This window comes from Solanum lycopersicum, chromosome 1 (assembly GCF_036512215.1).
Source record: "Solanum lycopersicum chromosome 1, SLM_r2.1".
NCBI lineage: Eukaryota > Viridiplantae > Streptophyta > Magnoliopsida > Solanales > Solanaceae > Solanum > Solanum lycopersicum.
Window position 1 is genome coordinate 10,073,557 of NC_090800.1, and position 72,089 is coordinate 10,145,645.

Consider the following 72,089-nt stretch of genomic DNA (forward strand, 5'->3'; position numbering starts at 1 on the left):
ACATGATGTATATTCTATTCTCATTTAGTATGTCTTATGTTGACTTATGTTTATATGATGTTTATGTTGTAGATTATGCTATGACCATGATGATTATGCGTATGAACATGTTATTTTCTCTAATGCTTATGTCTTATGTCAACTAACCATTTTGAGATGCTCTTATAAGGTTGTGCTAGCTTTTATACTTGGTATATTTTGTACTAAACCATATTGCCTACATTCTAACCAAATGTAGGATTATTGAGATTGAGTTGCTTCGGAGTCTAGGTTGTTAATGAGGTTGTTCTAGTATGTTTGAGTTATTAATATGAAATAGGCTGAAGTAAGAATTATTTTTTCTCTTAAGAGTTAGAATAAATGGTTTTTAAAGACAATATGGTTAACAATTATAAAAACACTTTAATAGAAGGCAAAGAAATTATGAGGAGCATCTGAAAAAAAGGACATAGAAGGAATCTTAGTGCATGCGCATGCAAAGTTCAGTAGCCATAAAAGTAGCATTTTCTGAGTAAGTAAAGCAAATATAGACTAATTTAGAGATGATGAGATAGATATATAGCTTGTCAGCTTCAAGTTTAAGGGGGAGGTGATATGATAAGAACCAATATTACAGTTGGGCGATCACAGAGAATTTTCAAATAAAAAAGCATCGCAACGCCATTCGAATAATGAGATATAGGTGTTGATATTACAGGAGAAAATAAGTCACCAATATAATTTGTACTAGTATTACAGTTCACGATTATCCGGCGCAAAAAAACCTCTTGCCATATGGCTTAGAGTGTCCTCATACATGTTGAATCCAGTAAGAAGAATCACATCTAACCCATGAACAACAAATGTTGACCCAAAAAAAAAGATTCGGGTTCGAAACTCAAATCCCATCAACAGTGACGAAATCGTCGTTACCCCTACTCGAATCCACCAAATATGTAGTGTGGAAGAAGGGTATCGAGGTATGGAGAAGTAAGGTTGCAGAGTTCAATGATTGGGACTCTGAGAGAAGGGATGATGTGAGATCGTAGTGACACCATGTAAGCATCAGCATGAGAATCCATATCGAGAATATAAAGGAAATAATCTCTCGATGCGAAGATAGTGAAGGATCCTGCCGACACAGATGAATTGTCAAGGGTCACTCGATAGTGTTAAAAAAATTGACATGTGCCTTAGGCCCCAAAATTTAAGGGGACTCATGAATTTTAATAATAATAGGTTATAATTTATAACTCCCTACGTTTCAAAAAGATGTCCCTATTTCCTTTTTAGTTTGTTTAAAAAAAGTGACTCTTTTCCTTTTTTGAAAAAACCTTAACTTTAACTTTTTACGTGGCATGTGTAAGACAACAAGATTAATGGGCATTTCGGTACATTTGACATAACTTTAATTTAGAACCACAAAATTAAAAAGTCTTCTTTATTTTCTTAAACTTCATTCCAACTCAAACTAGGACATCCTTTTTTAAACGGATGAAGTATTTTTTAACAAATATTACTACTACTTGTAGAAAAAATTAACTGAAAATATTAAAAGATATTTGACATATTTGGAGTACTATATCGCATTAAAAATAATTTAAAATAAGAATGATTATAGTATCAGTTGAAAACTAGAAAAAATCAATTATGTAAAATTTATTAACAATCCCAATTTAAGACCAGTTTAATTTTTTCTTTAGGCGACTAATATGTTTGAGCTGTCCCGGTCGGTGGTGTCAACGATGTTGCTAAAAAGAGGATAGCTGTTGTACCTTAAGACACTCAAAAGGTTGTCCAGTTCATATGAGGAAATGGAATATCTTGTGCCGGCGGTGTTTGTCACCGGTTTTCTGGAGTGGACCACAGCAGAGACGATATCAACGGTGGTGGTCGTTTTTGTGGTGGAATCAACAGCGGCAGTGGCGATCAGTAATGGAGATGATGAGGAAGAGAGTAAGGCGGTTAGCCATCGAAAAATGGATTTTTAGTTTTTGGCGGTTTTTTAAAATTGGTATGAGAAATTATAAAGTGCGGGAGGGTGTATTTGTAAACAATTTCTTGGGTGGATTGTGGCCGTCTGTTAGATTTAACAGAGTGTACTTGATGGTAGTACTATATATGGTTTCCAAAATTAAGTCGAGCATCTATTGAAAATAATATTTTTATTTTTTTCGTGGGAATAATATTTTTGTATGCTTCTCTTTCAAGTACCTATCAATAAAATTATAAGGGATAATGCACAAGTACCCCCTCAATCTATGCCCGAATTTTAGAGACACATTTATACTATACTAAGGTCCTATTACCCCCTAAACTTATTTTATAAATAATTTCTTACCCGTTGTAGGGCCAGGGTGTGTTGACATTTTTTTTTCAAACTAGTGTCACGTAGGCCGAAATGGATAGAAAATTATTTATAAAATTAGTTCGGGGTGGGGGGGTGGAGGGGGGGGGTAATAAGACCTTAGTATAATATAAATGTGTCTTTGAGATTCAAGGCATAGGTTGAGAGGTACTTAAACATTTTCCCAAATTATAATGAACATGTTGTTATTTTGTACATAAATATGTTTTTTAACTTGATTCAACTGATGTTTTATGTCTTTCAACTTTGGTTATGGACAAATAAACACTTAAACTTGAATAAAATTTAACAAGTAGAGACATGTATTCTATTTGGCATAATACATGTAGGATACAAATTGTATGATGTCCCATAAAACAAATATATATATATATATATATATATATATATTGTTCAAATTTTTACAAATTTAAATGTTTACTCGTGCACACCCAAAATTGGAGAATGTACCTTCTTTTAAATTGGTCTCTAATAAAAAAGTATTATTTTGTGTAAGTACTTTTTAATATAATAGTGGTAAGTTACATATCCATCAAAATAATTATATTCGCTAGTCAATTATATTAAATTATTGTTCATATTTCAAAACTCTAATGCAACATACCATCCATTTAGAGATCATATTACCAGAAATTGTGTATAAAAATGGAGTGTAAACCATCAAAAATACATTTAAAATATTCTAAATTTTTGAATATAATATTTGACTTGTTAGATATATGAGTTTTCTAATTGAACTATTATCAAATATCAATTTTTTTATTTTGCCAACCTAATAATGACGCAAGTACAAAAAGTGAACAAGTTGAGATGTCATTCGATAAAACATATGGTGATAGGTAAGATAGAAAACCCATACATACTAAACTAAAAATATAATAAAAGTACTTTAAATGTGATTTTGACAATTGACTCTAAAAAGGAAAAAAGATACATTTCAACGCTTGATAAACCATTTTCTTAAAGGTCTCTTTGAAAATGTGTTGTGCGGAATTTGAGATAATACGAGAAAATATAAACGCAAAAAACAAGACAACAGATTTACGTGGTTCACCAATAAATTGGCTACGTCCACGGGAAGAGAGGGAGCAGTTTTATTATGGAGAGGCAAAAACAGAATTACAGAATAGGGTTTTCCATAGCGTCTATATATAGTGCTAAGCTACACCCTAACAGGCTTGGGCCCAACATACAGAATCAATAGAAAATTAAGGGCCCAATACAGCGAGACCCCCGTCCTTTCTGTTTGTAGCGGGTCCGATTCAAGGCATTCAACAAATCTCCACCTTGACTTGAATTCTCCAAACAGATTCTTCAGACGCACTATGATAGTGCCAAGCCTCCCCCTCTTCCTCAGAGTTGCCCCGCAGGGCAATTAACAGCTTCTGATGTTGAGCAAGTCCAAACAGTGTTGAAACTTGCTCTGTGGAACCGGCTTTGTGAACATATCAGCAGGATTATCAGCAGTTCCTACTTTCTTCACCTTGATTCTCTTCTCACTTCTTAGAAAATGATACCTTACGTCAATATGTTTGGTTCTCTCATGATGGACTTGATCCTTGGCTAGACAAATTGCGCTCAAACTGTCACAATATACCGTAGCCTGATCATGATGCAGACCAAGATCACTAACCAGCCCTTTCAACCAAATCCCTTCTTTTGCAGCCTCTGTCAAGGCCATGTACTCCGCTTCCGTAGTAGACAAAGTCACTGTAGGTTGCAAAGTTGCCTTCCAACTGACGACAGATCCTCCAAGGGTAAACACATAGCCAGTCATCGATCTTCTTGTGTCAACATCTCCAGCATAGTCTTAATCAGAATAGCCAGTAACCAAGCACTGAGTATCACCTCCATAAATGAGACCAACGTCAGATGTACCTCTAAGGTACCGGAAAATTCTCTTCACAGCCTGCCAATGTTCTCTCCCTGGTTGTCCCATGAATCTGCTCACTACACTAACTGCATGTGCTAAATCTGGCCTTGTACAGACCATAGCATACATCAAACTTCCTACGGCACTGGCATAAGGGACTCGTGACATATACTCCTTCTCTTCTTCTGACTGTGGAGCGAACATGGCAGTGAGATGGATATTGGCAGCACTGGGGGTATCAATGGGCTTAGATGAAGACATGCCAAACCTCGCTAAGACCTTCTGAATGTAGCTTCTCTGTGACAAGAAAAGTTTCCTTCTCTCTCTGTCTCTAATGATCTCCATCCCTAAAATCTTCCGAGCGGCTCCCAGATCCTTCATCTCAAACTCAGCACTAAGTAAACCCTTCAGCTTCTGAATGTCATACTTCTTCTTTGCAGCTATCAACATATCATCTACATAAAGCACCAGATAGATGAATGAATCATCATTGAGCCTATTGTAGTAGACACAACAGTCATATGAGCTCCGAGTATAGCCCAACTTCACCATATAGCTGTCAAACCTTTTATACCACTGCCTTGGAGACTACTTAAGTCCATATAAGGACTTCTTCAACTTGCAGACGTGATTTTCCTTTCCTGGAACTTGGAAACCATCCGGCTGAGTCATGTATATCTCTTCCTCCAACTCTCCATGTAGAAATGCTGTCTTCACATCAAGTTGTTCAAGCTCCAGATTCTGATGTGCAACTATCGCTAGTAACACTCGGATGGAAGTATGTCTGACCACTGGTGAGAAGATCTCATTGTAGTCCACTCCCACTCTTTGGTTGAAACCTCTGGCAACAACCCTGGCTTTATACTTGACTCCTTCTGCTGGTGATATCCCTTCCTTCTTCTTGAAAACCCATTTGCAAGTAATAATCTTTCTCCCCGAAGGCTGTATGACCAGATCCCATGTCTGATTCTTGTGTAGGGACTCCATCTCATCTCCCATAGCGGCAAACCATTTTTCAGAATCAGAACTTAAAATGGCTTTTTTGTAAGTAGACGGCTCAGATGTATCTACCTCTTCAGCAACCTGCAGTGCATAACCCACCATGTCCTCAAAACCATACCTCGTAGGTGGCCGAACTCCAACCCTCCTTGGCCGATCTTGAGCTATACTCTGATGGATATCTGATGGCATAGATTCTGGAATATCAGTTTCTGTCTGTGGCTCTTGATCCTCCTCTTCAGGTTCCTTTAAATCTCTCTCGTTCTGAATGACTTGAAACTCCACCTGTTTGTCAAGACTCCCAGTTTCTGACGTAGTTGTAGGCTTCACAATGGTTCTAAGCAGAGAACTTTCATCAAAGACAACGTTCCTGCTCATAATAACCCTCTTTTCTGCTGGAGACCAGATTCTGAAACCTTTCACTCCATCTCCGTAGCCCACAAATACTCCCTTTTTAGCTCTTGGTTCTAACTTACCTTCACTGACGTGATAGTAAGCCGTACAACCAAAAGCTTTCAGATTTGAATAATCAGCAGCTTTTCCTGACCACATCTCCATAGGTGTCTTGCATTGTATGCCTGTATGTGGTCCGCGGTTAATCAAGTAGCAAGCTGTACTAACCGCTTCTGCCCAGAATCTTCTATCTAGCCCAGCATTAGAGAGCATGCACCTTGCTCTCTCCAGAAGTGTTTGATTCATCCGCTCAGCTACACCGTTCTGCTGTGGTGTATTTCTGATTGTACGATGTCGAGCAATCCCTTCATCCTTACAGAATTGATCAAATACAGACCAACAGAATTCCAGCCCATTATCCGTTCGCAACCTCTTGATCTTCTTTCCTGTTTGATTTTCCATCAAAATTTTCCACTCCTTGAACTTCTGGAAGGCTTCACTTTTATGCTTTATCATGTACATCCAAGTCATCCTTGAGTAGTCATCAATAATGGACACAAAAAATCTGCAGCCTCCCAAAGACTCAACACGGCATGGACCCCAGCAATCAGAATGGATATAATCAAGTGTGCCTTTTGTTCTATGAATGGCCTTTGGAAACTTGTTGCGATGTAGTTTTCCAAAAACACAATGTTCACAAAACTCTAGGCTCTTAACCTTATGACCAGCAAGTAAATCCTCCTTTGACAGAATTTGCATCCCTCTTTCACCCATATGACCAAGTCTCATGTGCCATAACTTAGTCATATCCTTCTGGTGAAATTCTGACGATGCAACATGGGCTGAACCTGTAACCGTGGAACCTTGTAGAAAATACAAAGTACCACGCATGACACCTTTCAGAATCAAATTTGAACCCTTCCAGACCCGCAAGACTCCATCTTTTCCTGACCAGCTGAATCCCTTGCTGTCCAAAAGACTGAGAGATATCAGATTTTTCGTCATCAATGGAACGTGCCTGACCTCGTTCAATGTGCAGAAGCTACCGTCATGTGTCCTTATCTTGATCGAGCCTGTCCCAACCACCTTGCAGACAGAACTGTTGGCCATCGAGATGCTGCCTCCGTCTACCTGCTCATAAGTCGTGAACCACTCTCTCCTAGGACAGATGTGATAGGATGCCCCAGAATTGAGAACCCACACATCTGAATGATGAGTGTGCTCATCCGCGACTAGGGCAATATCTTCTTCAGAATTGGTGTCTTCTTCACAACAGCAGCAGACACTGATTGTTTTTCCGATTGCTTCTTCTTCTTCGGACAATCAAATTTCCAATGTCCCTTCTCCTTGCAGTAATTACAAACATCATCCGGCTTTGCACCCTTCGACATCGGCTTATTTTTCTTTCCGCCGTTTTTCCTTCCCTTTCCGCTACTGGTGAACAGACCGGAAGGTTGTATGTCCGTACTTGTGCCGTTAGCCTTATGCCGTAATTCCCTGCTATGAAGGGCCGATCTGACTTCTTCCAGTGACACAGTATCTTTCCCAACAATGAACGATTGAATAAAATTCTCAAACGACATTGGGAGAGATACTAACAGAATCAGGGCAGCATCTTCATCCTCGATCTTCACATCGATATTACGCAATTCTAATAACAAAGTATTCAATTGCTCTAAGTGTTCCCTGAGTTGTGTACCTTCAGCCATTCGTAAACCGAATAGACGTTGTTTCAGAAGCAGCTTGTTGGTTAGAGATTTTGTCATGTACAAACTCTCTAGCTTCAACCACAGACCAGCAGCAGTCTCTTCATCCGAGACCTCCGTGATGACGTCATCCGCGAGACACAGCATGATCGTCGAGTGCGCCTTTTCCTCCAGAATCGCCATCTCAGGAGTAACGACGGCGTTCTTGTCTTTCGACAACGGCGCCCAGAAGCCTTGCTGTTTCAACAAAGCCCGCATCTTGATCTGCCATAAACTGAAACTGTTCCTCCCTGTGAATTTGTCGATTTTCACGTTCAAAGCAGACATCTCGAATTCTCCAAGAACACCGATTAACCGAGAGGCTCTGATACCAATTTGTTGTGTGGAATTTGAGATAATACGAGAAAATATAAACGCGAAAAACAAGACAACAGATTTACGTGGTTCACCAATAAATTGGCTACGTCCACGGGAAGAGAGGGAGCAGTTTTATTATGGAGAGGCAAAAACAGAATTACAGAATAGGGTTTTCCATAGCGTCTATATATAGTGCTAAGCTACGCCCTAACAGGCTTGGGCCCAACATACAGAATCAACAGAAAATTAAGGGCCCAATACAGCGAGACCCCCGTCCTTTCTGTTTGTAGCGGGTCCGATTCAAGGCATTCAACAAAATGATTGCTAGTGAACATACAAAGAAATACATTGGAAATAGAGGAAGATACTAACAAATAGTATGTTTTTTTTTACCTTAATGACAATATAATATACTTCCCTTTTGGATTTTATTGTTGTATTCTTGGATAATGATCATGTCTTAAGCTTTTGTGATGCCATCGTGCTTGCATCAATAACATGTAATATTGCAACTAGTTTTTGTTAATATAAATTCTTAACTCATGTGTTTGGCGATATTGAGAGTTCTTGATTTTTCCTATGATGCACACAAAAGAGACAAAATAACCTAGTTGTAGTTGTTTTACATATAATTGTTGGGATTTAAAAATTGAAAGATGATAGTAAAATAAGGTGCAGTGTGAATTATATTGATAAATGGTGAGAAATAATTTTGTTTCATTTGTTACGGGTAAGTCAATAGTTAAAGAATTTAGGATTGGGTTAAATGCCTAAGTTTAGGTTGGTTTTTCTATTAGCTAAGACAATAAAGGATTCGTAAAGCTTTTCAGAAAAAATACGGATAAATAGAACTTTCGATATCGAACTTGGAGAGAAAGGGTTACTTTGTCCTTTTGTTTTTTGTAAAAACTGAAAGACTATTCTTTCTCTCATTCTGATAATCATCTTAAAACTTGTCTATATACAAAGACCTTTTAAGTAAGTGTGTTTTTGAGATACCACATAAAATGATTTATAATTAGATGACAAAATAATAAAGGGATACATGTTATAAACAGATTTGACTCCTATGTTGGATCACAACATTGAATATTAATCTAAGGGAATCAGAAAAGTCACAATTTGGATATTATTATAAGGAGCAAATCATATACCCCAGAATTATTCATACTCGATCACATGTCTTATAAATTTTCAACATTATTACAAACTTCAACTTATCTTTTATTTTTTTCATTTGATATCATCAATCACAATAATTAAAATTATATATCAACAGAAATAGCAATAGCAAGCAGGGCCAGTCCAATCCCAGTGGCAAGCTCCATGAATAGCATGTTCCCAATTGATGCATTGATTATTACATCCTCCAGTATCAAAGCAAGGCCCAGACCATGTCACACTCATCTTTTCACAACCAATTGATTCTGCTTTTTGAATTTCTACAAAGAAAAGAAAGTAAAATCTCACGAGTTTACATATAATATTACAATATGCTTCAGTTTACATGACACTCTTTTAATTATATATAATAATAACATATTCACTGAAATTTCACATAGTAAAATTTAGAGATAATAGAGTGTATTCCCACTGTAAACATATATACGATAACAAGTACCAATAAAGTGGAAGAATGTATTATAAGCTAATACTATGATAGACACGGTTCTCTAGACTGCCACCAAGCCAAAGAACTACATGAATAAGTTAATAGTCAAACGAGGTTCAATTACGTCGTAACCTTGCGACCTCAACATCCTCAGATCATATCTTGTCTAATCACCTGTCTCAAAAATTGTTAAGGCCTAAATGCGTCTCTCCCCATCTCCACTATATCTGACCTTTCACACCTCCTGTCTACTTAGATCTCTCTTTGATTATACTCATAATGACATCCTCTTATATAATGTCGCGACATATTTAATACCACAATGCATTTTTAAAACGGTTTTCTTTTTTTCTTAAAATTTTACAATGTTAGAAGTAATAATATTAGGTAGAGTAATTCATAGTTTGTGAATTATACTCACCATTTGATGCAATGACGAAGAAAAGGATGAGAGCTAGAAAGGCAGCATAGTGAAATTGAGACTTAGCCATATTATATCTTTGAACAATTATATGTCTAAATGAATATTCAAATTTAACTATTTATAGAGAAAGGGGGAGAGTTTCATTGTGAGCATAAGTAATTGGCCAGGTAATAATGGTGGCTAGTGAAACATACAAGGAAACACATTGAATTCTACACAATTGGAAATAGAGGAAGATAATAAAAAGTAGCATGTCTTTTACCTTAATGACAACATAATTCCTTCTTCGATTTTGTTGTCTTGTTGGACAATCATGTGTTTAATTTTTGTGATGCAATGGTGCTTACATCAATTGCATGTAATAGATGGAATAATTAAATGTATGGTATTTACTTGAAAAATTAAGAATTCCTAAAATATATGAAAGAACTGTCAAATGATAAATATGTCTGATAAAATTAGATATCTACTTTTAATATTTTGAGAAGTAAGGTAGATAGATTTTAGTATTTATTTATTTATTTATTATTGAGAAAATGGTCAATATCCTTTCAATCTGTATTTGGATTTTCAACTACACACTTATATTTTATGGGGATCTTATTACCCCCTAAATTATTTTTAAATGGATTAAATACCCCTTAAAACGTGATAATCAGCCATCTATCTGCCTTGTGGTGAGGCACACACGCTTGACACGTGTGTTTCGCCGATTGAACTTTTGAAAAAAGCCCTTTCTCCTTCTTCTTCATCCTTTCTTCTTCATCCTTTCTTCTTCAATCTTTTGCAGCTGTTTTTATTTTATTATTTTGGGATAATGCACAAGTACCCTCCTAGATTATAACCGAAATTCCAGAGACACACTTTAACTAAACTAAGGTCCTATTACCCCATCTGAAATTAATTTTTTTGTAATTTTGTACACCTTTTGCTTCACGTGGCACACTTCGTGACTCCACGCGATTGAAGCGTGTGAGAGAAATTTGAATGTCACGTAAGCCAAAAGGGTGCACAATATTACAAAAATAATAATTTCAAGGGGGTACGAGGACCTTAGTTAGCTATGGTGTGTCTATGAGATAACGGTCATAGTCTATGGGGGTACTTGTGCATTTTTCCTATTATTTTTTTTTTGTGAAAGTTTAATTTGGAAAAAATATTAGGGGATACATTGTGGATCTTCATTTATTTTTTTTTTATCTTCCTCACAAAGTGAATTTTCTAGGCCTCCATCCTTTTCACTATTGTCATATGCGAAATCGTCGTTATATCAAAATTCAACACTTCAGCATATATTTATCATCTTCATTTATGATATCTTCAAGTTGTTCATGATTTTCATCCCCATTAGTTTCATCATCTCAACTATCCTCATGGTTTTTTCCTCCTCTAATTCTCTCTATTTATTTAGGTAGATTGATTTTGCAAGAGTATTACATAAGTTCGTAAATTTGTTTGGAATCAACAATAAAAAATTCGGTAAAAATGGAGATGGCAGCAACGACTATGGCTTTGGTAACACCTATTTAAAGGTGGTGAATGATGGAGAGATTTTTTTTATATTGCTATGGAGAAGAAAGTGAATAATTTAGAACCATAAAAAATTAAAAATGCATATATTTATTGAAAAAATATGTTAAAAGTAATGTTTTAGTAATAGTTTTTAATGTTAACTCTCTCAAAGAGAGTGAAATACACTCACATTGCCAACTAAGCATTTAGGGAGGCAATTATTACAGTTATAAACAATTCAGGTGAATGATCTCGTAAAGTTAAAGTGTGTAGTTGAAAAAAACGAATATAAATTAGGAGGGATTTTGATTTTTTTCTCTTTATTATTTGTATGAGCATCTTTGAAAAAATACAAAAATTCTCTTTCGGATACATTCCGATCCAAAGATGGTGAAACACCAAAATAAAGGCGTTAAAAATGATTTTTTTTAAAAAAATTAAAAAATACTTCTCTAAAAAAATTTAAAAAAAAATTGACCTAAATCACCACCATCACGTAGATCGACTGAAATAGAGTTCGCCATTTAAATAACGGTGAACCAAGAAGTTTCACAATCTTGTACTACTACAATGAATTCACCGCACCTGAAATACAAGAGAAACAAAGAAAAAATAACAAATAGTACAAGGACAAAAAGTCCAACTTAAGACATCAATTCAAAATTTGACAGAAATAAGAGCTCTAAGAAACTCAAAAAGCAAAAGATTACTGTACGCAAAAGTTGAACCAAACTAAAAACAAGTGTAGTGACTGAATGGATGTATCTGGCGGATCCCAATGAAAAAAAATCAAAACTCTAATCAATACATCATCTCAAAATTAGAACTTCAACTCAATACCAAAACGCTAGCTAGATTTTCGACCCTCCGATTCAAAGATCTCCACTTTTTACAAACCCTAAAAAGCAGCTCCCACTATGAATTCCCATGATTAAAATAATAAAATACAAGAACAACAAATAGCTAATGATCAGCAATAAATTTTGAAAATCTGAAGAGGAAAAAAAGAGAGAAAATTGTGAACTTACATATCGAAGGTGAACGATATGACCCAATAGAATCCATCGCCACCATCCACAGAAGGGTTAAAACACAACAAAACTCAGAATACTTCATACACAATCATCACAATCAACTACACAACAAGCTGAAACTGCCACTTCACTAAATTCCAAGAAGATGGAAGCGTTTGATTGTGAATTTTTTTTTTCCTTTTAGCTCTTGTGATTTGTGATTCTTTGTTCCTTGTTTGGTGGTGATGGTGAAAAACAAAGTTGCTTTGGGTAAAGAAATGAGTTATTTTATTAAGTGGATCTGAGTTAAAATTGAATAATTTAAGTAAAATCGGGTAATTTTAATTAATTTGGTAATTTGAAGTTTTCCATCGAATGAGGGGTATATTTGTTAAGTTTATTGACGACATTGATAAAAATAACTTGTTTTTAATGGCAGGGGTAAATTCAACAAATAAAATAAAGTTGAGGGATTTTTTGACCATTCTTTTTGATCATTTCGATTAATCCTAAATTAATTATGATTCCAACATAACGATCATTAATATGACACAAACGAGCATGTCAAAAATTAGTGGTGTAAAACATATAAATAGAACTAGAAACTTTATTAATTTCAACATTCAATTTGAACATCCCATAACATGCATACCCCTTCCCCACAAAAACACCCTTCTTCATTATTACATATTGATCAAGCCTGTTTTATTAACAAAAAACTAGATATCAAATTTTTCCTCTTAAAAGGAGTATAAAGTACATCTTTTATAATTAATACCCTTCGAGAAGTAAAACACAATTCGACATCCCTCTTTCCAAGCACTTGAGTAGTGTAAGCATCACCTAGCATGATGATTTTGAGCTACTCAAAATGAGTATATTTTTTAAATTCAGTCTTTGTCATAACAGACATGAGGTTTGCACCAGAATCAGTCTATCATCCATCAACATTCTCAACCATGTTTATGTCGGTAATCACCGTATCAAAAGGTTCTTCGATAACATTTGTCTGAGGGTTAAGACCACGTTTCTGGAATCTTTAAAATCGAGCAATATGTTCACTCTTGCCACAAACAAAGCATGGTCCCTGTTCTTGAACTTGTTGATTTTGTGCTTGGTTATTTTCACCATTATTTTTCTTGGGAGGTCTACCATCATTTTTCTTGATTTTTTTTCTTAGGAATTGTAGAAGTATTTTTGTGAGTTTAAGAAGTAGCATTATTTGAAATAATTAAATTTACCTTCGTTGTGATGTAGTTCTCTTCTGTTTGTAAAGATGCATCTTGTTTCTCTTGCTTCTGCTTCCATGCGGATTTTTATTATCAATGTTTCAAGAGAGGTTTCCTTTTGTTTATAGCGTATAGTTTTTTAAAAATCCTTTCAAGAAGGTGGAAGTTGTTGTTCATCTTGTATTTCAAACATACTTAAAACAAAACTTTGAATATCTTTGTAAGACAACAAAGTTTAAGAACATTTTCACAACTAGAAAAACTAGTAGCGAAACTAGAATTAGAAACAAATTTAAAAAAAATATACGAAATATTTTTCTTAAATAAGAATTGTTATTCATATGTGTCTAAAGAATCTTAATGATTCCAATAAACATTGCAGAAACACAAAGTTACCAAGTTTAATGAACCAGTGAAGAAAAAAATAATAGAAGAACTGAAATTAATAAAAAAATCTAAAATTTGTAAAACACGTACCAGAATCTGGAAAATATTTAATAGGAAAAAGATCGAGTCCACTGAACTCACAGTGTCCCCTTAAGGAAATTATTCCCCTCTAGTATCCGAGGTTTGATTTGGAATATGACCTCCCAGGGTAAAATGATCTCAATCACCAGAGTATAGATACTAAAAACTCTGGTGCCAGCGAACCACTCAACGGCAGTAAAGTACACTTAGAATGCTAGATTTAGTAGTTGAAGAAGAAGTCCATGAATTCTATATTAAAATGAGAGGAAATACCTCAATTTATAGAAAATAAAGGGTAGTGCAAAAAGATTCTTATTGTACCTTACCGGAAAGGTCATAAATCTTTCAGAAAGGTCGTCACCTTTCATAAAAGTCGCAACTTTCCATAAAAGTCATAACTTTTCATAAAAGTCGCAACTTTTGATAAAAATCACAACTTTTCATTAAAGTCGCAACATTTCATAAAAGTCACAACTTTTTATAAAAATTGCAACTCTTCATTTTCCATTCACACCTTTTTAAAATCCAATAATCCCCCACATGAATGGGGAATGACTCGAAGACAGAGAAACGGATAAGTATGTGTACTTTACAAGCAAGAATTAATTGCATCTAGATAAGTAGGTTTCCCCTTGGACTTTCCGTAGTGAACATATGTCGGATATACTCGGTCAATAGGTAGATGCGATATCTTTTTACCGTCGAGCTTTGGTGTATACCAAGACAACCATATGTCACACAATTAACCTTTTACCGTTAATGGTTCTTACGGTTGTGTTCGTTTTAGCCATGAACACCTCCTGGTTTCATGAGTGTATAAAGAGATGGGCTTTTGACAATCATCTTCTTTGAAGCGGCTTACACTTCACACTCACATAGGTGATTCCTAACTGTGTTATCGCGTACATACGCTATTTTGTCAACTCTGCCAAACTTAGCAAATCATTAAAACCATTAATCTTTATTAACTCATTAACAAGCCTTAATGTGATATCCTTGTCCCTGAGCATTGTCTTCATCATGAGAATGGATTGAGTTTGTTGAACTGCGCCCACCTAATCTTCACTTCAATAAGATGTGTAGGTAATCCTTCTCGAATTAAGTGAAATTCAAGAAATTTAAGTTTTAATTCCATATGTAAATAATTTTAAATACTTAAATACACATAAAGATCTTGAACACAATAATCTTGCATAGAATCATCAGAGGCACATGCTAGAAGATATCATCACAGAGAAAAGGGGAAGTGTTAGTCGTAAATTGATTCTACCTCCTTTCCCTAGCCTTATGTTACCACAACCATTAGCAATGGAATCAGTGTAGAAAATATGTGGTAACCCTAGTAGGTGGAGGAAAGAACAATTTATAGAGGTTATGAATTTATCGAGCACATTCATCAAGTTCTGGTATCATTTAACTTTATATAACACTAGGTAATTTCTCCGCGCTTTGCATGGTCATAAATAATAATTGCACTAAACTTGCAAATAATTTTTTACTAATATTCATACATTAAAAATAATGGGAAAATAGGTTCTTAAAAAAATATTAGCAACATTCCAACATAAATTTGATTATTTGAAATTATCACATAACTCAAAACCTCTAATCAATAAATTATTCACGAAATAATAAATCATTGGTTTTTTAATCAACAATAAAAGGAAAATAAAAAAGAAAATAAGAGTATATATACAAAAATATTTTGTAAAAAGAAACATTTAAGTTGCATAGATTCTACAATTGTGATAATGTCTTAGGAGAAACTTTTTTTTTTTTAACATATTCAAGAAAAAAGATTTGAACATGAAAGCAATTATTATTTCTGAACTTGAATAATGAATTTCTTCAATTTGATAAGTGAGAAATTTCATATCTATGTAAAAATAGATAATATGTAAGCTCATATTTACTTCTTTTAAGTTAGACAATTTAATATAGAATATCAAAACATGAATTCGTATAATTGAGTACAAGAATTATTTTCTACACAATGAACATACATACTATATGTGTATATGTTCAATATAACTGGAGAAAATAACTTTGTAGAAACATAAACAACATAATTTAAAACATGTACTCAAAAACAACAATTAATATCATAAGCATATATTAATGAGTGTAGAAAAACATAACAGAATATGTCAAAATATAATGAAATATAAAAGAAAAAATTTAGTCCACTGAATGCACAATTTCCCTTTAAGAAAACTAATCCCTCCAATACTAGAGGTTTAAAGAATTACATCCTTTCAGGATGGAACAATTTTATTGACCAACTTACCTATAAAAAATAGTGGTGTCAATAAGTCATTTAACAGGAGAACAATACAAAAATATATAATTTTGCGAAAGTAGAAGAAGAAGATCAAATTTTGTATTGTTTTAAAATGAGAGGAAACTCTCTATTTATAGAAAACAAACGGTAATATGAACATATTTTTATAGTGTATAATTAGAAAGGTAACAATTATTTTTAAAAGGTGCAACCCTTCAGAAAGTCAAAACTGTCATAAAAGTCAAAAATTTTCATAAAGTCACAACTATTCATTAAAGTTACAACTTTTCATAAAAGTCACAACTTGTGAAAAAAGTCGAAACTCTTCATTAAAGTCACAATTATTTATAAAAGTCATAACTTTTAATAAAAGTCTTAACTCTTCATTAATGTCACAACTTTTCATAAAAGTCACATCTTTTCATGAAAGAAGATGCCAGTTTGGGAAATAAATTAATTTCATAAAAGTCGCAGTTCTTCATTAAAGTTATAATCCTGTTAAAAGTTCAAACTTTTCATTAAAATCACAAGTTTTCAATAAAGTCACATATTTTCATCAAAGAGGAAGGCTAGTTTTGAAAATAAATAAATTTAAAAGAAAATTCTTGCTTGTGGTGGCCCCATATAGGCGGGCTAGGTTTCTCTTTTATATAAATATGTGATATGATTGTTGTGAGGCTTTTTGGAATTCATATATTGACTTCTTTAGACTATTTACCATTTGATCTTTTTCTTTAATTTCGAAATCCTGTAGTTAGTCCATATAAACTCCTACTCGAGGTTTCCATTAATAAAGGAACTTTTCACATCCATTTGGTGTAACTATAAATCATAATGCGATACCACAATCTAAACAGATCTTAATGAGTCTTTCTTTGAGATCGGTGAAAAGGTCTCTTTATAATCGATGCCTCCTTTTTTAATGTATCACTTGATAACAAGCTAAGTCTGGCTTTATATTTTTCAAAATTAACATGAGAATCTTCTTTGGTCTTTAAAACAGTAACACCCCGAATCCAAAACAGGACAAAAACCAGCTTTACAGAAAAATTTTAGGTGCAACCAACGGTGGCATCGACGGACCGTAGCCTGACCCACGGTCCGTCTTGCACATCCGTCAATGAGGTATGAAACTCCCAAAAATCTCAGCCCAGGAAAAATTGGTTAAGTCTTGGTCGACGGATGGACCTACGGTCCGTAGTCCCTAACCATCGATTGAGACCCCCATTCACCCACTCTCTGACAAGAGCTATGGATGACCAACACGGTCCGTAGGTGGGAATTAGCAGACAGCTAAGGGGGAAATGCAGTCGGGTCAACTTCAAATGGTCATAACTCTTAACAAAAAATCAATAGGTGTCCCATGACCTACCCACAAATAGATAAATGAATTAGTTTTTCAAGTCCACCAACCTTGATAAAATTAGACCTCCGAGTAAAAAGTTATGCTCGTTTTAGTAAAGGTCTGTCAAACAGGACCAACTGATAGACCAACTGATGGGGCGTCGGTCAATCGACGGACCGTCAGTCCTGGTCGTTGATTGGTCCGACAAAATTTTTTTCAGGGGTCTTTTGGACCTTTTCCACTTTGTTTAGATCTTAAGATACCTATTTTTGACCCTAAATCATCAGATTTTAGTCAGTTTAAACTTAGAAACATAAGTAAACCATATCTAAGTCCAATCATTAAATCAAAACTTAGAAAACTAGAAGCAACTGAGGAGAAAAAGCTCAAGAACCTTAGTTCAAGAATGCAACAAGTTTCAGCAGTTCCAGCCCCAAAACCTAAGTACTTTTCCGTGGATCTCATCACTAGGTATGTGGGATTTCACTAGTGGGTTCCTTAAACCCATTGTGTCCCTAGTTTTCAGTCAGATTCTTGATTCTCTTGTCATGATTAAACCCAGGTTTCTAGAACTTTTATAAAACTTCATGAATTAATTAAATATATGTTTCAAATGAGATTATCATTTTATTACTCATATTATTGCATGAATTTCAGAACCCTAGCTATGTATTTCTTTAGTTCTTGAATTACACATGCTAGGTCAGATATTTCAGTTACTTCAGATAGATATGCCTCAGTTTTAAATGTATAATGACCAGATTACTTGTTGCATTCTCAGTTTCCATGTTCCCCTTTGATCTATCCAGAATATACAGAAAATTCAGACATGATCAACTAACTATATAAGTCCATGGGAGTAGCATAATACCGATTTGGACTAGGGTCCAACTTACCTAATTAGTCCCAGAACTACTATCCAAGTAGGTTGTAAGTCCCCTCTGTGGGCAATCAGTTTAGTGATCACGTCAGTATGCCTTTATACCTTTGGCAGGGTATATTGGGTCCTCTTGATGTGGCGTATACATCGAACTCCACATTTAGCTCATACGATTTTATTATCATTTATTAGTAGCTCCCACATTTCAGTCAGACTCTCTTGAATTGACCATTTATCAGTATACTCAGTATCGAGTTTCAGCATGTTATAAATTGGCCATTTCATCCAATTAGCTCAAAATTCTCTATCATGTTCAAATTATTATACTTTCTTTTGTGCTTGTTTAGTTATGTTTTATTTCAGCTTTACTCTATCCTACATGATCAGTATCTTTCAAGTACTGACGCATACGTGCACTACATCTTCTCGTGATGTAGGTTCAGATTCTCAGCATCTAGATCACGCATAGATCGATCTTCCGATCTCCAGTTCAGCAGATTCAGTGGTGAGTCCTCATTATCCGAGGACAAAAATTATGAGTTTCGTCTCATTCTTTAGTCATTTAGTTTCAGTTTTTGCTAGATTTAGTTGGGGCTTGTCCCAGTATTTCCAGTCAGTTAGAGGCTTATTTCAAACATAGTTAGTATCAGCTTAATGTTGAGTTAGTAACTTCATTGTATTAAGCTCATTGTTTTCAAATATCTAAGTTATAGAATATTGGTATTCCCCATCTTTTCAGATTTAGTTATAATTTAGCGTCCGCATCAGTTTGTTATATTTAGTATGCTCATGATCATGCCAGCAGGGTTAGCTTGGGATCACTTGTGGTCCTAGGTTCTGTGTCCGTGTCACGGGAGTAGCTCGAGGTGTGACAAAAACCTATCTACACCTATTCTTTTAGAACTTTCGGAGAATTGAAAGAGATCCCAAACTTTGTTGTATTACATGAATTTTAACTCTTCATTCATGACATCAATTTATTTGTCAGACTCATTGGTTTCTATGGCCTGTGAGAATAAAATCGGATCTTTAGTAATTCCAATGTCAAAATCTGACTCTTGCAAATATATCACATAATAATCTGAAATGGATGATTTTTTTCTCTTTGAGATCTTCTTAATGGAATTGTTCGTGGTTCATTTGCGTCAGATACTTGTGAGTTTGTTCCTTCATGATGTGTTTCACCAAAATGTTCGTTTAACATTGTTAAAGTTTTCTTCAACAAGAGAAATAATATTTGTTATCAGTATGGAAGGAGGTATAGTCATTGCTAATAGAATATTTACCCTAACCTCATTAATTTTCATGGTTTGTCGTTAAATACTCCCATTTACTTCACCATTATCAATGAATTTGCATTACCAGTTTCAACAATTTTCAAACTGTGATTTGGACAGTAAAATCTATACCCTTTAGATTTATTTGGATAACCAAAAAAAGTAACCAGTTACCATTCGAGAATCTAATTCTTTTCATGACAATTATAAACTCTAGCTTCCGCTATATAGCCTCACGCATGCAAGTGTCTTAAACTAAGCTTCCTCCCGGCCCACAGTTCAAAAGAGGTCTTTGGAACTGCCTTACTAGGAATCCTATTCAACAAATATACAACGGTTTTTAGTTAATACACCCACAATGATTTTTGTAATGAGGAATTACTCATCATACTCCTATTCATGTCCATAAGTGTTCGATTATGCCTTTCTACAATACCATTTTATTGAGGTGAATCTGGCATAATATATTGTGAACAATATGTTATGTTCTTCGAGAAATTTTGCTAATAGACCAGATATTATCCTGATTCGTAATACTTTCTTTTATATTTATCACCCCTATCTAACATAATAATTTTCACTTTCCTATCCAATTGTATTTCAACCTCATTAACATACACTTTAAGAGTGTCCGCTGCTTTAAATTTTTCTTTCAACAAATAGATAAATTCATAACATGAAAAATCATCGATAAAGGTGATAAAAAAATTCTCCACCAAAATATGAAACATCAAAGGATCCGAAAATATTAGCGTGTATAACTGCAAGAAGCTAAGTGCTCCTTGTGACGCCTTTCTTAGTATGTTTGATTTGGTTCCTTTAACACAATCTAATCATATATCAAGATCAGCGAAATTTAGATTCGAAAGAATCTCATTTTACTTATCTTGTTTATCATTTTTTGGATACATGACCCAAACATCTATATCACAAATAAACAGAACTTTCATTTAGTGAACTGTGTTTAATTCCAACATTTTGTTTGATGTATAGTAAAGAAGGAATTCAGAAAATTATTATTGACTTTCAATCTATATAAACCATCAACAAGAGCACTAAAATTATAAAAATAATATTCTTATATAAATTGAAACATCCATGTCCAAACATAAATTCAGATCTAGAAACATTAAGTATTGAAAGATAAATCAAATTCCTAGAAACTGAAGGAACATAAAGAGTCTGTAATAGATTAAGGTGATGTCTAGCCTCCATGATCAATCGATAAGCCCCTATGCCTTTAATTTTAGCCTTCATGAAACTTCCCATGAACAAAAAATTCTTAATAGGTTTTGTAGTATGGATCGTAGTGAATCCCTGCAACATAGTTGATACATGAGTATTTGCATCGGAATCAAGTCACCAAGTATTATTATTAGGAACTTCTAAATTTGATTCGAAACGTACAAAAACACTAAATATACCTTTCTTTTCAAATCAAGCTTTACATTTTTGGCAATCTTTTAAGATAGTATGCTTCCTTTCTACATAAATAACATGCATCAGCCTTGACTTCCTTGTAAGCATCCCGTGAAACTTCAGCAGGTGCTTTCTTCTTCTTAAACTTGTTGGCCTTCACTTTAAGTCTTTTATCAGCTCCTTGACCCATGAATAAATATAATGACCTTATCTTTTAAGTCTCAATTTTTCTTGAGTAAGCATAATGAACAATTTACTAACATCCCAATTATCATTAATAGTGTGATAGCTAATTTGAAATGGTCTAAAATCAGAGGCAATGAGTTAACAATAATCCAAACCAAGAAGGTGTCATCCACTTGCATCCTCAAGGTTCAAAATATTGTTGCAATGTTAGTCATCTCAATTATATGATTTTACATATTACGTGATCCATCAAGTTTCATGGTCCTGAGTTAAGCCATTGGTGTATCAGTGATAGACTTATAAGCAAAATAAAAATGTTCTTCAACAAACTACAGGTATTTCCTGAAACTTTCTATTTGTCGAATAGTACTCTTAATGTTGTTAGCAACATCCATTCGCCTAAATATAAGACTTAATCTGTTAGAGCGTTCCCATGATTTATGAAAAGACTTCTCCTCAGGGCTGTGTATCGGTCGGTTCGGTTCGGTTTTAAAGTTTACCGTGTTGACTTATTGGTTATCGGTTTGTATAAATGCTAAACCATTATAAAATCATTAAGATATTTACTTATCGATTATTGGTTTATCGGTTTTTGATCGTTATCTGTTCGGTTATCGGTTTAACCATTAAGATTTGATACAAAAGAAAAAACATTAAAAATCACTTAGAAAGAAGGTGAAAACCAAATAAATCATGCACTTGAGTTCAAAACTTACATCTTGCTCAAAAGCAAACACTTTTACATTGTAGAATAACCAAGTGTAACGACCCGCTAGGTCTTTTTGAGAACTAGGACTAGTTTGACTCCTTTTGAAAATTTAAAGGGGTATTTTTAAACTATTAGATAACTATGAGTACCCAATTGATGAAACTTTTATTAAATAAATAATTAGATAATAGGTTAGTGGAGTTTCACGGTTAATAATTTCTTATTTAGAAGAAAAGGAAAACGAAAAGTGGGGAGGCGAAACCTTACCACAGGCGACCAGCGAGAGGGAGAAAAATCATAGCCATTGTTCAGGTAAAGATATGAGATATTCGTTCTTTTCAATTCTATATATAGTAATATATTGTCGGAGTGCTTGGTATTATGTTATTATTTTATGCTATATTGATAATGGGTGATAAGAAATAATGGGTAAGTTGGTGATGATTACTAAATTATATTACATTGTTAGCAATTGGGTTAGTATTCAAATATATATATATATATATATATATATATATATATATATATATATATATATATATATATATATAAATCGAAGTCGAATAGTTGAATGGCTGCAGGTTAATGTTTTCTGTGATTTTGTCAAAAGAATTTATTATATATATTGTTAGTTTCAGAATGGTAGGAATAAGATTGAGCCAATCATTGTCAATGATTGCCAATGATTGGAATTTGATAAATATTCTAGAAAATTGGCACTTGTTTACAAATGGGTTTCTGCAAAAAAAAAAATAATAATAATGTATATAATGATAATAGATTTTTTTTAAATTGGAAATTTAATGGTGGAAGTTTTCTTTATTTATGTTTTATGGTTGAATTATGTAGTAGTGATGAAAGTGGATGACAATCATTGGGAAATCATATGCCAATGATTGGCATGGGGGATGCTTGAATTGGCAGTGCCAACGAAGGAAAAAAAACGTTAAAAGGGGGGAGGGGCGTTCCACTTCTGCCAGTGGGTGGAAAGTTGGTTCATGTTTTATTCATATATTAAAATGCTAGTTTTTAATATATATTGGGATTGGTAATTAATTATTAGGTGTTATTTTATATGATTTAACATTGAATTTTAGTCCATTTGAAGAGGTTAGAGTTAAGTTCTTGGCTTGAAATTTAGCAAGTATGAAAAATATGGCATGCCAATATGTATCAAAATTTGGAGTTTGGCTGAAAATATGAGTGATTTTTAGTGTCTATGATAGACATATAATAATTTGAATGTCTACAAAAAATTGCTTACTTACAAATATTGCAAAATTGGTAGATTGGGAACGTTCTGAAACCTTGCGAAAAGGAAAGGAAAAATCTTAAAAGATTCGTGGCACAAATTTGGCATATGAGGTATGTTAAGACTTGTTAGACTTGTTGAAGGACGTTTTCCTAATTAAAGATTAAAAATAAAAATAGACAAATGGGTAAGGGGAAAATATGGTGGTCTCGTATCAATGGTGTGACGGGCATTGGTACGAGTACCGGTGTTATAAAACGGAAAATTTCTATTATAGAATGTGGGTTGAAATTTGAGAATGCCAAAGCATATGGGCATTAGCTGATATATTATTGACTTGAATTCCTTGTGTGATTGTGTTTTATTTATTTCACCCGTATAGTTGAGATAATTGAGGTGGTTATGTATTATATTCATATTGATTGATTGAGATGCATCATCATTCCCTCTATTGAAACAATATTGTGCACATGCATAGAGATAAGACTGAGTATAAGTTGGGCACGTGGAGATCGTCCGTGCTGGGGATGGTGAGATGCTAAGATTGTAATTTGGGCACATGGAGACCGTCCGTGCGAAAATTATTTGATATTATGATAGTGCATTGAGATCGTCCGCACAGACACGTGGAGATCGTCCGTGTCGGTATATGGACCTCGCGAGTCCCCCATGGGTCATGAACTCTCGATGTATTTCCGAGGAGTATCATGTATATACGGTTGAGTGAGTACTGGGTATTCTGAGACATATCATTACATGACATCATATTGCATTGCATTTCATCCCATCATTCATTCTTGATGACTATATGTTTCGTTTGGTGTTTGGAAATTATTAAATGTTGATTTCCTTTATTGATGAAACTTAAATAGTAAGTGTAATATATATATATATATATATATACTTGTACAATCTAAGAATTTATTTTCTTATATAACTCCCGTCACTACTTCTTCGTTGTCGGTCAATGAGACATACTGGGTACACGTGGTTTCGTACTCATACTACGCTTGTTGCACTCTTTGTGGTGCAGATTCGATTCCGAGTAGAAGCACATCTCGTGGAGCAATTTGAGTCCGAGCTTGGAGTTGTGGTGAGCTGCTTGGCTGTTCCGTGGCCCACACCTCCCTCTACCTTTTATTTATTCTGTTATTAGTATTCAAACAGGATATCCCTTATGTTAGATTTGTCATTTAGTTTCAGACTTGCATCGAATTTTAGAAGCTCTTGTACTTAAGACACCAATTCTTGGGGTGATATATTTTATCTTCCGCATTTCGTACTTATAAGGAACTCAATGTTGGAGATTCTTGCTAAGCGTTGGTCTTTTTTACTCATTTGTTGGTTTAGTTGGGTTAATATGTTGGGTTGGCTTACCTATTGGTTGGGAACATAGGTGCCATCACGACTTGCAAAATTTGGGTGTTTGAGACAACCAAAAATAAAAGTAGGAAATCAAACTTTAAGTCAAGAATTTTATATACAAAATAATATAATTATAATTATTTAATTTACTATCGGGTTATCGGTTAACCCGTTAACAAAAAGCTTTAACCATTAAGAACCGATAACTCGATAACAAAAAAAATCAAAACCGTTATCAAAAACGCTAAACCAATAACCCAATATTATAAACCAATAACTTTTTTATCGATTCGGCTTATCGGTTTCGGTTCGATTTTGAATAACCTTACTTCTCATACTCCCTACTCTTATCAATAATGACAACAGGTTTATCTTTCAGGAGAGTCAAGTCTAAATACATCACACCTAAGTGGAACTGGACTTGTTCATGTTATTCAAAGAAGTTCAATCCATTGAAGAAAGTAACAGACGAAGCAGGCGAAGGAAGAGGAATAACTGCAAAAACATATATACATGCTTAAATCAAAAAAAAAATGTGAATTCAGTAAAATGATAAAAGTATGTCGTAATTTTCCTTTGGGTAGATACTACGACACACTAAATAATTTAAATATCATTTTTATCTTTAATAGGTAATTAAATATTTTTAATCACATAAACGACAATACAATATATCTTTTAATTGGAAATGTGCACAAGTACCCCTCCTAGACTATGACCAAAATTTCAGAGACACACCTTAACTAAACTAAGATTCTATTACCCCCCCCCCCCCCCTCCTAAACTTTTTTTTGGTAATTTTATGCACTTTTTTGACTTACGTGGCATCCAAGTATCTTTCACGCGCCTCAATTCTGTGGAGTCACGGAGTATGCCACGTAAGACAAAAGATGCACAAAATTACAAAAAAAATTAGTTCCAAGGGGTAATAGGACCTTAGTTTAGTTAAGGTGTGTCTATGAAATTTTGGTCATAGTCTAAGGGGTACTTGTGCATTTTCCCTAATATTAATTTACCCCATAATATTTACTATTTGTACAATGATTGATTCACCTTTGGATAAATTCTTATGTTCTAGCAATAGTGAAAATCAATTAATCTATTTATTTTTAGTATTGACACTTCATTTAACTTTCATAGATAAATGAGAATTTTTATGAATGCATAATTTACCATACTAATTTGGTCACTTTGATGACTAACAAACTATATGAACACAAATACACATGTAATATCATAAAATTTTGTGCAGGTGAATAATTTATACATTAGTTTGGTCACTTTGGTGACTAACAAACTATAAAAACATAATACATGCATCAATTGATCATAAATATTATATGTGTATACATTAATTTCTCACTGAATGTTGAGAATTGAATCTTTTGCTAATGGGTGGTAGCTTAGTCTATTCAGTTTGGACACTTTAACGAAGAACAAATTATTTTTCACTAAATACATATTATTTTTTTACTTAATATAACGATCACAAATTATTTTTCACTAAATACATATTATTTTTTTACTTAATATAACGATCACGTTAATTTATTACATAATAAAACAAACATAACTATTACACTACGAGAACCTAAAACATAAGAAACTAGAAAGAAGGCTCGGCCACTGTGTTAGTGCCCACCAATACAAAACAATACTGTAACCGAACAATGAATTATTTATTGGTCTAATTCTAAAACTGGACATATAATTCATGATTTTCCATAAACATGACATACATATTGAAGAGGAATTTAAAAGTTTTTTTATTATTATCATCAAAGTACGCGTCCTTTCAAAGAAGTGAGTCTCTTCTGTATTGTTTTTACTTTGTTCTCATTGATGTAACAAAAAAAATCGTGCAAGTTTACAGGTGACATTGTGTTAGTCTCTTACACCATCTTAGATAGATATTATTGGAACATTGACAGTAAGTATTGAAGTGAAGCATGTGATATAGAATACATCATAAATATTGAATGTTTCATATACAAAGATTATCAATTTAAGCAATTCAGGTTCGGATGTTACCCTACCAACTTGCCGCACAAGGGCTATTTTAATCATTTTCAGATAAAAACAGATAATTCATTTGTTTTACTTTACTTCTTATTTTTTTTCTTTTTAATTTTGTTATATACTTGAAAATTAAGTTACTGTGATTGATAAATTAAAATATTTAAAAAGACTTATAATTTGTTTAATTGATTTTAGATATTATATTAATAGTTTAGTACCACATAAATTGAGACAAAGAGAGTAATATAGATTATTAAAAAAATATATAAAAAATGTACTATAAATCACAATAATTACCTCGCTATAGCGGCGTGTCACCCACTTTAGAGATTTTGCACATGAAAGAAACTCAGAATTCTCTCTAAAAGTCCTCATATCAAACACAATTTCGAACCTTCACATTCTAAAGTAACCCCTTCACGTCAAGTTCGATATCGAGAGTTTTACTTACCCATATTTTCGGATTGCCCTGTACTTCGAGGATTGCCCTGTACTTCACCTCACTCAAATATCATCAAAGCCTGGCCTAGCCTAAAATTTTCAAGTCACTACTCAAAAGTTTCTTACCTAAATTCTTTCACCATTGGCTTACCCCCTAACGAATGAAACAATTTTGTTTCTCATCATTTATCAATATACAAATTCACACTACACCTTATTTTACTATTATCTTTCAATTTTTAAATCCCAACAATATTTTATGTTAATAACTACAGCTAGGTTATTTTGTCACTTTTGTGTACATCATAGGAAAAATCTAAGAACTATCAAAATTGCCAAACACATGAGTTAAGGATTTATATTAACAAAACCTAGTTGTAATATCACATGTTGTTGATGCAAGCACGATTGCATCACAAACGCTTAAGACATGATAATTATCCAAGAAGACAACAATAAAATCCAAAAGGTAAAAACATACTACTTTATAATATCTTCCTCTATTTCCAATGTTGTAGAATTCAATAAGTATGTCCTTGTATGTTTCACAAGCCGCCATTATTACTTATGTCCACGATGAAACTCTATCGCTTTCTCTATAAATTGTTAAATTTAATTTAAATACACATCTACACATAATATTGTTCAAAGATATATATGGCTAAGTCTCAATTTCAGTATTCTGCCTTTATTGCTCTCTTCCTTTTCTTCCTTGTTGCATCAACTGGTGAGTAGCCCCCAAAGTACAATGTTGTTCAATTTCAAAAATATTTGATACTCTATCCATTTCAATTATTAAAAATACCTTGTGATATTAACTATATCATGAAATTTAATATGAGGATGTCATTAAGGGATTTAAGATGCCTTTTTTATAAAATATTATGAATTAATAAGAAAAAAGTGTTACATGTATTGAAGCATAAGAAATACATTTTTATAATAGTATCGTAACTTTTAAAAGTGGTTATTTTCTTTTCTTTAACAGATGTGCAAGTAGTAGAATCAATTGGTTGTGAAAAGGGAATAATGTGGTTTGGACCTTGCTTTGATACTCATGAATGTGACAACAAATGTATCAATTTGGAACATGCAATTCATGGAGCTTGTCACATGGATTGGTTTGGTCCCGTTTGCTATTGTTACTTTTGTTGATATAGGATTTCTATTGTCGTGATTGATTCTATCAATTGAAAAATAATAAAAGATATGGTGTTTGTAATAAAGTTGGAAATTTATAAGATGTATGAGTATATATTTTATTGATCATTCTACCAAAGTATAAATCATTTTGGTGTGTAAGTTTCTCCTAATAATATCAACACCTATATCTCATTATCTCGTAATCCGAATGTTGTTTAAATGTTGCTTTTTTTATTTGAAAATTTTCTTTGATCGCGCAACTGTTATACTGGATCTCATCTTATCATCTCTCCATAGGCCTGAAGTTGATATATTAAAGTTATAGATCTATTCCATCCTCTCTAAACTCGTTTATATTTGCTTTACTTACAGAAAATGCTAATTTCATGGCTACTGAATTCTCCATGCGCATGCACTAAGGTTCCTTCTAAGTCTTCTTTCTCATATGGTTCTCGTAACTTTTTTCAGCTTCTAATAAAGACCTTATATAACTGCTACCCGCATTGGCTTATAAAGTCGCTTAATCTAACTCTTAAGGGGGAAAAGCATGCTTACATCAGCCTATTCCATATTGATAGCTCAAATATATTATCTAGATACACATGAAAAATCATAAACTTAATTGGAACCTCGTCTGACTACATACGATTTCAGGTACACCTCTTAATACTCTTGATAATCTAATGACTAAGGCACATTTTATTTCTTTCGTCTAAGGGTCATAATACCACACTTGTACCACTCAAATTTTGTCGAAAAGTAACACCTTAATTCCTCACCTAATTTATGTCGAACCTACTAGATCAGATCTCAAAACTAACATTGTTACCCTCATTTTGTCATCCTTTTTATCACGAAATTCGTCTCAAATTCAAGCTTAGTGTCTAGTACTGAAAACAAATGTTAATATGATTGCTCACATACTATACTACGACAACTAGATAAAATTTAGAAACACTCACCCACTAAGGCCACATGATAGGTAGTCTATATTTGTCTCCAATCTACCTATTAAAGGGTATCTCCCGAAATAAGGTTTAGAGAAACATTTAACTCGATTGCACGATTTATATGAATAAGAGTGCATTCTTTCTAACCCAAACACTTAAGCTCACTCACAGGCTTCTCTCAAGGCCTTTTACAGTGTCTTGACTTTCTGAAGACTTTATTTGAGAGTAACTCATCTATAAAGATTTGGGCTTTGCTTTTTCAACCACCTTAAGTATGAGGGGTAGCCAAATGAATTTTGAGAAATGCACGAGTATGAATAAGCTCCTTAGACATAGTTCTATTGTATGATTTAGAGTATGAAATAAGGGAAACTTTTCATAAATGTCAGTATTCTCTCATTTATTGAAATAGGGTCCTCACAATCATAAATAAGATTCTATTGACACGACTTCATAGACACCCTAGGACACTTAAACTTTGTGCTTTGAAACCAAGTTCGTCACGCTTTGAGCCTGCACCTTAGACGTAGCCAGCACTCAAGCGAACCCTTGGAATGAATGAATACTTTGTGGAAAATTTACTCAAGCAATGATATGCTCAAAACATAATTAAATTAGTTAAACACAAATACTCATCTCATAAAGTTTGAAAATTACTCAATAACAATACTTATAATTTGTAAAACAACTCAAAAGAAAGTAAATATCGAGAGACATCTCGATTGTGTTTATCTGTAAAGCATCTACTATTAAAGAAGGATGTCACGAGACATCTCAAAAAATAATGCTAATAACTGACAAAATTGGAGTCCTCCGAAAGCATGACACCTCATTCAAAAGTTGATAAGCGGATGAAGTGATCTCAACAGACTGTTGTTGAGGATCCTAAGTACCTGAATCTGCATCATAAAAGATGCAAGTTGAATGACATTGGTACATTGAATGTACGAGTATGCAATATAATTGAATAACAAATAATTGAATGAAAAGACTGCAATAGATATAAATATATACTCAATTGAAAGTAAAGAAATAAAGAAGTGAAATCATTAAAACTATACAAAAATACTTACTTATCTCTGAACTCAACATGTTAACTGATATAATAAAAATACATTTTTAACTCTACTTAGGAGATTCTCCAACCGATAACCATCACTACGAGCTACGTGATGATACATCTTCTCGCCTACACTACTATAACTGTCATACATTGTGTTGGGGTACATAACCTCTTGACTAAGTGGATCCACTAAGCAATAAATCTAAAAATTAATATAATTTGCTCATGTTGTCAGACATGATTTACGAGGATTTTGAGTTGTTTGAACTCATTCACACATCGACGCTCAATCAATAAATATCATGCTCAATGTTTAAGAATATTCTCTTTCTCAATTTGAGGTAATTACTCAAAAGATTATCTTAAAAGAGGTAGTGCTCTGAAATATATCTGAACTCAAGAGCTCATTAGAAATCAAAGTTTATCTTTTTTTCACTGTAAAATGATATCTTTGATAAATACTTAGTTCTCTTATACTCTCTCAAAACAACTCCTCGGATTCTACTCAAAACCCTATTTTTAATTTTCTCAGAAATCAATTTATGACAACGACTGGTTGAAAGGATTTCTCAACAGATAAATCAAAAGGTTCATGCAGGAAAATAGACTTGAACAATCAACTCAAGAATTTCAATACATGATATACATCAACTCAACAATTAGGAATACATATTCAGAATCAGAATTTAAGGACTCGGAGTTCAACATCAAACTTATCTCAAGAATACTCAAAACTAATGATAGAACCCTAAATTACTCTTTAACTACTAGAAATATGATATAGGGCATAAGGAAGAACTAGTCTAATACTATGATAGCTTACATACCAGATTTTGAAGCAATTAGATTGAAAACTTTTGTGGAGACTTGATTTTTATTGAGCCCAAGTAAAAACACTATCTTTCTTGGATGAAATCATTGGTCTTGGAATGTTGATGACTTCTCTTGATAAAATAAGATCTTTAGTGAAGTTTCTAAAGTGGAAGGACTTGGAAAACACTTGGATGGAAGAATTCTCTTTGTATCTTGAACTTTTTTTTCTTGAAGGTTTTAGGGTTCTTATTGGGGAAGAGGAATCGTAGGTGAGTTTTAAGAAAATTTATACATACATGAATGTTTGGATTGATAATTTTTTGAGATAAAACTAGTTAGTTGAATGATATACTCAGTTAAACACTAAAAAATGACTTAGAATAGGGTTAAAACCTTGGGAAATGACCAAAATAACCGTAGAACTCGTGCAGAAAGTTTCTAAAAAGTGCAGAAATCCTTTGGGGAATGGTCTACCATTCGTCAAAATTTCTACCATCCGTAGGTTCAGTCATAGAACATCGATTTTCTGACAGAGTTTTACTAAAACGATCATAACTTTCTATTATGAACTATGAATGAGGAAAACTTGATGGCGTTGGAAAGAGGACTCGTAGACCTTTAATTTGATAGGTCATGGAACACCTAAATCATTATATGATGAGATATATGATCATTTGAATTGACCTATGTAGTAACTTATATACAAACTTAATCGATTAGGAAGCTTTCAACTTAACTTTTCGTTAGGAGATTCTTGTGACCTTAATTCATATCCAAATCATTTCCATACTAAAGAATTGACCTTAACACCTAAGAACAACTCAAGAATCACCTGATACGATCGTACATGTAAATAAAGAATAGTTTGGGTCTTAAACTAAAATCATTCTATAAATCTGATGCTCTGATATTAAGTTTGTCATGACCGAAAGTACACCTAGGTGTGACATGGTGAATAAAACCCTGAGAAGCCCTAAACAAGTCTATTGCCATAGGCACGAAATAATTAAAGACGATGTACTATTAAATTTGACATAATAGCATGACGTCTCCAACCTAAAGTCTAGATTATATTTATAAACCTGAAGTGAGTAAAAGAGTGAAACTAAATACGAAAATATAAACTATGTCTTACATAATCTTTCAAACATCATAGGAGCGATTGGGACGTAAACCTTACACCACATATAAGTCTAACCTTAAAATATCATAAAAGAAATAAAGCATCAATGGCCTTGTCCTCAAACCATGAGGATTCACCAATCAAAACAAAAGTTGTGGAGAAATCTCGATTCTAACCACGTCTAGGAGGAGGAGTGCTAGACCCTATATTATGAAAAAATATAGGAACAAATCTGTATTACTATTATGAATATACTAGTATAAGGAAATATATAAAATGTAGGGTTAATAATATGATCAACTTTAAGTATTATATTCCTTACTAAGTAAAACGTAGTAAAAATCTTCAAAAATAATTCATAATTCGTAACAAGGTCAATGCATATTTAAAACTATAAAAAAAACTACGAGAGGACTTTTGAAGAAAATATAGTTCATCTGTGGGGTAACTATCATTAACTAACAATAAGATTATGTGAGTTATAACATGGAATCCAGTGTAACCCTCACACACACAAAAAAAAGAATATCCTTGTCAAGGTAGAACTTCATATCATTCATTATTGCTAAGGTAGATTCACTATCCTGGTCTTTTAAGACAATCCTATGGGGACACATAGTTTTGGGACAAAGAGATTAATTGTAAAGACCTGACCTCTACAAACGGCAAATACTCCATTTCAAATTCCTCTCATTGCTAAATAAAGTCCAACGGAATAGATAAGTCAAAACCATATCGTGGTCACAATACCTGAAAAGGCAACCAATCGAATCATAAGTTCATATTAGAGTAGCTCCTTTCAAAATTCAGATTTCATAAACTCATTCATCAATACACTTACCTATTTATGCATCTTAATAATAATGTATTTCATATGTGAGAAATCTTTCACATATCATTGGCGTTATATCTGAAAAACATCATTTAGTCGTTGATCGCCAATTTCATGAAATATGCATAGATTCATAATCATAATTCATACATTCATAATCATAGATCATATTCATAAAATAGAGATAGGTGTTAGTTCATGTTGAAACAATTGGAAATCATGTAATTGAGTTAAATCATGAATAATAAGATTGAATATTATAAGTAATTAAAGCACAATGAATTGAACTCATAGAGAATTATATGAAATACTAAAAGAATAGGGTGACATTTAATTGGCAATTGATATTCATTTTTAACCCAATGGATGAAAAGGATCAACTTCTGAATTCTCACATACCTTGGGTAATCAAAGATCAAACAGTAAAAAAAGGCCTTGAAGCTCTTGATGAAGCCCTAGTTTTTATCATTAAAATCTCCTTGGAGAGAACTTCGAGAAGAAACCATTGAGAAAATTTTTGAGTTTGAGTGAATGGGAGGGAATGGGATACTTTTGAAAGGTAAAAACAGTTATAGGAATAGTATAGGTTCAAAACAACATAGTTTAGGAGTTAATTGAGTAGGAAAATATCAAACCACCATTATTTAAAATTTGTTAGGTCTATAGCCTCGACCTAGAGTCCATAGAAATTTCTATGGATTTTCATGGTCAGTGGTACAACACATATTGGGACTCAACATCTTTCCCGATTTCCACGATTTGCTTCAATGGAACGTTGACCATCCTACGACCCACAGGTCTTTTATGTGGAAACTCGTATTTGGGAAAAGGAAGGGTTACCTAGGGCATTTTCTAAAGGTTTTCCATCTCTCATAATTTGATTATTGGACCTCAGAATCAATTGTGGTTATCGTAGGAGAGGGTTTTTGACCTAAATTGATGGCACAAAAACCCTAGATTGGTTGGGATAATCACACGAATTTCCTAGGGATTAGAATTCTATCATAATAAGGTTATTATTAGGCCATTGTTCATTGATTTTGTTGGTTTATTATTATTTAGATCAAGAAAAGGTTGGAATTCATCCCAAGGAGAACACTCAAGTTATTTAGAGGTTTCAAGGCTTTATTTGAGGTAAGTGATGATTGTCTGTTTCTCATTTATGTTATATGTTCTTGTCAGTTTCTTCGTTAGTATTGAATGCATGATATATGATTAGACAAAGAGGAAAAAGATATAATTTGAAATGTTGAATATTGTTCATCGCATGCAATGAATGTGTTTACTTGGTGTACAAGTGTAATTATTATTTATTGTAATTGTGAAGTTTGTCTGATGAGTGGATTGTGTACCACTTTGATACATACTAAGTATCGGGTATCGTTCGACACATATTTCTAATTGGATCGAGAACTATGCTGGTACATATTAACTATCTAGTGGATCGGGTATTATTCTGGTACACTAATAGTTTGTGTGTGAATTCAATAAGAGAATTGAAATATCATGATGTGTTGTGATTGTTTATGCTTATTTTGCATAAGCGCTCAAGGTAAGAACTACGAGTCCGGGTTAAATTATATTTGCGTTGTAATTGTACGATGTCTGATTTACTATGTTCTAGTTACATGTTCATATCTCATATAGCTTGAACTAGCTGATGATCCTATCAATACACTATGATTGTGTACTTATATCGCACTTATTTTTTCTTTGTTGAGTACAGGGTGTATTCATGCGGCTTCTTCGAGACCTCAACTATAAACCCTAGCGCTATTTGAATCTAAGGTGAGTACACTTCACCAAGGTGACATGGATTTGTCTCTCTTTTCCACTCCATTTTTTGTTCTTAGACTCTTTTTCAGTCATTTGCTTTTGGGGTTGCATCTGTGTACTCTAAACTAAGAATAAATATGTTTGTACTATGACTTTCATTTTCTAGGGGTGGTATTTTCGCATTCGTGTTATGACTTAATTGTTTTTTATGATAGTTGTTTTAAGACATTAAAAGTTAATTTGCTTATCTAAATTGTTGGGTTTAGGTCGATCAATTATAGGTATGTTATTAGATAGTTGTTTTCTCACCTAGATTTAGTGGGTGTACTACTCACGATGGGCCAGGATAATAACAAAGTTGATATTAGAGCCCTAGATCCATTGACCACATGATATCAAAATGGATCTAGTATAGTCTTGCAAAACTATATGAAACATATGTTCTTTTCTTCAGGCGGGTAGAGAATTTTTAAAAAGTTGTCTTCTTCATTCCTTCTTCGTGCTATGACTTAATTCCAAATGATATTTGTCGATCCAAATTGATATCTAACCTCCTTCACTCTTCAATCCACGGATGGTTGGTACTAGATGTAAAAGAGTCATAGTACCAAATCCTAAAGTGAACCTGATGGTCAGATGCGGAGACGGAAGTTGGGGTGCAGGTCTTCCTTGGCCCAAAACTCAATTTGGTATACAATACTCCCTTCATCCCTATTTACTTATCAAATATCTCATAATTTGATTTCTCATTTTACTTGTCATTTTGACAAATCAAGAAAGGAAAAATTTATTTCTCCTATTATATTCTCAATTAATTAAACTTGAATTAATGTCTTTGAAAAATGTAGTGAGTAAATATATTTAGGATCATATCAATTAATAGGGGTAAAATGGTAAACTTACTATACCAATCATAATTTTCTTAGTAAGTGTGTCAAGTCAAAATTTGACAAGTAAATAGGGACGGAGAAAGTAATGTACATCCAGTATACAATAACATACAAAACTAGCATATATTTCATTTTTACAAAAGAATATTTTAAAACTTGATAAACAATATACATCTGGTATACAATAACATACAGACCTTTCATATTGTATTGTTACAAAAATATTTAAGAACTTGATATACAATACTATATACTCAAAATATAATATAATATTATACCAATCTATATGAGATATTTATTCAGCCACATTTACACTCTTATACACTATGATACAAGAAATTAACTTTATTTTTCTTGTTTTTGAATCCAGGCATCAGATTCATAACCTAAAAAGCTACACAAAACCATTCAAAAAATTCATATTTTGACTATTCCATGTGTAATTGAGGTTTTGCAATAATACCTACTCAAAATAGAGCTTATTTGCGAAATCAAACTTTAAAACTTTAAGTATGGTTGAATACCAATGTTGGGTTTGTGAAAGAAAAGTTAATAAAAACATTTTGTTAGCAATAGTTGAATTTCATTATAAATCAATGTGGAAATAAGCGTTTTCATCCTTTTAATTTAGCAAAAAAAAATATCATGATCAACATAAAGAAATTGCTTTTTTTAAAATAGATTTTTGATCGCATGTTGGGCCATCTATACAATAATAAAAGGGTTTATTTATAAAAGAATATATATAAAAAATAACAATTTATTATTATTATTATTTTTTATGTCTCAATTTATGTGACACATTTCAAATTTCGATATTTAAAAGTCTATCCTTGACCATAGATTTTTCATATATATTTAAATATTTTGGATTGTCAACTATTAACAAATATATAAAATGAAAATTTTAGGCGCAACTTACCGAGCAAATATAAACTATTTGATTCTAAAAAATAAAAAATATATATAAATTGGAACAGATAAAACATTATTGATCAGTTCATTTACTAGACAATTGTATTTAAAAGTTTTCAATAACATATATTTATAAAAATAAATAGAAATATGTGATTTATATATTAATATCTCGAAATAAAATTTTATTATTTTCACAATTTATCAAATTTTCATGTTTACGAGAATAACTTAAAATATTCAAATAATATGTTTTAATGTGACTTTAATTTCAAAACTTAAATAAAGATTTATCACTTTTTCGAAGTGTGTGCGGCTATCCCGCTGGCAAGGGAATACATGTGTGTGCATTTACTCTATGTATAATTTATTTGTCTTTATATTGTGAAGTTATTGTCAAATTTAATACAAAATCTACCAACTTTAAATTTGGCTACTTTCCCAAAATAACTGTTTCTTTTATGTACTTCCTCCGTTCGGTATAATTTTTTTAGAGTTAAACTATATAAATTTTAAATATATATATTTTTATCATATTAATATATAAAAAATTATAATTTATAATATTTTTTATATAGTTTTAGAATATATAATTTTTTATTCAAAACATCAAATTAATGTAATCTAATTTAACTTTAAAAATTAATTAAATTGACTTTTAAAAAGTGTAATATGAAAAACAATTCCGAACGAAAGGATTAAAAAATAAAAATGTAGTCACAATTTTGGAGTAGGTGATAGATGAGTTTTTCTAATAATAGTAGATTTATGTTAATTGACGAAACTAGCAATACTCTGAAGAAGCACTTAAGAGAGTAAGGTTTTGAAATATGATTAGGGGCAATAAATCTATTAATAAATTGGATTGAAAAAAATATTATTGGGTTATTGTTATTGGGATATTGGGTTATTGAGTTTTTAGAGGGTTTATAAAAAAAAATAGTGAGTTATTGATTTGATATCAATTTTTACTGGGTAAATCGATAACCCAATAAGACCATAGTAGTTTACATTTTACCCTTTCTAAATATTAGATATTCATAATTTAATATATAACTAGACATCATAACTATATCAAATTATTAGTACTCTATACCCAATTCACACTAGGTTCACAGTTGTAGATATTTGATTTTAGTTTTAGTTTTAGTCTTGTTTGACTATTTGATTTTAATTTTAGTTTATAATTGTAGGTTGTACTTTTGCAAGTTTATACAGGTCTGTAATTTAATTAGCATAAGAAATTTCATTTTATGTTTTGGCGGTCATGATATGTAATTATAGCTTTTGAACTATATTTTCCCTTTTTGATGCAATTTCTCGTTATCTTTCTTATTTCACTATATCAAATCATTTAGAGAAGTAAAAAGTCACATAGTATTAATTTTATGGACATTTTTTTATAGGATAGACCAAAAATCGAATCGATAACGATCAAAAATCGATAACGACCAAAAACCAATAAAAATGTCATATTGAATTGTTATTGGATTAGCATATTTAAAAAGCAAAAATCGAAAAACCGAACCAATAATACATAAAACTGAACCAAATCAACCGATGCATTCTCCTAAAATACATATATTACGAATTTAATAGTATTAAAATAAGACGTGTATCTGACAACGTAATTACTAGAGTCCTAGAGAAGGGGGAAACCTAAGCCTGAGTACTAAATGAGTGGTCCTTTAACTGTTATATAGACATGATTTTAACAACTCAATTGGCATGACAACTATATAATGGTCCTAATTATTTTCATCTTGTCTCACATTGTACCATACTTGTTGACGCAGTTTTCGAATTGTCACTATATTATGTCTATCCAAAGAGTAAATAGTAATTTTCGTTCCTAAGTTATTGTCTTATTTCAATTTTAATCTTATTGTTATTTAAGCACATTTAATGTACGATATGTTTGAAAGTCTTCTTTACTAAAAATCTTAGTTATTGATCCTATATTAGTATGTTGCCTCAATTCAAGATATTTGAGTTGAGATATGATGGAACTATGATTAAACGAGGTTACATTAATTATTGTAAATCGTAGAATTTATTATATCGAATAAAAGATAATTTATACACATAATAAAATAAAGGGTGGATTGTAACACCAATAAAAAATTGCTTAAACGAAATTGTTTTGGTGGAATAAACTGATCACGAGAATTTGTTGAGTGATAATTGATCTCAATTAGCCTCTGAAGGACTCGTACTCTAATGACGTGAGAAAAAAAAATAACAGAAAAAAAAATTCATCAGATAAGATCTGGCAATATCCTGGCGGCAATAGAAGACTAATATTAATTAATATATATGCATTAATTATAGTACATTAGGTCTCAAGTGAAACTTCTTCATTGACTAATATTTTATCTTTGCAACCTATAAAATAGTTTAGATATATAAATATTGGATACAAAATTACATTATTATTATTAGTATTATTAACAATATTATTATTATAATAAACATGTATAGAAAAACAGGGGTTGGGAATTACATAAAAGTTCTTTGGATGGATTCAGTAACTTTTGATTTGTATTTAAAAAAAATCTATTAAATTATATAAAATATTTAATTATAAAACTAAAATAAATTATGAATTCAATAACAAACTCATAATTCTTAAACTTTAAAGATATTATTTTTCCTTCATTTTAAACTATTAATTAAAGGAGAAAAGGACAAATATAATCAAACTATCGTAAATGCTATACAGATATCTTTGTTATATTTTTGAGACATTGGTATCTCCGTCTTTTAATAACTTGAGCATATAAATCCTTTGTTAGGTTATTAGCATTTTAATATTAACATTTAATATATTAAATTGCTTTATTTTGGAGTTATAAGAATGACCATTGGTAGGCATTTTTGTTTTAAACTACCAAATTAATCATGTTATTCATCTTTGACTTGGTAGCCATGTAATGTAATGACTTTTGGCTTTATTGGTTGAATTCATTGTAGAGATAAAAAATATTCCAATAAACATTGAAATGGATAGCTTCTACGTCATCCATTAGCGTTGGTTATCCATCACTTTATTTCATTCTTAATTCCTCCATTACTCTTTGTAACCTATGAAACTCCTAGGGCCATTATCTTCACTATTTACTACCTCCATTATCTTTCTATTCATTGCTAGGAAGACTTTGTAGTATAAATAGTGGTGGTCTTCATTTGGCTTGATACACATAAAACACAAGAAAAAACAAACAGTGAAAGAGTTAGTCTAAAAGAGAATTCTTATTAGTTGAAGGGAGATATTTCTTTTTTGTGGAACTTTGTACTCAACTCTTGTCCAGAGTTGTTGAGTTATACTTTGTAAAGGCTGTTGTATCCTGGAGGGGACAAGTCAAAGAGGACAACTGCTGGATTGATGAAAGCATTTGCTGCATTGGGCTTGAATCTCCTTAAAGAGAGCGAGATGTCCGCGCCTCAGCTTGAAGAGATTAATTTCTTCATTTTATTTTCAATTGTAATCTTGTAATTTTATTATCTTGTAAATCTTTTCACTCACACCCTCTATACTAACGGAGTTGTATGTGTCATAATCTTATCCACCGACCTGATATCGACTCTGGATAAGATTGTGTCATGTGTTACTATTTAATCTTTTGTTAACGTGAAGAATATATATATTTTAATCTTTAAATGGCAAAAATATTAATATCTCAAAAAAAAATGACGAAAAATATGTACACTTTTTCTCCCTTCATTAAATAATAGGAACTCATGTTACAAGTTTTTCATTGTTCTTCGAAAAACCTTTTAACTGACTAGTGGTAATTAAAACCAATGCAAGCTAAGTGACTGCTCAGTGCTCACAAATAATGTGATGGAAGGATCAAATATTATTTTGTTTGTGGAAATATCTTTGAGTTATTGAAAATAATATAAAATTATTTTTTATTTATTTATTTGCTGCCAAATACTTTTAACATCTACCTTTAAATCTTGTATTTTTTTTTAACAACCCTCAATTTAAACTCAATTAATAAATTAATTAATGATGTGTCATTATCTCTTCTCTTTGTTTTAACCACAAATCTTTCTTCTTAACTTGTCTTTCTTTTTGGGTATTCATTCGGTGTTCAGAGTTCACATTAAAATTTTTATTAAATTTGGATCGTGCATTGCATAGTCCATTTGGTGGTAGTACTCCCAATAGGATTTTATCCATATCCAGGGTTCAAACATACATGAGACCTTTAATTAAGGGTGAAACAATCTCACTTATGCACCACAACTTAGAGTATCACTACAACAAAATAACTTTTAGCGACATTAAATATTGACACTAATAAAGTGTGCTAACGTCTTTACCGGCATTAGTTAAGTGTCATTAGTGTTGGATTTTATTTACCCTGATTTCTTACCATAAATAGGCTTTCCTTTTAAGAAAAGGTTTTGGATTGACTAATTCTTTTTCTAGTAGAAAAAAGTTTAGGACTCTATAAATAGAGACATGTTCCTTCTAACTTAATTAGCATTCACAATGTAGTCTTAAAGGTTTTGAGAGTTTTTGGTTAGGGTGAGAAATTGTGGGTCACAAGCTTGATACGTTATCACTTGTGTGAACCTCCCATGTATTCTGAGTGAATTTGGTTGAGGTTGTTTCCCTCTATATTTTGTACTCTCACATTTATAATGGATTACTCATCTCCTTTGTGGGCGTAGGTCGATTGACCGAACCACGTTAAATCTTTGTGTCTTTTGGTATATTTTTCGTTGTCTTCTTACTCGTGGTCTTTTGAGGTTTGCTACTTATTTTCGGTCCTAACAATTAGAACCAATGTCGCTAAAGCCTTTAGGGACATATGTAAAGAGTGACAATTGCCGCTAAAAATACATATGATTATTAGCAACATATGTCCCTAAAGTCTTTAGCAATATTGATTCTAATAACATTTAACTAATGTCGATAAAAATTTTAATACTTTTTATTAATATCAATATTTATTATCGCTAAAAGTTATTTCTATTAGGGAAAAGGGTCTGATATACCCCTCAACTTTGTCATTTAGAGCTGATATACACCTTGTTATGAAAGTGGCTCATATATACCCTTACTTGTAAACAAATGACTCACATATACCCTTTTCCTCTAACGGAAATGAAAAAAATAATAATTTTAATCTAAATTTTTATTACTTTTTTCTAAAAAATATAATCCCATATGAGTAAATTTAATCCTCGTCAAACATATTTTTTTTGACTTTTTTTTGTTTCAATGACTAATTTATAATTATTATTTTAATAATCAAATTTATTTATGTTTCACTAATATTCTTGTAAAACTTATTGTAGATGACCAAATTTTTTCTTCGAATACGAAATTAAATTACAATACAGACACAAAAAATAGTTTAATTTTTTATTCTTTAAACTAAGGAATGAAAGAAAAAACAAAATAAGAATAAGAAATTCAAATAATTATAATAAAAGAAGTCAAAAAATAATTTATATATGAAAAAAAATTAAAATATACCTTGAACTTTGATAGAAGAATCATATATACCCCTAAATAATTTTTTTAAAAAAATTAGAAGTAATAAATATAAATTTAAAACTAATTTTTTAACTTCCGTTAAATGAAGGGTATATGTGAGCCATTTTGTAACGGCAGAGATATATGTGAGCCATTTGTAAAACGGTAAGGGCATATATGAGCCACTTTTATAACGAGGGGTATATCAGCTCCAAATGACAAAGTTGAGGGGTATATCAGACCCTTTTTCCTTTCTATTATAACGAAAACACGATGAAAAGAGGTGTCGTGACATAAGCTCAAAGTATTAATTCCTTCATGAAAATTGCAAGGAGGAAAAAAAGGGGGGCCAACTTTGGATCACTTGTTTTTCTGTTCAAACTCCACAATATACATCTAAAATCAAGCATAATTTCAGTTCATCAACCACCTATACATCACATCAATTTTAAACTATGAAAAAATACACCTACCAAAATAATTGCATCATTATTTTAGATTATCAACCAAATTTGTGTCATATTGGGTATTCAGTTTTTTGTGCAAATCAATTTGATTTGTGGATGGGTGAAGTTTTAAATTATTTTAGGTTAATTATACGGCAACTAATAGATGAATGTCACGTCATTAATTAATTAATTAATTAATTAATTAGATTTAAATTAAGGCCATTAAAAAGAAGAGTAATATGGGACATAAAGGTGAATGTTAAGGCATTTGAAGGGCAATAGGTGGACTGTAACGACCCGCTAGGTTGTTTTGAGAACTAGGACTAGTTTGACTCTTTTTGAAAATTTAAAGGGTTATTTTTAAACTATTAGATAACTATGAGTACCCAATTGATGAAACTTTTATTAAATAAGTAATATAGATAATAGATTAGTGGGGTTTCACGGTTAACAAACTCTTGTTCAGAAAATAAAAGAGGTGGAGGCAGAAACTTACTGTAAGCGACGAACGAGAGGAAAAACAATAAGAATTGCTAAGGTAAACGCAAGAAATTTTCATTCTTTCTCAGTTCTACATATTAAAATAGGTTGTCAGAGGGCATTAGATTGTTGTTATTATTATATTCTTAGGTTGTTTATTAAGGGTGTTTTTTTCATGGGTAAGATGTAATGTATAGTGAGTTGAGAATTTATTTATTATCACGGATTGGGATTTCTAGGGACGTTAGTGTGGTTATTAGGTGATAGTTTAATAAAATCCTAATCGCTAGACGTATTGTGAAAATCTGGGAATTTGATCTGCAAATTTCCCTCCCGTATAATTAATTGTTGCATAAGAATGATGGGAAAGAATGTTGAGCCAATCATTGGGCAATGATTGCCAATGATTGGCATGTGACAAACAGGCCAAATTGTCACCTGTACAGAATGACAAATTGGAGGAGAATTGCAGGCTGCTTGCGACTGATGTTGTGCATCGTTAGGGTGAAATTATTCTTATTTTATTTATTTACAAAATTAATTTACTAGTTTTTGATATATTGAGATAGATAATTAATTATTAGATATATATTATATGATCTAACATTGAAATTTAGTGTATTTAAGAAATTAAGGTTAAATTCTTGGCTTGAAATTTGATAAATTGACATATAGATTATATCAAGATTTGGAGTTTGGTTAAAAATATGAGTGAGTTTTAGCGTCTATGATAGACATATAATAATTTGAATGTCTACAAAAATTGCTTACTTACGAATATTGCAAAATTGGTAGATTGGGAACGTTCAGAAACCTTGCGAAAAGGAAAGGAAAAATCTTAAAAGATTCGTGGCACAAGTTCGGCATCTAAGGTATGTTAAGACTTTTTAGACTTGTTGAAGGACGTTTTCCTAATTAAAAATTAAAAATGAAAATAGACAAAGGGGTAAGGGGGAAAGATGGTGGTCTCGTATCAATGGTGTGACGGACATTGGTACGAGTACCGGTGTTATAAAAAAGAAAATACTATTATAGAATGTGGATTGAAATTTGAGAATGTCAAAGCATATGGGCATTAGCTGATATATTATTGACTTGAATTCCTTGTGTGATTGTGTTTTATTTATTTCACCCGTATAGTTGAGATAATTGAGGTGGTTATGTATTATATTCATATTGATTGATTGAGATGCATCATCATTCCCTTTATTGAAACAATATTGTGCACATGCATCGAGATGAGACTGAGTATAAGTTGGGCACGTGGAGATCGTCCGTGCTGGGGATGGTGAGATCTTAAGATTGTAATTTGGGCACGTAGAGACCGTCCGTGCGAAAATTGTTTGATATTATGATATTGCGTTGAGATCGTCCGCACAGACACGTGGAGATCGTCCGTGTCGGTATATGGACCTCGCGAGTCCCCCATGGGTCATGAACTCTCAATGTATTTCCGAGGAGTATCATGTATATACGGTTGAGTGAGTACTGGGTATTCTGAGACATATCATTACATGACATCATATTGCATTGCATTTCATCCCATCATTCGTTCTTGATGACTATATGTTTCGTTTGGTGTTTGGAAAATATTAAATGTTGATTTTCTTTATTGATGAAACTTAAATAGTGAGTGTAATATATATATATATATATATATATATATATATATATATATACTTGTATAATTTAAGAACTTATTTTCTTATATAAACTCCCGTCACTACTTTTTCGTTGTCGGTCAATGAGACATACTGGGTACACGTGGTTTCGTACTCATACTACGCTTGTTGCACTCTTTGTGGTGCAGATTCGATTCCGAGTAGGAGCACATCTCGTGGAGCAAATTGAGTCTGGCTTGAAGTTCTTGGAGTTGTGGTGAGCTGCTTGGTTGTTCCGTGGCCCACACCTCCCTCTATCTTTTACTTATTTTGTTATTCAGTATTCAGACAGGATATCCCTTATGTTAGATTTGCCTTTTTAGTTTCAGACTTGCATCGTATTTTAGAAGCTCTTGTACTCATGACACCATTTCTTGGGTAGTACTTTTTTCAGTTTTCCGCATTCGTACTTATAAGAACTCAGTGTTGGAGATTTGGAAATTGTTGTCTTTTCACTTTTTTGTTAGTTAAGTTTGTTAAAAATATGTTGGTTGGCTTACCTATTGGTTGGGAATATAGGTGCCATCACGACTCGTGATTTTGGGTCGTGACAAATTTGGTATCAGAGCTCTAGGTTCATCGGTCTCAAGAGTACAAGAGCAATATCTAGTAGAGTCTTGCGGATCGGTATGAAGACGTCCATACCTATCTTCGAGAGGCTATAGGACATTTAGGAAATATTCTGTTCTTTTATTCCTTATCGTGCACACTTGACCTTGTAGAAATTCTAATCTTGATATCTCATTCTCTCTCAGATGGCGAGGAATCGTACGTCGGCAAGTGGTGGTCAGGATCCTAATCCTGCGCCTTCTTCTGGGAACCCTATCCGAGGTAGAGGTAGGGGACGAGCTCGAGGTCGGGGTAGGGGCCGTATTGCAGCACTTGTGGGTGGTCAAGTACCAATAGCTACCCAGGGTCATGATAGGACCGTACCTCCTAATGCAGAAGTAAAGCGGTCGCGTCAAGTAAATAACCCAACTAGTGAGGTTGGGATCGTTCCCACGAGGAAAATAGTCTAGACTTAACTCCAACTTGCTATTACGATTGTTTGGTTGATGACTTCCTTAAAAAGTAAAAGCATAAAAGGGGGGTTTTGTACTTCCTAATAAAATAAAAAATAACTAACGAACTTGATAGAGACACTTATCAGCTTTTAATGTTGAGTTTTAATCAAGTAATCAAAGTAACTAGGGTTTACGTGTTCCCCACAGGTTCATAACTTGATAATTCTAGCTACAACAATTCTTTCCTAGTATCTTGCATGCAAAGTGATAAGTTATGTATTTCTAAATCCTTGGTCCGGCATCTAGAAAATCTCACTCCGCACCTTGGTCCGGCTACGTGTGTTGCTTTCCTAAACCTTATCCTTACCTCATATTAAGCATCATATTCGATATTTGACTCAGTTATTACCTCGTACCAATCAATACTAGCCTATTAGATAGTATACACTAAATCTATGTTAATAATTCTTTTCCTATTATCTACCTCCTTGGTCCGGCAAGTAGCATTAAGGCGAGTTCTAATGTTGATCATCCGTTAAAAAGATTTCTAAGCGAAAGAATTATTAATACGTGCAAGACGCTATTCTAGAATTGTTATTTTAGCTAGGGTTTATCTCATTATTTGCCTATGGTTCCCACAACCCTAGTTATAGAGTTTAGTTCCTCATAGCCATAAACACAATATTCAAATATATTAAACAAGAATTCATGTACTTACTTTAATGAGAAAGAATAAAGTCTGAAAATTTGCTTGATTAATCAACAAGAGTTACTTGTAAGAATCTCCAATAATCAAAAACACAGAAAAACAAAGTCTAATAATATGATGTTAAATCTCCCAGAGTCTAACCTCCAAAACGAGGTTTTTCGAACTATTTATAAAAAAATAAAAACCTAATTAAACAAGGATTCTAATTACTGGAAATCTGCCAAAACGCGGCTGGGTCGACGGACCACGCGACGGAACGTCGTGGTCATGACGGACCGTCGTGGGCTCCGTCGCCCCATACTTGGGTGCAATTCTTCTGCTGCTTTCTTCATTCCCCTCGACGGCAAGTGTGACGGACCATCACAGGCACGACGGTCCGTCGAGGGTCTTCGTTACAAAATACTTCAACTTTTGGAATTTGGGTACTGGGATCACTTCTCTGATCTTCGCGACGAACCTGCAGGACGGACCGTCATATCCATGACGGACCGTCACAAGCTTCGTAATCCCCCACTTGGTCAGACTTCCCCATCTTCCTTCAGTAGCTTCTCTACGCTGCCACCTACGGACCGTCACAAGCACGACGGACCGTCATAAGCTCCGTAGGTGGTCTCTTCTGCATTTTTCGCTCAAAATCTCCGCATTCAGCTTTAGACAGATTTCCTGCAAAACAAAGAAAAACTTATATCAAAATTAGCACAAAAAGGGCTTTCGGACACACTAAACTTAAGGAAAAAGTATTAATTATACCGTGAAACCACGGTATATCAAGGCTGAAGCCTCATATGCTGTTATCACAGGTATTATTCCGGTTTGTCATCGAGCAGCTACTGTATTATTTGATCCAGGCTCTACTTATTCTTATGTGTCCACATATTTTGCTCCTAGTCTAGATATATTGTGTGAGTCTCTTGATTTGCCGATACGTGTTTCTACTCCTGTCGGGGATTCTGTAGTTGTAGATCAAGTGTATCGTTTATGTACTGTTACTTTGATGGGGTATGACACTCATGCAGATCTAAAGGTCTTAGAAATGATAGATTTTGATGTGATTCTTGGTATGGATTGGTTATCTTCTTACCACACAATTTTAAATTGTCATGCCAAGACCATCACTTTAGCTATGCCTGGATTCCTATAGTAGAATGGAGAGGTACTCTTAGTCATCCTTCTAAGGGTGTGATATCATTCCTTAAGGCTCGTCAGTTGGTACAGAGAGGATGTTTGGCTTACTTGGCCCATATTCGAGATACTAGTATTGAGACTCCTATGCTTGAGTCTATTCCAGTAGTGAGTGAATTTTCAGAGGTATTCCCGACCGATTTGCCAGGTCTTCCACCAGATCGTGATATTGATTTTTGTATCGATGTGGAGCCAGGCACTCGGCCTATTTCTATTCCTCCTTATCGTATGGCACCGACTGAATTGAAAGAGTTGAAGGAGCAGTTGCAGGATTTGTTGAGCAAAGGTTTTATTAGACCAAGTGTATCTCCTTGGGGTGCTCCAGTGTTATTTGTGAAGAAGAAAGATGGATCTATGCGTATGTGTATTGACTATCGGCAGTTGAACAAGGTAACCATTAGAAATAAGTATCCGATACCTCGTATTGATGATTTATTTGATCAGTTGCAGGGTGCTTCAGTTTTCTCCAAAATTGACTTGAGATCTGGCTATCATCAGCTGAAGGTTAGGGCGGAGGATATCCCTAAGACGACTTTTCGAACACGTTATGGTCATTACGAGTTTTTGGTGATGTCTTTCGGACTGACTAATGCCCCAGCAGCTTTTATGGACTTGATGAATGAAGTGTTCAGACCGTATTTAGATTCCTTTGTTATTGTCTTCATAGACGACATATTGATATACTCACGCACTAAGAAGGAACATGAGCATCATTTGAGGATTGTTCTTGGGATTCTAAAGGAGAAGAAGCTTTATGCAAAATTTTCAAAGTGTGAGTTTTGGCTTAGTTCGGTAGCATTCTTGGGACATGTAGTGTCCAAGGAGGGTATCATGGTGGATCCTAAGAATATTGAGGCGGTCAGAGATTGGGTCAGACCTACTTCAGTTACTGAGATTCGGAGTTTCTTGGGACTTGCAGGTTATGATCGACGGTTTGTTGAGGGTTTCTCATCCATTGCATCTCCATTAACTAGATTGACACAGAAGGAGGTGAATTTTCAGTGGTCTGACGAATGTGAGGTTAGTTTCCAAAAGCTCAAGACTTTATTGACTACTGCTCCAATTTTGACCCTACCCGTGGAGGGAGAGGGTTTTGTCGTATATTGTGATGCTTCTCGGGTTGGTCTTGGTTGTGTGTTGATGCAGAAGGGAAGGGTGATAGCTTATGCTTCGAGGCAGTTAAAGGTTCATGAGAAGAACTACCCTATTCATGATTTAGAATTGGCGGTTGTGGTGTTTGCATTAAAGATTTGGAGGCATTATCTTTATGGTGTGCATTGTGAGGTGTTCACAGATCATCGTAGTCTCCAGTATATATTCAATCAGAGGGATCTAAATTTGAGGCAGAGGAGATGGTTGGAGTTTCTCAAAGACTACGATATGACTATTCTTTATCACAAAGGCAAAGCAAATGTTGTAGCAGATGCCTTGAGTCGGAAGGCGGTAAGTATGGGTAGCCTAGCCATGTTACAGGTTGGCGAGCGTCCCTTAGCTAGGGATGTCCAATCCCTGGCCAATAGCTTTGTGAGACTTGATATTTCAGAATCTGGTAAGGTGTTGGCTTATATGGAGGCTAGGTCATCCTTGTTGGAGCAGATTCGGGCTCAACAGTTTGATGATGGTGATTTATGTAAGATTAAGGACAAGGTGTTAAAAGGAGAAGCCAAGGCTGCAATTCTTGATAGTGAGGGAGTTTTGAGGATTAAGGGTCGTATATGTGTTCCTCGTACAGGTGATTTGACTAGATTGATCATGGAGGAGGCTCATAGTTCGAGGTACTCTATTCATCCAGGGGCTACTAAGATGTATCGTGACTTGAAGCAACATTATTGGTGGTGTCGTATAAAGAGGGACATAGTCGATTTTGTATCCCAGTGTCTGAATTGTCAGCAAGTGAAGTATGAACACCAAAAGCCTGGAGGTGTGACATAGAGGATGCCTATACCTGAGTGGAAGTGGGAGCGTATTGCTATGGACTTTGTGGTAGGATTGCCATGTACTTTGGGTAAGTTTGATGCTATATGGGTCATTGTGGATCGACTGACTAAGTCTGCACACTTTGTACCAGTTCAGACGACCTATAATTCAGAGAAGTTAGCCAAAATCTATATTCGAGAGATAGTTCGTTTGCATGGGGTTCCTATATCTATTATTTCAGATCGTGGCACCCAATTTACATATAATTTCTGGCGGTCTATGCAGAAGGAGTTGGGTACTCGGGTGGATCTTAGTACAGCTTTCCACCCTCAGACTGATGGTCAGTCTGAGCGGACTATTCAGGTTCTTGAGGACATGTTGCGGGCATGTGTGATTGACTTTGGTGGTCACTGGGATCAATTCTTGTCATTAGCGGAGTTTGCTTACAATAATAGTTATCATTCGAGCATTGAGATGGCACCATTTGAGGCTTTGTATGGTAGGAGATGTCGATCTCCAATTGGTTGATTTGACGCATTTGAGGTTAGACCATGGGGTACAGATTTGTTGAGGGAGTCCTTGGACAAGGTCAAGTTGATCCAAGATAGACTTCTCATGGCTCAGAGTAGGCAAAAGAGTTACGCAGATAGGAAGGTTCGTGATTTGGAGTTTATGGTTGGAGAGAGGGTTTTACTAAAGGTTTCACCCATGAAGGGTGTGATGAGATTTGGAAAGAAGTGCAAGTTGAGTCCGAGGTAGATTGGTCCCTTCGAGGTTGTGGAGCGTATTGGTGAGGTGGCATATCAGTTGGCTTTGCCACCTGGTTTGTCAGGTGTCCATCCTGTATTTCATATTTCAATGCTTAAGAAGTATCATCAGGGTGGTGATCACGTGATTCAATGGGATTCAGTGTTACTTGATCAGAATTTGACTTTTGAGGAGGAGCCGATCACCATTTTGGATAGGCAAATTCGGAAGCTAAGGTCCAAAGAGATTGCTTCAGTAAAGGTTCAGTGGAAGCATCGTCTAGTGGAGGAGGCTACATGGGAGACAGAGGCAGACATGAGGAGTAAATATCCTCATCTTTTTGAGCGTTCAGGTTAGCTCTTTTCTTTTTACGTTCGAGGACGAACATTTGTTTAAGTGGTAGGTGATGTAATGACCCGCTAGGTCGTTTTGAGAACTAGGACTAGTTTGACTCCTTTTGAAAATTTAAAGGGTTATTTTTAAACTATTAGATAACTATGAGTACCCAATTGATGAAACTTTTATTAAATAAGTAATATAGATAATAGATTAGTGGGGTTTCACGGTTAACAAACTCTTGTTCAGAAAATAAAAGGGGTGGAGGCAGAAACTTACTGTAAGCGACGAACGAGAGGAAAAACAATAAGAATTGCTCAGGTAAATGCAAGAAATTTTCATTCTTTCTCAGTTCTACATATTAAAATAGGTTGTCAGAGGGCATTAGATTGTTGTTATTATTATATTCTTAGGTTGTTTATTAAGGGTGTTTTTTTCATGGGTAAGATGTAGTGTATAGTGAGTTGAGAATTTATTTATTATCACGGATTGGGATTTCTAGGGACGTTAGTGTGGTTATTAGGTGATAGTCTAATAAAATCCTAATCGCTAGACGTATTGTGAAAATCTGGGAATTGATCTGCAAATTTCCCTCCCGTATAATTAATTGTTGCATAAGAATGATGGGAAATAATGTTGAGCCAATCATTGGGCAATGATTGGCAATGATTGGCATGTGACAAACAGGCCAAATTGTCACCTGTACAGAATGACAAATTGGAGGAGAATTGCAGGCTGCTTGCGACTGATGTCGTGCATCGTTAGGGTGAAATTATTCTTATTTTATTTATTTACAAAATTAATTTACTAGTTTTTGATATATTGAGATAGGTAATTAATTATTAGATATATATTATATGATCTAACATTGAAGTTTAGTGTATTTAAGAAATTAAGGTTAAATTCTTGGCTTGAAATTTGACAATTTGGCATATAAATTATATCAAGATTTGGAGTTTGGTTGAAAATATGAGTGAGTTTTAGCGTCTATGATAGACATATAATAATTTGAATGTCTACAAAAATTGCTTACTTACGAATATTGCAAAATTGGTAGATTGGGAACGTTCTGAAACCTTGCGAAAAGGAAAGGAAAAATCTTAAAAGATTCGTGTCACAAGTTCGGCATCTAAGGTATGTTAAGACTTTTTAGACTTGTTGAAGGACGTTTTCCTAATTAAAAATTAAAAATGAAAATAGACAAAGGGGTAAGGGGGAAAGATGGTGGTCTCGTATCAATGGTGTGACGGGCATTGGTACGAGTACCGGTGTTATAAAAAAGAAAATACTATTATAGAATGTGGATTGAAATTTGAGAATGCCAAAGCATATGGGCATTAGCTGATATATTATTGACTTGAATTCCTTGTGTGATTGTGTTTTATTTATTTCACCCGTATAGTTGAGATAATTGAGGTGGTTATGTATTATATTCATATTGATCGATTGAGATGCATCATCATTCCCTCTATTGAAACAATATTGTGCACATGCATCCAGATGAGACTGAGTATAAGTTGGGCACGTGGAGATCGTCCGTGCTGGGGATGGTGAGATGTTAAGATTGTAATTTGGGCACGTGGAGACCGTCCGTGCGAAAATTGTTTGATATTATGATAGTGCGTTGAGATTGTCCGCACAGACACGTGGAGATCGTCCGTGTCGGTATATGGACCTCGCGAGTCCCCCATGGGTCATGAACTCTCGATGTATTTCCGAGGAGTATCATGTATATACGGTTGAGTGAGTACTGGGTATTCTGAGACATATCATTACATGGCATCATATTGCATTGCATTTCATCCCATCTTTCGTTCTTGATGACTATATGTTTCGTTTGGTGTTTGGAAAATATTAAATGTTGATTTCCTTTATTGATAAAACTTAAATAGTGAGTGTAATATATATATATATACTTGTATAATTTAAGAACTTATTTTCTTATATAAACTCCCGTCACTACTTCTTCGTTGTCGGTCAATGAGACATACTGGGTACACGTGGTTTCGTACTCATACTACGCTTGTTGCACTCTTTGTGGTGCAGATTCGATTCCGAGTAAGAGCAAATCTCGTGGAGCAAATTGAGTCTGGCTTGAAGTTCTTGGAGTTGTGGTGAGCTGCTTGGCTGTTCCGTGGCCCACACCTCCCTCTACCTTTTACTTATTTTGTTATTCAGTATTCAGACAGGATATCCCTTATGTTAGATTTGCCTTTTTAGTTTCAGACTTGCATCGTATTTTAGAAGCTCTTGTACTCATGACACCATTTCTTGGGTAGTACTTTTTTTCAGTTTTCCGCATTCGTACTTATAAGAACTCAGTGTTGGAGATTTGGAAATTGTTGTCTTTTCACTTCTTTGTTAGTTAAGTTTGTTAAAAATATGTTGGTTGGCTTACCTATTGGTTGGGAATATAGGTGCCATCACGACTCGTGATTTTGGGTCGTGACATGGACGGGGGATAATTTTATGTTACTATCGATTATTAAAGTATGTTTAGGTCTTTTATTAACTTTATTTTAAAATGGCTTGATTAAATTTCAAAATATCATTACAATTTACGACCATAGAAGTAAAATCATATATTTTGATTAATTGAAGGTTAAATATAATTGATATAATACTATTCAAATTAAAATAGGCCATAACTTAAGAGTTTACCTTTTCTCCGGTGACAGTGGACCGTAGTTAATCTCTACTAAATTTCTTAAAATGAGTTGACGATGTAATTTTCTTATCTAATGTCAGTGAATGGTAGTTAATCTTGTAACTTAAGGGTGTGTTTGAAGGAAAATGTTTTTTAGAAAATGTTTTTCTGGAAATAAGTAGATCTTTGACTTATTTTCTCATGTTTAGTTGGTGAATAGAAAATATTTTTCTAAAAAATATTTTAGTTTTTGGTTTTTGAATGAAAAATATTTTAAAAAATATATTTTATTATTTATTAGAGTAGAAAATAATTTTTGAAGTTGAATTCTTTTTTTTAAATGAAAGTAGGGGTGAAAAATGGAATTTCGAAGTTTTAAAGATATTTCATAAAAAACTTAAAATTTTTATTTTTTGGTGGTGGGGGAGTGGGGGTATCGAGAGTAGGGGTGAAAAAATTTAAATTTAAATTTGAAGTTGAATTTGAATTTTTCTTTAAAAACAATATCATTTTATTGGGGGGGGGGGGGGGGAGGGGGAGATAGTAGTGGGGTGGGGGTCGAGGGTAGGAATGAAAACATGAAATTTTGAAGTTTAAAATATTTTTCTAAAACAAACATTTTTTTTGGTGGTGGTGGGGATGGTAGGGAGGTGGTGGGGGAGGGGGCTGGTGGGTGGGTTGGTAGGGGGAGGGATGTTTTTTCTAAGTTTCGAAGGGAAGTCATTTTTCAAAAATTTAAGAAAAATGAATTGATTTAAATATTTTAAAAATATATGACCCAATTAAATATGAGAATTAAAATTGATATCTTCTCTCTCCTAAAAATTTTGGGAATGATAAGCGGACAATCGTTGTTGATATAACTCTAGACTCTTCCGATACTCCCTCCATCTCATACAACTTGAACATTATAAAAAAAATTATTTTAAATACTTATTAATTTATAAATTCAAGATAAAATTAATTTTAAAAAATGTTATATCTTTAAATTAATTATTTCAAAAAAATTTAAATATCATGAAGCTTTAAAGTTCATCCATTATTGATTTTGATTATATTGAATAAAATACATAAATACATTACATACAATTAAAAGGTTATATTTAATTGAATTATTTATGATTATTATTTTCTTTAAAAGCGTATAAAGAGCAAGCCGTCAAACATTTAGACCTCATTTGTTTTCATTAAGATTAAAAGGCCTGAATTTGAATAACCATCTGAATATTAAAATTTTCATTTAGATATAGGTGTTTGATCCGAATACACATTTGAATATTAAGATGTCGTATCTAAATCTGAACACTGAATAATTAATGCGTTTGCTTTCAATATCTGAATGTAAAAGTGAAACTGAACATTATATTATTAAAATATCATAAAACTTTCCTTTCAACAAAATATATCACTTTTGATTAAAAAAATTTTTAAAAAAAATTTTAATAATCATGATTTGAAGTACTATTTTTTCATTAAAAATCTAGATAAACAACAATACACCAAAAATATTATTGCAACCAGTATTCTTGAGTGTTGACACACATCAATACAAGAAAATTATTAATATAAAAAAAAAACTTGAAAGGATTTATGAAAACTTACCAGTTGGAAAAAAAATGATGTTTGATTGACTAAAGTGAGAGAAAAATTTAAGTTATGAGATAAAATAGCACGCCCAAAGCAGAGAAATTTGATAACTTATCAAATGAGTCTGAATATTGTTAAGAGTCTCTTACAGATTCGTTCAGACCTCTTTAGACCCATTAGGAGGTTTTTAAAAAAATAAAACAAATGAACTTAATGGACTGAATCTGAATGATTCAGATTCAAACATAAAAATCAAACATATTTAATGAGTTCAATCTGAACCATTAAGTCTAAACAATTGAGACCTTATACTTCATGAGGATATTTTTGGTGTATTTTTTAAAAGAATTAATATTTATTTATAAAATTTCCAAGAAATTTTTAAAAGATATATTAGGAAAACCACTTGTTTATTTATGATTTTTTTAATATGCTTATAAAAAAGAAAATAGTTTAACTAATATTAGACGAATAAAGCATTTGTGTTTTACTGCTGATTGTACTTCAAAGCATGTACATGTCTTTTCATCTTGATTCCTGCTGATTTCACATGTAATAGTTTTTTCGTTTAATAATATTTGTTCATTATACTAATAATAGATATTTGATAATATTTATTTATTTAAAAAAAAATTAATAAATAATTTATAACTAATTTTTAATTTATCTTTATCATAATTATTATTATTTTTATAATATTTTTAAGACATTAGGTTTTGCACTAACTGAACAACATTTTTCAGCAGCGAGCTACAATTTAACAATCCCTTATTATACTTATGGAACGATAAAATAATAAAATTATTCATCTATTTATAATTTTTTTAAAAAAGATATATTAAGTCAATAACTGTCACGATCCAAAAATGGACGTGATGACACTTGTCTTATCCCAAGACAAGTCAGCCTAAAACTCAACCATTACAATAAAGTGCAGAAATAAAATATAAGTAACTTAATAAAACCCCCAAAACCTGATAGTCACGTGTACAAGCCTTTAAAGTATTACAATTGATTCAAAAGAAAAATTCAAGTCTCAAATGAATTTGTTTTTAGAATAGAACAAGATCATAATTATGGAGAAGAAAGTCTGCTGGGATGGAAACAGCTACCTCACAAATCTCCAAGAAGCCTCGGAAAATAAGTGAACGACAAGTACAACAAAAATTCAGGCTCATAACTTACAAAAATTTGTAGAAGCAAGGGGTGAGTACCAAATCACACGGTACTCAGCAAGTACACCTCTAAACACAAGCTAAGGAGCTGAAATACGGGTTCTCCTACTACCCCCAACTGAACCTCCACAACTACAACCTGCATAAACATCAGTCCAACCTAACAGCTCACAGTTTACATAGAACTTAACTCAACAAAAATACTTAGACAAATTACATATCCCCCTCAACAATACATGACAAATTACATATCCTCAACAACAACACTTAAACAAATTAGATATCCTCAATAGCAACACTTCAACAATTTACTTATCCTCAATAACACACTTCAACAAATTACATAACCTCAACAACAACACTTAAACAAATTAGATATCCTCAATAGCAACACTTCAACAATTTACATATCCTCAATAACACACTTCAACAAATTACAAGTTCCGCAAAAAGGCAATCCTAGATCAGCAAAATACAATATCAAGTTCACTAATGATTAGTATGTGCAATGGAATGGAATGCAAAATCAAGTATAATGATGCATGTCTGACCTAGTGATACACACTCGCTGTTTCTCAGTCCGAGACCCATGGGGGACATATCTGTCCATGCATCTGTCGCGGCGTACGACACGACCCTCGATATAGTAACCATCGCGGCGCGCGCGATACGTCCCTCGAAATATAGTATCCATCGCGGTGCGCGATACGTCCCTCGAAATGGTACATCCTCTTAAGTACTCATTCTTTCTTAATGCACATAACACTTGTCACAACTAATGCCTCAAAATAATGCAGATGACACGTTCACACAAATAATGAGGAGATGACCATTTTCATAATATTGCACACTTTACAACCACACAAACATGAAGTCACATCAACAATGATTCAACAAGCCTTCAACCCTTTCTCAACACATCACACATAAACAATTGATCACATTGCCTTTTGTTATCCTTTTTTTTCGTCATTAGAATTAATCAATGTGGACAAGTCAACCCATCACCAATCCCGTTATTCCCAAACATATACCAAAAGAAAATACACACATTTCATACACTTAACAAGCGTTTAGAAATCCACTTGCCTCAATTTATCGAACAGTCACTCCTGACTTTAGTCTTCCTTTTTCGTTAGGCTTCCAAATCAATCCAATCTATTCAAATAAATAACCACAATAAAGTTTTGAAACTAACGACACACACATTATTATGTGTCTAGCATTGACCCAAAAACTTGCTCATATGTACACTAAAAATTTCTAAATCTTAATTTCAACCAATAGGTCAAATTCCATATTCCCTAAATTTCAAGTTTAAGATTAAGTCAATATTTCTCCAAATACTACAACTCTAATAGTATTCCTATAATTTAATACCCTTATATCTAATTATCTATTTTAATTATAGCAAAATTGAATCATAATGTGATAAGTCTACGGCTAAAGAATAAAATATCAAAACGAATAATATTTGTGAATGTTCAATTCATTCGCTACCTGGAAGTTACAATATGAAATCTTCAATTCATCGTCAATTTCCTTCTAATCATTTAGTTCATTAGTACGTGATCAATAGACTAAGGTGTTGCCAAACATTATTAACCAATATTTAATTATTAAAATATTGAATTCTATTTAATAAAATATATGTACATCACAATAATTTCATGCAAACCCAATATCATATTCCATTGTTAACATTAAAGCAACAGGTTTGTTTTCTCGCCTAAGCCTGCAATTTTTAAATTACTAGGTTTGTACAATTCTCACCTGCCAGTTGTTTCTCCTACGCCGTGCAACTGGTGAGTTTTTTCGTCCATCCTTTCTTTTTTTTCTTTTCTATATTAACTATATGTCAATAGTAGTAAACCCTAATAACTTATTTTTAGTATGGGTCAAATAGTATTTAATAAACTAAATAAATAAATTATTTAATATATACCTATTAATTAAATAATCGTAGTTATCGAATGATTCAAATTTGTTAAATCGATTTCACTGACTAATCAAAATTTAGTCTAGAACGACAATCAAGAGGAGTAAAACAATAATTTTTTTTTTAAAATTACCAAAAATGAACTTATGGATTGTCACAATAACTGACCACACATGATTTTGATATTTAAATGCATTCTCTACTTTTGTGTATCAATTATTTAAGTTTATAAACACGTGATTAAATAATTAATGTAAATAATTTTGTAAAAAAATTGGAAGCTATTTTCTTAAAATTTAATGCGCGCACTACTATTACAGCTTAATATATATTGCAATAATTACGAAAAAATATCCCAAAAAAATTTGCCTGATTTTGTATAAATATATAATTTTTTTATTTTAATTCGTTAGTCTGATTTTAATTTGACCGAGTTTAATGACTTTTAAATTTTGTAATTTTATACTAAAAATATGTAATATATATCAAAATGTCGTTCAACCTTATGATTTAAATATGTCATATAAAAAATTAGATTTAAAACATTATTAAAAAAGGTAAAATACATTCTATTTAAAAGATGTCTTTCAGAAAATAAAACAAACAAATTAGTTAAATAAAAACAAATAAAAAGAAATCAATATAAAATGTAATTTGATAGCTTATATTAGTGCTATATGAGAGTATCCTCTATTTAAAAATCAATATTACGATTCTTTTTATATACTTATATGTCAAGATAGAACCGATCACTTGAAAACATAATTTTTATCATGTTTATAATTTAGGATAAAAAGAAAATCAAGACATAGAATAAGAACAATTTTATAAGTTGGTAATTTAATTATCTATTTTTCTGGTCTCTGAGCTTACTTTGATATTCGTTTTAAAAGAGAAAAAGAAAGAAATTTATGTTATTTTAGTCCAAAAGATAAATTTTCAAGATTTATAGATGATTAAATTGAAATAATATTTTAAAAATGTAAAATGAAAAGGCTAAAAAATTATAAATAAAAAAATTGTAATGCGGCATACTGTTGCGGTGACGTATATGACCTACATTTCAGCACTAGTCAAACATGACAATTTTATCATATTACCCCATGCGTCAAAATTGATGTGATTGCTTTGTCCTTTGTAGCGTCACTGTTATGCATTTTTAGAAATAATAATATTTATTTGTAGGATTTTTATCAGATTTTTTAAATCAAAATAAGTTATTATTATATTTAATTTATCAAAAAAATATTTACTTTTTCTATGTAACAAAATAAATATAAAGAGGCCGAAGAACTTCACTAATATAGTTTCAGTAATAGAAACAAATGAAGTATTCACTCAAACACACTGAAAATCTAGAAAAGCAAAAAAATCATATGAGATTTCAATATAATTTTCATGTCGTCCTTTATTACAACATACATTTTATTTTACAAATTAAAATTTTTAACAATATTCAAATTGATATTGTCCAAAGTGTATTTCATTGTCACGACCCAAAAATGGGCGTGATGGCAGTCGTCTTATCCCACCAAGGCAAGTCAGCCTAAAACTCAACTGTCACGACCCAAAACCGGGCCGCGACTGGCACCCACACTTACCCTCCTATGTGAGCGAACCAACCAATCTAACCTTAACATTTCAATATCATATAAACAGAAAATAATGCGGAAGACTTAAACTCATAAATAATCAACTTCTATAACTCAAAAACTTATCATTATCCCCAGAATCTGGAAGTCATCACCACAAGAACGTCTACAATCAAATGACTAAACTAAGAGTATTCTAAAAGCTAAAAATACATAAGAAGCTAGTCCATGCCGGAAGTTCAAGGCACCAAGACTTGAAGAAGAAGATCCAGTCCAAGCTAGAAGCATTAGCTCACCCTGAATTTCCGATGTAGTAAGACTGGCTTGAATTACTGTTGAGTTGAAGACGATGGCACGTTTGCTGCATTCCATAATTAAACAAGAAGAAAACAATAAAAGTAGGGGTCAGTACAAAACACGGGTACTGAGTAGATATCATCGGCCAACTCAAAATAGGGAACAATATATATCAAGTATTATCATAAATCAACTATAAAACTCAACATGTAACAACAACAAGTACTATAATCATCAATAAGTATCATCAATTTCATACGTGAGGACTCAAGCCCAAATACCATACTCATTTGGGAATCATGTTCGTTAGATTGAGTATATTAACATCTTTCAAGATTCATTATCTTTATTTCTCTTGTGTCGGTACGTGACACTCCGCTCCCTCATATTCATTATTCCTCTTGTGTCGGTACGTGACACTCCGATCCCCTAAATCTACGTGTCGGTTCGTGACACCCGATCCCCTAATTCTATGTGTCGGTTCGTGACACCCGATCCCCTAATTCTACGTGTCGGTTCGTGACACCCGATCCCCTAATTCTACGTGTCGGTTCGTGACACCCGATCCCCTACATGTGTCGGCACGTGACACTCCGATCCACTAATATCATTCTGTAAATCATCAAGCCTTCTCCATACCAAGGCATCATCAATCCCATAACTTTAATTCGTCACGCCTTCTTCTATACCAAGGCATCATCATTAATAATGTATGTTCAAGTTTCTTTTCAAGATTTGGGATTCAATATTTTCATCATGCTTAACTTATCACAATCACATAATCATATTCATGCAAACATACAATTAAGCATATAGTAGGGTTTACAATACTACCAATACATATTATTCTCTATTAAGAGTTTACTATGAAAGCATGAAAACCATAACCTACCTCCACCGAAGAATTGGAATCAAGCAAGTTAATCCTCAAAGCTTGGCGTTTTTCCTCTTCTTCTTGATCGTTTCTCTCTCTCTTTTTCTGTCTCTCTTTGTTCTTTCTATTTTTCTTATTCCACCCTCTTTCTTTTACCTTAATTAGTATATAATTAAGAATAAAAGGTGGCAATAATACCCCACTAATTAGCTTAGGGTTACCTCTTTTAACCCTCAAGAATATGAGTTATTAACATAAACCCACGAAGTCTATAATTAAGGAAAGAATAGTCCAAAAACGTCCCTTAAAACTTCACCAGAAATCCGACTCTGCCTGGGATTTGCGCAACCTGTGACGGGCCGTCGTGCCTGCGACGGTCCGTCCTGCAGGTCGTCGCAGAGTTCAGAGACCCAGATTTCCACCAAGGGTCTGTGACGGTCCGTCCTGCCATTCCGTCACAAAGTTCAGAGAGTTGATCCTCAGTACCCAATTTCAGATTTTCTAAGTGTTTTGAAACGTTGGATCACGATGGTCCGTCACACCTGTGACAGTCCGTCCTGCCATTCCGTCACAAAGTTCAGAGAGTTGATCTTCAGTACCCAATTTCAGATTTTCTAAGTATTTTGGGACGAGACCCCCTCGACGGTCCGTCGTGCCCATGACGTTCCGTCGTGGGGTCCGTCGCTTCTGCCAGTTTTTCCAGAATTGAAGTCTGTTGCTCAAAACGACTAAACGGGTCGTTACATCAACCATTACAATAAAGTGCGAAAATAAAATATAAGTAACTTAATAAAACCCCAAAAACCTGGTAGTCACGTGTACAAGCCTCTAAACTATTACAATTGATTCAAAAGAAAAAAACTCAAGTCTCAAATGAACTTGTTTCTAGAATAGAACAAGATCATAATTAAGGAGAAGAAAGTCTGCTGCGATAGAAACAGCCACCTGACAAATCTCCAAGAAACCTCAGACAAGGAGAAGGGAAATAACACAAAGTCCGGGCTAGTAACCTACAAAAAAATTGTAGTAGCAAGGGTTGAGTACCAAACCACACGGTACCCAGCAAGTAAAACGTCTAAACACAAGCTAAGGGGATAAAATACGGGTACTCCTACCACCCCCAACCAAACCACCACAACTACAACCTGCATTAAAATCAACCCAACCTAACAGCTCACAGTTTACATAGCACGTAGCTCAACAACAACACTTAGACAATTTACATATCCTCAACAACAACACTTCAACAAATTACATATCCTCAACAACAATACTTCAACAAATTATATATCCGCAATAACAAGCTCAATATTGATCAATCACAAGTTCCGCAGAAAGGCAATCAGAAGATCAGCAAAATATGATATCAAGTTCACTAATGATAAGTATGTGCAATGCAATGGAATGCAATGTCAAGTATAATGATGCATGTCTGACCTAGTGATACACACCCGCTGTCTCTTAGTCCGGGACCCATGGGGAACATATCTGTCCATGCATCTGTCACGGCGCACGACACGACCCTCGATACTAATAACCATCGCGGCGCGCGATACGTTCCTCGAAATATAGTATCCATCGCGACGCGCGATACGTCCCTCGAAATGGTGCATCCTCTGAAGTACACATTCTTTCTCAATGCACATAACACTTGTCACAACCATTGCCTCAGAATAATGCAGATGATAAGTTCACACAAATAATGAGGAGATGACCATTTTCATAACATCGCACAGTTCACAACCACACAAAAATGAAGTTACATCAACAATGATTCAACAAGCCTTCAACCCTTTCTCAACACAACACACGTAACAATTAATCACATTGCCTTTTTGTTATCCCCATTCTTTTCATCATTAGAATTAATCAATGTGGACAAGTCAACCCATCACCAATCCCGTTACTCCCAACATATACCACAAGGACATGCACGCATTTCATACACTTAACAAGAGTTTAGAAATTCACTTGCCTCAATTTATCAAATAATCACTTCGGAACTTTAGCCTTCCTCCTTTGTTGCACTTTCAAATAAAATCCAGTCTATTCAAATAATTAAACACTATAACGTTTCGAAGTTAACAACACACATATCGCACGTGTCTAGACTAAACAAAAAAAACTCACGCAAATTTATAATTAAGTTATTAAGTTTCAAGATTAGGATTAAATTTTAATTTCTTTTCAATATCATAAATCTTAGGACATTCACTTAATACCATATACCTAATACTTAATTATGTATATTAATATATCAAAACTTAAATGATAATATGAAAACTATTAAAAGGATCTCAAATTTATCCCAATTTATATCACCCGTATTTGAACACCAAAATAAAGATATTTCATGAAATACTTTTATACGGAAGGCTTCTTGCATGTCTATTTACCTCTCTTCCCAATAATTGTTTCATGATCATCAACAATTGGTCATAATTACTTAATGACTAAGGTGAAATTTATGTTAAATAACATTTGCATACATGTACACAAAATTAAAAATTAGTTTCACATATTAGTGTAAATTATACACGTTTTAATCTAAAAATCTACTTCTAATTACATAAAAACTTAATAGAAAGGATGAAAATAATTACCTTGACGCTTTGAGATGAAAATATTGATTTTTCTCCTCCTTTTCTCTTTTCTTTTCTCCCTTTCTTTTCTTTTCTTCTCTGTGTTTTTTTTTCCAGATCGTTTTTTTTCTCATACACCTTGTGGCTTTTCACAATTTAGGGCACTTTGCCATTTTTTTTATTATTTTATTCATTTATTTAATTAATTCCTTTTTTTATTTTTTAATTATTTTTTTAGCAATAAAATAATCTTTTATTAAATCTAAAATCATGTCACTCATTATTACAAGTCATATAAATTATTTATAAAATCTACTAAAAGGATTAAATTTCAAAAAATGGGTAAAATTCATAAATCGAATAAGAGGGTCGTTACATTATCCACCACTAAAAATCATGTTCGTCCTCGAACATAAGGAAGGAGAAGAGAGAATAATCGATGTTACCAACAGTCTAAGTTATGACCTATCAGTATATGTTCATCTCTCCATCTCTTTACAACCATTTCATCAAGATCAACTAATAAGAACTGAACTTTTGAATCCAACTATGGAAGGTTTATAAATCAAGAGTGATTATCAAGTCGCAAGCTAACCTATGAACTCAATCTAAACAGAAACCCATTGGGTTATAACACAACCATCATGATGCATCTTTTCTCACATTGCGAAGATAAATTTCTGAATCGATATCGGCTACAACCAGTAGTAAACTTGAATCAACCACCACACACTCATAATAATTACCATTCAGATCTTATCAAAATTTTCTTATCACAACACAATCTTTTTACGAGCTCAAGTTATAAAAATCCGATCTTTAGACATCGGGTACTCATCAAGAGAAAATCAAACATATCTAACCCAACCATTCAACAAGTAATACACTTCAAAATGCAGGACCTCTAACAATAAGCTTACACAATTATAACTCTTCATAGTAGCTTTTATATAATTTTTCATAATCAAGGTTGTGCGTGTAGAACTACTTATATACTCTAACTTCCAAACAAAGCCAAACCTATCATAACTGAAATGATCAATTTTGCCCAAGAATCTCATCATATCAAGGGACATAAGACGATTGGTTTATCCGATCCTCCACTAAGAATTCACCAATAGATGTGAAAACACGCGTAATATAAGTAGGGAATCATACTTTAATAGTGCTCAACACGAAGAAGGTGATTAACCACCCAAAATCAACCAGTCCGATCCCGCATCACTTTACAACAAATACTCGATTCATCAAACTCTACGTACTTCTCTCAATACTCCATTGAAGCTAACACTCTTAATACAAAAAAAAACACATCATAACTACACCAACCATTTACCTCACTAAAACTGTCACTAAAATCAAAGTCTTTTTAGCAATCACGTTGTATACTTTAAAATTCCAAAATATGCCCCCTCGAAATCCTCATTAACCTTGTGTAACTGTAGGTTCATACTATTGTGTATCCGTAGTCACCTACCATACTCTTAATAAATTAGTCCCACATAACAACACAAAATCTTACACACTACACTTTTTTTCCACTCAAAACAAAACTCTACATTCATAAAAATTGCTGACGAAATTCCTAGTAAGTCTATACTGAATTGATTCACAATCATAGTCATATTAGAACTATATATGTCCATTCATAGACCCTTTAACTCAGATTCAAGATTATTCTTATTCCTTCACATCTTCTAAATTCTTTCGATGACACAAATTTTAAATATCTTGAACTCTTCAATACACCAAACTCTTCTTTTCTTCGCTGACTTGCTTACCAATCTTATCCTTTGACCAACAACCTATGGTATTTTTATCTTATCCTTGAAATAAAAACATTACATGAAATCCCATTTAGGTATAACAATCAAAAGTAACCAAATTTACTACTCAAATTATTTTTAAGTCCTTCAAATGCTTCATACTCAAATCTAAACTCACAATGAAAAACTTGAATTTTGAATTCAATTATGTAACTCAATATTTTTATCTATTGAAATTAGCTCATATATAGAAAATATTTACAAATTTGAACATCTTAGTTATTATTGATCGCCTATCCATCGACCTTGTCATACCTTTTCTTAAAAATCCAATGGTACCCGTTATCAAATTCGAAACTATAAAAGAACTTATCACCACACTCGAGTCAAACTGTGTAGGATTCTTTCTCAATTCTTACCCAATATCTATATTATTATATTATTTTATCAATCTAATGAACATGTGACACTATTACCATAATCAAAATGAAACAGATGAAATCGCGTATCCTTGAACTAAATTCTCAACTCTCTAAAGATATATCTTTGTCCTTTATAATTATAGTAAATATCCTTTTTCTCGATTGTCTTTTTCCAATGACTAAAATACTTCCCACTAATTCTTTTCCATTTATGACCTAGCTTCTTTCAATTATATTCAAGCTAAATTTTCAACACATCATACAACTTTTCATACAACTACATTGTTCATCAAATAGTGAAAAACCACAACCTTAGATGCTCGCAAGTCGTTATTACCATAAAAACTCGTTTAACCCTCAATTCTTATTTTATGATTTAGTCTCAATCGCAATCCATCACAAACTCCTATTATCATCATGCTTAGTTAGCTCTTGTTATCACCACGAAGTCAACTATTTCATCAATATGAATCCTTAAACCCAGTTATACCAATCCAATCCAAAGAACTAACCCACTTTTATCCGCACTTCCTTACTAAAACTCTTAATTGTCTTCACATAAGTATACTCTTTAGGACTTCCTTTACCCATATGCTTGTCATTCAATATTGATCCAATTTTTTGGACATTACGATGAAATCACCACTCATTTAAAAATTCATAAAATACATTTCACAATCTGAACATATCAATTTCATACCAAAGATCCACTACTAAAAGCGTCCTTATAAATAATGCTTAACGCATCCACTCGTACTAACAAGCTAGTTGGTATCTCGAATATGAATTCAACACCAAATCTTATCATATAAGCATGTAATATAATAGATATCTCCTTAAATAGTTAGTATTTGCACTTAACAATCAACATGCCCGTTTTCATGTACCACTAGTAACACATCGTGAAAATTCGTTACATCCACCACTAGAACATATCATATCTATTGAGAAGATCATTTTCAAATAGGTCTCACACTTTATCCATCAAATAGCTGTAAAATATTACCAGATTAGTTTTGTATCTAACCGAAGCTATATATATTCTTTCATAAGCAAGGTCAATATCAAAAGTAATAGACTCCACAATTCTATCAAGTACCCATCAGTACCATTGTAATAGTCGTATCATGACCTTCTTTTGTATACACTCGATCTATGAAACCACATAAGGGATTCTGACCTGAATTGGTGCAACATCATTTGCTAAGCAACCCATTAATGGTATGACAACTATATCAATTTTATTTTTCAAGGTTACACTATTTATTATCTAGTCAATTCTTCAAACATTTAACTTCTAATTGTCGAACCACTCCATATTTTTGCTTATACTAGATAAGTACTTTATTTATTATTATTATTTTACAATGATAACTAACCTTACTTAACTCTTTCAAATATGATCACGCATTCGTTTCATAAGTATATCATTTTCACCTTAATACCAGATCTAACATCAAATCAATACACGACATGCCAATGATTAACAAAAGGTACTACGCACGAGTCATCACATAAATGAGAGCGAATGGAGTGAAGTGATAAGAATCAAAATGGGACCAAGTACGCACAATAGAGATCCAAGAAGTGAAGATATTTCCTAAAAGTCACTACAGCCTCTCGAAGATAGGTAAAGACGTCTCCGTACCGATCATCAAGACTCTATTTAGACTCGACTTGTACACTCGTGAGACCTATGAACCTGGGGCTCTGATACCATTTTGTCACGACCCAAAAATGGGCGTGATGGCAATCGTCTTATCCCACCAAGACAAGTCATCCTAAAACTCAACCATTACAATAAAGTGCGGAAATAAAATATAAGTAACTTAATAAAACCCCAAAAACCTGGTAGTCACGTGTACAAGCCTCTAAATTATTACAATTGATTCAAAAGAAAAAAAACTCAAGTCTCAAATGAACTTGTTTCTAGAATAGAATAAAATCATAATTAAGGAGAAGAAAGTCTGCTGCAATGGAAACATGTCACGACCCAAAACCGGGTCGCGACTGGCACCCACATTTACCCTCCTATGTGAGTGAACCAACCAATCTAAACCTTAACATTTCAAAGTAATATCATCATAAAATAATGCGGAAGACTTAAACTCATTAATAAAAACCAATTCAATAACTATTATTATCCCCAAAATCTGGAAGTCATCACCACAAGAACATCTATGATCAAATTACTAAATTAAGAGTATTCTAAGAAGCTAAAAATACATAAGAAGCTAGTCCATGCCGGAAGTTCAAGGCATCAAGACTTGAAGAAGAAGATCCAGTCCAAGCTAGAAGCATTAGCTCACCCTGAATTTCCGGTGTAGTAAAGACTGTCTTGAATTACTGTTGAGTTGAAGACGACGGCACGTTTGTTGCACTCCAAAAATAACAAAGAAGAAAACATAAAAGTAGGGGGTCAATACAAACACAGGTACTGAGTAGATATCATCGGCCAACTCAAAATAGAAAACAGTATATATTAAGCAATATCATAAGTCAACTAATATCCTTAGCATGCAGCATTTACAGTTACCATAACCCTTGGTTACAACACCAAGCACATCAATGAGGACTCACGCCTCCTCATCATAATCATTTGGGAATTCGGTTCATTAGATTAAATATATTAACATCTTTCAAGATTCATTATCTTTATTCCCCTCGTGTCGGTACGTGACACTCCACTCCTCAATATACTATCCTGGTGTCGGAACGTGACACTCCGATTCTCATTCTATCCTGGTGTTGGAACGTGACACTCCGATCCTCATATACTATCCTGGTACCAGAACGTGGCACCCGATCCATATTCTATCCTTGTGTCGGAACGTGACACTCCGATCCTCATATACTATCCTGGTACCGGAACGTGGCACCCGATCCATATTCTATTCTGGTGTCGAAACGTGACACTCTGATCCTCACATACTATCCTGGTACCGAAACGTGGCACCCGATCCATATTCAATCCTGGTGTCGGAACGTGACACTCCGATCCTCATATACTATCCTGGTACTGGAACGTGGCACCCGATCCATATTCTATCCTGTTGTCGAAACGTGACACTCCGATCCTCATATACTATCCTGGTACCGGAACGTGGCACCCGATCCATATTTTATCCTGGTGTCGGAACGTGACACTCCGATCCTCACATACTATCCTGGTACCAGAACGTGGCACCCGATCCATATTCTATCCTTGTGTTGGAACGTGACACTCCGATCCTCATATACTATCCTGGTACCTGAACGTTGCACCCGATCTATATTCTATCCTGGTGTCAGAACGTGACACTCCGATCCTCATATACTATCCTAGTACCGGAACGTGGCACCCGATCCCCTAATCTCATTCTATCAATTCATCAAGCCTTCTTTTACACCAAGGCATCATCATTAACAAAGTAGATTAGGGTTTCTTTTCAAGATTTGGGATTCAATAGCTTCATCATGCTTATTTATTCATAATTACATAATCACATCATTCATGCAAGCATACAATTAAGCATATAGAAGGGTTTACAATACTACTAACACATATCATTTGCTATTAAGAGTTTACTACGAATAGCATGAAAACCATAACCTACCTCCACCGAAGATTCGTGATCAAGCAAGCAATTTTCCCAAGCTTTGTTTCTCTCTTCCTCGTTCGATTCTCCCTCTCTTGTTCTTTCTATTTTCTTATTCAAACCCTCTTTCTTTTACCCTAATTAGTATATAATTAAGAATAAAAGATGGAAATAATAACCCACTAATTAACTTAAGGTTACCTCTTTTAACCCCCAAGTAATTAGACTTATTAACATTAACCCACTAACTTTATAATTAAAGCATGAATAGTCAAAAACGTCCCTTAAAACGTAATAAGAAATCCGACCCAGACTGGGATTACGCAGTCTGTGACGGCCTGTCGCGCCTGCGACGGTCCGTCCTGCTGCTCCGTCACAGACTTCAGAGACTCAATTTCTCTGAAGGGTCTATGACGGTCCGTCACACCTGTGACGGTCCGTCCTGCCATTCCATTACGAAGTTCAGAGAGTCAATTTTCAGTACCCAATTTCAGATTTTCTAAGTGTTTTGAAATGAGACCTTGCGACGGTCCGTCGTGGGTTCCGTCGTCTCAGCCTGTTTTTCAAGAAATAAAATCTGCTGCTCAAAACGACTAAACAGGTCGTTACAATAGATACCAATTTACCCATCGTTTGTCCCCGAACGATTACAAGAAGGAAAACAAGGGCGAAAAGGAGTACCTAAATATGTAAACAGATGTGGCTATCTTTCTCGCATATCTGTCTCCTTCTCCCAAGTGGCTTCTTCAACGAGTCGATTCTTCCATTGAACTTTTATGGATGCAATCTCCCTTGATCTCAACTTGCGAATTTCTCTATCTATAATGGCAATAGGTTCCTCCTCATAAGACAAATTTTCATCAAGAAAAACTGAATCCCAACGGATAATGTAGTTTCCATCCCCATGGTATCTTTTCAACATCGACACATGGAATATCGGATGCACTCCGGACAGTCCTGGAGGCAAGGCTAACTCATAAGCCACCTCCCCTACTCGTTTAAGTACTTCGAATGGACCAATATACCTTGGGCTAAGTTTACCTCGCTTACCAAACCGCATCACCCCTTTCATTGGCGAAACTTTCAACAAGACTTGTTCACCCTCCATGAACTCTAAGTCTCTAACCTTTCGATCTGCATATTCTTTTTGTCTACTTTGCGCCGCTAGAAGCTTTTCTTGAATCGATTTCACTTTCTCTATCGAATCCCTCAAAAGATCAGTACCCCAAGGTCTAACCTCGAATGCATCAAACCAACCAATGGGGGACCTACATCTCCTACCATACAATGCTTCAAATGGGGCCATATCAATGCTTGAGTGATAGCTATTATTGTATGAAAACTCCGCTAAGGAAGAAGCTATCCCAATGGCCACCAAACTCTATCACACATGCGCGAAGCATATCCTCCAACACTTGAATCGTTCTCTCAGACTGACCATCGGTCTGAGGATGGAACGCAGTACTAAGGTCCAACCTAGTACCCAATTCCTCATGCAATGTTTTCCAAAATTTAGAAGTAAACTGCGTACCTCTATCTGATATGATGGATAGTGGAACCCCATGCAACCGAACGATTTCTGAGATATAGATCTTGGCTAACTTCTCGGCATTGTAAGTCACCTTAACCGGAATAAAATGAGCAGACTTAGTTAACCTATCAATAATCACCCAAATAGAGTCGTACTTACCCATCATCTTTGGAAGACCAACCACGAAATCCATTGCAATCCTTTCCCACTTCCATTCCGGAATAGGCATTTTCTGAAGTGTTCCTCCGGGCCTCTGGTGTTCATACTTTACTTGTTGACAGTTTGGACATTTAGCAATAAAATCAACAATATCACGCTTCATTCTACTCCACCAAAAGTGTTGCTTTAGGTCACGATACATCTTGGTTGCACCAGGATGTATAGAATACCTTGAACTATGAGCCTCTGTCAGAACAGTGTTGATCAAATTGTCAACTCGGGGTACACATACCCTTCCCTTGATCCTCAAAATATCTTCCTCATCGATTTGTGCTTCCTTAGCCTCTCCTCGCAATACCTTATCTTGGATTCTGCGCAGTTTCTCATCATCAAACTGATTTCCCTTAATCTTGTCTAGAAAGGAAGATCTTGCCTCCACACAAGCTAAGAATCCTCCCTTCTCATTTACTTCTAATCTCATAAGGTCGTCAGCCAGAATCTGAACTTCTCTAGCCAATGTGCGTCTAGAAGCTTGCAAGTGAGCTAGGCTTCCCATGCTTCCCGCCTTTCTACTTAAAGCATCCGCTACAACATTCGCCTTCCCCGGATGATACAAAATAGTGATGTCATAGTCCTTCAGTAGTTCCATCCATCTCCTCTGTCTCAAGTTCAAATCTTTCTAAGTAAAGACATACTGAAGGCTACGATGATCCGTGTATACCTCACACTTAACCCCATATAAATAGTGTCTCCATTGCTTTAATGCAAACACTACCGCGGCCAATTCCAAATCATGAGTTGGATAGTTACGTTCATGCACTTTTAATTGTCTTGAAGCATAAGCAATCACATTCTTCTCTTGCATTAGCACTGCACCCAAACCCGAATAGGATGCATCACAATAGACAATGAAGTTCTTACCCTCCACGGGCAAGGTGAGAATTGGTGCAGTAGTCAACAAAGTCTTGAGCTTCTGAAAGCTTTCATCACACTCATCCGACCATACAAATGGAACATTCTGCTTAGTCAAGTTCGTCAATTGGGAAGCAATGGAAGAGAATCCCTTGACGAATCGGCGGTAGTAGCTAGCTAACCCAACAAAGCTCCTTATTTCTGACACATTAGTAGGTCTTACCCAATTCTTCACTATCTCAATCTTAGAAGGATCCACCATCACTCCATCCTTAGAAACCACGTGCCCCAAGAAGGACACTGCATCTAGCCAAAACTCACACTTAGAGAACTTGGCATAAAGCTTTTTCTCCCTCAACATTTCCAACACCATTCTCAAATGCTCCTCATATTCCTCCTTACTTTTAGAGTATATCAGTATATCATCAATAAAT

At 33.6% G+C, this 72,089-nt stretch overlaps 2 long non-coding RNA genes across 2 annotated transcripts; one reads left to right on the plus strand and one right to left on the minus strand.

Moving 5' to 3' along the window:
• Window positions 1-8,827: 8,827 nt before the first annotated feature.
• LOC138340806 (uncharacterized) lies at window positions 8,828-12,499 on the minus strand. Its single transcript, XR_011213655.1, has 2 exons — window positions 12,252-12,499; window positions 8,828-9,117 (listed from the first exon to the last, which is right to left on the minus strand). It is a non-coding gene; the product is annotated as an uncharacterized lncRNA (long non-coding RNA).
• A 15,162-nt stretch (window positions 12,500-27,661) lies between these two features.
• On the plus strand, window positions 27,662-28,429 carry LOC104647202 (uncharacterized). The gene is made up of 2 exons (XR_002027401.3): window positions 27,662-27,834; window positions 28,096-28,429. It is a non-coding gene; the product is annotated as an uncharacterized lncRNA (long non-coding RNA).
• Window positions 28,430-72,089: the final 43,660 nt, after the last annotated feature.